Genomic DNA, 72,089 nt, shown 5'->3' on the forward strand with positions numbered 1-72,089 from the left:
AATTAGCTTTGCATTATTGGCAATAAATGTTGTAATAAATGTAATAGGCACAAATGCAGTACTTATTAACACTAATTTACACAAAAAATCACCACTATGCAAGATATTCTTGAAACAAAAATATATACATTGATCCATAAAATAACTTCTCCTCCCATAAGCAAAAAAAAAAACGTATTACATACTAGTCGCCGCAATTCAGTGCGATGCCAATAAGTGTTTTTCTGATAATGTTTCTGCAGTGACTTATGTTAATTATTAGGGACGAATGAAATTATTCTCAAATTATAGATGGTTTAGCAACCAAAATTTGGCAGTGGTGCTTAAAAATATGATCCTTCAGCTGCCTATGTGAAAGGATCAGAAAATACATGTAATTTGACCACTTTTTATTCTCAAAATTTTAACAAATCATCAGAATGAATGTTGAAACAAGAGGTTTTCAAAAGAACTTGTTCAGAGTATTTTAAGCCTGAAATTGATCTCTTTGCATCAAGCCTTAATTGTAAATGTAATAAGTTTGTTTCTTTGTTTCCCAAACCTCAGGTTTAATTGAATGATGCTTTTGCATTTTCATGGTCAGATATTGAACCATATTTGTTTTCACCATTTGCCTTAATTGGGAAGGTACTGAACAAACTAGTACAAGATAATGTTAAAAGAGCTATATTGATCATTCCATTATGGAGATCTCAATTTCGGTTCCCAAACGTTACTGATTTGTTTACATCAATGCCTGTTAGATTACAATGTTACAAGGATTTATTGACGGACCCAGAGGATGGAATATCACATCTCCCTTGCAAAAAGTTAACCCACTTTCATACCAAAACACACTTAAACCAACATAAAACTGTGTTTTTTCTAAGTTTTTCTGAGCGGAAGTTGGTTTTTGCTAATAAAAGCGAGTTTTATGTGAGCTAAACTGTGCTTAACTGAGTTTAAAGTTGGTTTTTTAAAGTAGATGTGTGTTAAAGCGAGTTTTTTTGCTGTAAGAAGTTGGTTTTTTATGTGTCAAAAGTGAGTCTTTTTATTTATGAGTTGGTTTATGTGTGTTTAAGTGTGTCTTTTTGTTTCATAAGCGAGTCTTTTACAACAGAAGTGGGTCTTTTTATAAACAGAAGTGGGTTAAAGCGAGTTTAAGTTGGTCTTTTTATAAATAATTTGAAAGCCGCAACAAGGCTAAAAGACTCACTTTAACACACTTATCAATAAGTTGGTCTTTTGTTTATTAACATAACTCAACAATAAAACAATAATTCTTCAACTAGGTCTTTGTTTCATGTTTATAGCCATATATTATCAAGGTGAATTGTAAAGGGGCTTTTTTACAGCTTGTTTGCCATTGCACCTTTTGTACATTTATGGGCTCCCCATAATTTTAAGGAAACATTGGATAAAAATTGCTCTTGCAGAACATCACAGGTTCACAGATACTATAAAAATGTTAAAATGTTCAAACTTAGTTTTATACCTGAATATGAAATTGTTTGTCTTTCACTTTGAATCAATACATAAATATTAAATATATTATAAGAACAATCACACATCTATAAAAATGTGAATACTTCCATTTAATTCATGTTCTTTGGAGAATTCAATAGACTTACAGTGTGTTTTTTTATTCATTTTTTGAGGGGGGGAGCGACACTGTTTCTATAATAAATAAAACTAGTTTCAGTGTGAAAGTGTTGATTAATATATGGAAACTTATGTGGGCTTGCCAGCATCAATTATATCTCCTCAACATAAAAACAATAACTCTTTTAACTTTCTTATACTGATATTTAACCCCAATACAATTAATGCCTACCACATTGACCTTTAACATACAATTTAAAAGGCAATAAAAATAAATAATATTTATACTATTAATATTATTTGCTAACACCATTCAGCATGTTTTTTTTAAATATTCACAATTAAATATAATATGCTAAGGGTGCTGTGTATTATTCAATAAATACATATATGTTGGTGTTGAAATCAGTAGATATTTCTCAGATTTAGTAATTGGCTGACACACATAAGAGATTAGCCCTCCCCCCCCCCCCCCCCCCCAATTAAATCATAAACATTAATTCTTATCACAGTATCAGTGCTCCATCTATAGGCCTAACAAAGGGGTGTTGATAGACTTTTGATTGGCTGAGCCACCATCTATTTGAAAACAAGCGACTTTGATTGGCTGGAGACAGGAAGTTATGTTTTGAAAACAAAGGGGGTTTTCATCAACTGACTTTGAGCTTTAAGGTATAATTGAGTAACATTAAGACTTATAATTCTAGTTTAAAATGTCTTGAATAACTTTCAGCATGAAGTATTGTGTGGTGAAAACAATGTGTATGTACTACAATGTGTAAATCAACAATAAGTTTGTTGCAAAGGAGATTCAAAGTGGATGGTTAAAGTGATATGGTCTCATAATTCATCAACTGCCTGTTATCTTGGAATACTGAAGAACAGTTGTTTTAGGTTTGTATTTTCATTTTTACATCACTTTTTTATTTAGTTTTATATTGAATTAATTATGATCATTATCATATTTATGTATTGTCACTGGGAAATGTAAATGGATAAGTATAAATGTAATGCTATTATAAGGAAAAACAACACCATTTGAATAATTATGGCTGTATTTTATGATTATTGTCATCTTAAATGTTATTTATACCTATTTCTGGTCATTAATGAACAGATTTCTTTCCCACATATTCAATGAAAACTTTTATATTTTAAATTTGAAGGTTAGGTTAAACTCCCAAGGTGAAATTTACATTGATTGGAAGATTCTTTGGATAGAATATTCCTGCCAAAAGACAGCAGAAGGGGGACTAACTGATGTATGGATTTTGACACCAGATTTTACCCTGCACGAGCAGCCCAACTTGAGTAGATCAGGAGTGGGAAAACTGAGCCCTGTCCTTGACCAAGGAAAGTTGGATTTGTTGAGAGGTAAAACTATACAGGTTTTAGCATTTGAAAGGCGTCACACTTCCGACCAGTCCACACAGCCAAATGAGACCACATATCTTGGTACATTTTCAAACAGTATTTTCTACCATACGTAATTTCTTTTAATTATTTATGACAAGCGTTAAGTCACATGTGATCACAGGATTTAAATTGCAAAAATAAACAAACAAAAACAACAAGCAAACAAACTTGTTTTGATTTAAATTAATAATATTTATAGTAACAAGATATACCATAACAGCAATATTTATCACTTACATTATAAAATATCTTTCAGGACCTGATCTCAAATGAGATCATGCACAAGACGCACCTCGCAAAGGCCATGACGGTATAGTTTTCAGACCTGATCAGCTGGTGACTGCTCTATGAAGTGCTGTTCAACCTCCCCTAAGGGGGAGATTCGAGGGGGTCTCCTGATTGCTGAACACTTCGCCATGGTTGGTATGATTCTTTTTTATAGGGAAAAAAGGGGATTTAAATATATAGGTGTTCTACTGCCTCCATATTCATTTTGAAACAAACATAATGCAATTGATTCAAATTTGACTCCAGCACATAATCTGTCTTGCGTTAATTTAATACTACTGCTAAAATTTAAGAGTTACTAAAAATTGTGTTTGTGTATAAAAGTTTTGAGAATTTAACACATAGGCAGACAAAAATAACCTCAGTATAAAGTTAACGATCAAGCTCTAATTTTGAACGATATAAAAAATTAAAGCAACAGTAATTTGCCTCCTTGTTTCAAAAACCTCTTTTGAAATCCTTCTAATGTAGATGATGTTAAAATGGGATATCTGAACTGATGATATTGATGTAAAAGTTTATTCCACCAAAATCAAGTCATTCAGATCAGACTTGATTTGGGTGGAATAAACTTCTACATGTTTTTTTAATACTGTAATGTACAGTAAAATCCTGCATTGATTGTTCATATACATTTCAGTTGTCATCTCCAAAAAGTTTGCCCTGCCCATATCAACAGTGGAAGAGAACATGAGATGGGCCTTGAGGAGGCTTCGTGTCATGTACTGCGGGGAGAATATATAAACTGTTTAGTGCTGAGCAATATGTTCCTTTGTTCATAGGTGTAAATATGTGTAAAGGGCTATTCCAGGAAAAGATAGGATGAAGGATTCCTTAATGTTGTCATTTTATAAATCCGGTACCACCAACACAGTTAAAAACAATTATTATTAATTTTATCCTCTGTATCACCCCTCACTAACTGAAACTGTATATAATCATGGTTCATACCCTTCCTCCCATTTTTACCTGTGGTAGCCCAAAGAGGAGAATGTTATTTATTTTAATTTATTATGTTAAATGTGCTCGCATATTGTGATAATGTATCTTGGGTAGATGTTTTCCTGGTTTTGTTAAAAATGCACTGTAAAAATGTTCACATTATTTGTTTTTTTTAATATAAACATTGTTTTTTGCAAATTGTGTGTGTCTTTTATTTATAATCACATGGGGCTTGTAATGATCTGTTGTGATTTTATCTCAAATAACCTTTTTACCATTAAGGTGTAAATATTTTTTTTACAAAGGTTACAGGTCAAACAAGCAAAATTTTATGATCCCTTAAGCGAACAAAAGACTCACAAAAACCAACTTAAACACACTATTGTAGACAGAAGTGTGTTTAAGTTGGTTTTTTGTGAGTTTTGGTATGTTGTTTTTTTTGTGGGTTTTGGTATGTTGGTTTTTTGTGAGTTTTGGTATGTTGGTTTTTGTGAGTTTTTTCTGTGTTTAACTCAGTTTTAACCAAGTTGGTAAAAAAAAAACCACTTTAAACACAGAAAAAACCAACATACCAAAACTCACAAAAAAACAACATACCGAAACTCACAAAAAACCAACATACCAAAACTCACAAAAAACCAACTTACCAAAGCCCACATTTATGTAACAAGTGAGTTTTTTCTGTGTTTAACTCAGTTTTAACCAAGTTGGTAAAAATACCCACTTTAAACACAGAAAAAACCAACTTACCAAAACTCGCAAAAAACCAACATACCGAAACTCACAAAAAAACCAACTTACCAAAACTCACAAAAAACCAACTTACCAAAGCCCACATTTATGTAACAAGTGAGTTTTTTCTGTGTTTAACTCAGTTTTAACCAAGTTGGTAAAAATACCCACTTTAAACACAGAAAAAACCAACTTACCAAAACCCACAAAAACCAACATACCAAAACCCACTAAAAACCAACTGCCAATACCGCTTGGTTTAACACGGATAAAACTCGTGTTTAACTCGAGTTTTACACACTTATTTGGGAAGGGCTATTATCCTGGACTTAATTCCAGTGCAGCTTTCAACCAACATTTTCTTGTGCAAGGAGTTTCTTCAGGAGCAATATTGGTTATCCTTAATTCATCGAAATCAGGAACAGACGAAAAGTATAGTTTTGCATGCTGTAAGAGGTGTATTTGGAATCAAGAACGAGGTGAACATCCCATTAAAAACCTATGAGAGGCAGGTAATAGCGCATCTATTGTACCTGTTGAAAAACAAAAAGACATATAAATTCAGTGTTTAACACACATAAAGCAATGCTTTTGCACACTTTAAATATTGTAGGTAATAAATGGTGTGAATCTCAAACTTTGATTAGTAGATTTATGAGAGGTTTAGCAATTATGAAACCTGTGGTTCCAAGATACAAATTTACATGTGGCCTGTCTTGAAGTTGTGTTTTGCAACTACATGTATTAAAGTCTTTTTTTCCATTAAAACAATTATCTTTGAAAACATTAACGCTAAAGTTAATTGGTTTGGTGGCTTTGCTACTGCACTTTGTGCGCAAACTCTTGTGTCCTTGGAATTGATTGTGATAAAATTGATTATACTTCTTGTGGAACTGTTTTATTAAAAAAAAATTGTTAAAAACTACACCAAAGGATAAAAAACAAAGTTTTTATTAAAAATTGCAGCACTTTCAGGAAGAAAGTTTTTTTGTGTTTCATACGTAAATTCATTATATGAAAAGAAATAAGCATCTTAAGCAATTATCTCAGTTGTATAAGCCTCATGTTTCTTATAAAGAAGTGTCTACAAGTACTATTGCACGATGGTTGAAGGATGTTTCAGTTATATCAGGTATTGAATGTGTCTATTTTTAAGCCGCATTCATTAAGATCAACAGCAGCTTCTGCTGCAGTTAAAGGATATTGTTCCATTCACATGATTCATAACATCCTTAAAAAAGCAGGGTGGAATACAGATTCCAATATCTACAAGTTTTATTAAAGAGACATTGTTCAAAGGTCTGATGTACCATTTGTTGGAGCAGTTTTTCACAGGTTTTGTTGGATCAATAAGCAAAGTGTTTTTCATTTGTTTTAAGTTTGAATATAAATGTATACTTGTATACAGAGTGTAGGCTTACTTTACTGTAATGTGTTCACTTTTTAATTGTTTCAGGTCTATGTACTAACAGCCACTATATATGTTTTTCTATTACTTGTGTGTTCTGTCTCATAATATAGTTGTGGTTTCGAATCCCTATTATTGTTTTTTTGTACAAATTATTACTTCGTGCATTGATTTTTCTTGTTCATGGTGAAAGAATACAATCTAGACAAGACAGGAATTCATTCTTTATTGTTTTTTGTACTTTGTGTTATGGTAAATTTCTTGTCAGACATTAAAGATGCTAATGAAACATGTAAAAGCCAAAGGCTTTGCGGAAAATAATTTCACTTCATCCAAGAGTTTATAGCAGATGAGGGTAATTTTTTAAAGTAAAGCTGCAGGCTGAGCATGGGCCACCCCTGAGCATGTATCAACCCACCTCTGTTGTTGAATTAGGGTCATAGAGAAGTGTTAATTTTGACGATGCTGCTTCAGAGAAGCAGCTACGATGCTGCTACAGAGAAGCAGCTCGTCTACATTATCATACCATGAAAAAATTCTTCACTATGGCAACCTATGTAAAAGACCGAGCCAGCCTGATTGAGATAACTCGATTTTTCTAATCGGCATACCTCGCTGATTATAACTGATTACATTCTCCCACTCATCTCCTAGCAGAGTTGTCGATCGTTCGTGCCTCAACAATGGCCGCGCCCATGAGAGAATGTTGACACTCGTGTCAGAACTTTCTACAGCAATAATCGGCTGGTTTGGCTATTTAGAAACTGTGATAAAGGATATTTTAGTTTCGTGCCTTAACAATGGCCGCGCCCATGAGAGAATGTTGACACTCGTGTCAGCACTTTCTACAGCAATAATCGGCTGGTTTGGCTATTTATAAACTGTGATTAAGGATATTTTAGTTATTTATTCACTAAATCTCCGCTTATTTAAACAATGGATGGAATTCGAAGGCTATATACGATGTGAATGAAGGACTTTCTGGATCTCGACAGCTTAACACGGCAAAACTGGCATACTGGTATTTTTAGTTATCAAATTAAGTCACATTTGCTTTATAAATTGTTTTCAAGCATTTTGCGACTATGATACCCGATGTCAACATATCATATGGAATTGGCAGATCACAAAGCTGTCCTGAAATTCAACATTGATTACAAAGTCTTTACTCAAATTACTGGTTTGCATTCTTTCTTCTTTCTATTTTAGTACTTTATATCATTTTAAAGTTAAATGAACTGTTACACAGTAAAAGATTAAGGCAATTGTGGCCAGTTTGGATCCAGATCAGCCTGCAGTTTTCTGACAATAACAAATAGTTTAATTGGATACTGATTTGACTGCCCTTTTCCTGTGACCTGGTTCAAATAATAAAATTGCCATTAATCAAATGATTTTATTTCGAACATTAATCAAGTGTTTTTTTTCTGGTCCCTCGGGATCAATGACTCCAGCACTTTCGTGTTATGAATTGAATACTGCTTAAGCCGATGCTAGGGGGCATGAGAGATGTTGCATCTTCCATTACCTCTCATGAACCGACTCAATAAAACCGAGTCGACAATATTTGACTTAATTTTTTATTGGTTGCTCTTGAGGATCCAAGCATTTCAGAATCTTCCTAAAAGCCTAGTGGTAGAACTTTGATCCCCAGAAGTGACATTGAAGACTAGCAAATGTTGTTATCTAAAAGGCTGCTAAACCGGATATATTAAGATAATGTGAATTTTCTCTCACATGATGGTCATCAGTTATATTATATAAAAACTCACAGCAGTAGTAAACAATGGGACAATAATTAATGAACACATCTTTCATTTGTCTTTGACACTTTGTTTGACATGGCCTAGATTTAAATAATGTGACTTGACTTTACCAGCACTCTTGTGACAAAGCTAAAGTGTTAATGTACAATTGAAGATCCCCTTAATCCAGATTTGCTATTAAAGAAGTTTGGAAAGTTTTAAGGTTGTGACAAGTAAGCAAAAATGGGTCATTACCGAGAGGCCACAACTGATCTATGACTATTTTAAAACAAGAAAAAATCAGTGCCCGATTAAGATTTCCTTACATAGTTCAATAAAAATTAATTTCAGAAGCCTGGTAACAGTTTAAGGTTAATGTTACCAATGTGTCAAACCAGGGCCTTGATTTTGAAATCTAGGACATGCATGGTCAGATGATGTCATTAAAGATTATTCCTTTTTTTCAAACACATACACATGTAAACATAATTTTACATGAATCTGTAACTAATGTAGATGTTATAAATAGTAAAATGTACTAAGTCAGAAGGCATTTGACTATTCTGCTGGTGCATTGGCACACCAGGTGGCTTGGTTGCAATGGTTTGATGGACTGCTGAGATGTGTAGTTACATTATATATAGTATATCAAACTGTATTATTTCAAATATGTTTGCATCTAGTATACTTATATTGATAATATTTACACAATTAATGTTCCGGTATATGAATGATAAACTTGACTGAAATCATTTAAATGATACTGAAATCATGACAGTAATTTATACTGATAATTATTTAATATATGTTGCGTGATACAAGCATGTACCTCTATTTCAAATGTGATCATACTGTAACTTCAGTGATGAATTTCAGTGATTTGAATTTAATCCAAAATGTAAGTCACTCCCATCTCTCTCCCACAGCGCGCATACCTAAAGGTCCTGCTGTGTACCTATCCAGATCCAGAAATATTATACATATTTATGTATCCTGTAACAGTTGTTTACAGGGGATGATTTTCCCTCTGTTGTATCAATGTGTTGTTTTACTTCTTTGATCAGTGTGTTTAAAGATATATACACATAGCTCCAGGGTCACAGCTTAAGGCAATGAATATTTCACACCCTTATCTTTTTTCTCATGGATATTTTATCTAGTTCATACATTCAATACAGTCAAATATATGTTAAGTACCGGTTGTATCTGTACACATTGGTAGATTAAATTTGTACATTTAATATTATTTTTTAGTGTTAAAAGATATAGTACAAACGTTCATGCTAGATGAATTAAGAGGCTTAGTTAAGCGGTATTTAAACATTTTTAAATGGTCAAATTTTCTTAAATGTATACCCATTTTCTCTTGAGCACTGGCTAGATATAAAATGTATACCATTTAGCCACTTTTATATGAAGCCCTGACCAGATCTCAAATGTATATCCCTTTTCTCTGGCACCCTGGTCATCTTCTGTGGATCACCTTACAAATACCTATCAAAATGGCAAATTATATGCAGAACAGTTCATTACAGGCAATGGTTAAATGAAATACTTCAGAAAACATGACATCCTTTTCACATGAAAATTTAACTTTCACAGACACAGTCATGGAAAAAGAGCCTGCACAACAAAGATCAAAAATACATTTTATTTGTGGATCACCCCATATCTTGATACTCTATGTGCATAAATATATAAAGTCTTCATGAAATCAGGACAAAAAAATGTATTTTATGTCCTTAATTGACCTGGCTATAGTTATCCGATTATTACAGTGAGGTCATCAGTTCCAAATCACTATCGAAACTACCCATGTATATTTTAAAACGGCAATCGATTTTAATTTCGGATATAGGGCGTATTACAAATAAATTACATATAATTTTAACTTCTATGCTTCGCTTACCTTGATTTTGCATTTGGTTCTAAATATAAATGAGTGTTTTTGTTATTTCTAAACCGAAACCTTTCTCCATTTCCGGTTAATAGTCTCAAATAGCGAATCACGTGACAGAAGGTGCACTTATGATAAGGGATTGTCTCAAAACAAACTTGAACTGTCAAAATAGTTTATTTAACGTTCATAACAATATAACCAGACTAGCTTTTGATCGCAGATTTTTATCGTTGTTAAGGGCAATTTGTTTTTCAATTTGGATCTTAAGTTTTAAATAGTTTATAAAACAGTTGAAAGTAGGTATTTGTTTTTTTTGTATTTGATGCTGAATATAAAATATTTCATTAATATGATAATGTGGTTCACAGTGTTATTAATTTCTGGTATTTTAAAAGTATTAACACCGAAACTGATATTTAGTAGAGACAGTTTTAATTGTTATTGTTGTTTCTCGAGAAATGTTGTTAACTGGTTTCATAGAATTTGAATATGTTTGCACTCCCAGAAAAGGTGTTCTATTGTTTCAATGTGTTCGCTGCATATATCACATACATTTGTGTTGGATAGGTTGCACTTAAAAAGATATTTATTTGTAGCTATAATTCTATGGACATATTTATATTGAAAATTTCTCAGTGTGCTATCTATAGTTGTTTTATATGGCATGATAAATATTTGTTTCCAAATTAAATTCTTGTTCTCGAAGAAGGCTTTGCCATTTATTTTGAATCTTGGAGTTTTCTGCTGGGTTTTTAAGTTGTAGTTTGTAAAATATTTTGTTTGTTTTGTTTTGTTTTGCAAGTATGTTTTCCGTGAATGTTGTTTGAGTACATGGTGTGTTATTTGTATAATTTGTAGATTTAATATGTATGGGTATGCTTTTAATGAATGTGTAATACATTAGGAAATTGCTTTAAGGTATTCCGTATATGTAACATATTTTCAAAAGAATAGAAGTCCTTTATTCTGTAATCGTACAATTGGTCGACATATTTAATGTTTCGTTCAAACCAGTGTTTATAGAAAAAAAGTCTTATTGTTTGAAGTTATGTCTTTATTGTTCCATAAAATAGTTTTACTGGTGATTTGGGTTTCTAGATTATGAGTAACATTAGTCCATGCCGATAAAACATTAGATAGAAATATGTTTTCGTTTGCAATTTCACGCAAAATGGTATTGTTGATGTTACATTAAAAAAGTAAGGAGTCACCATATTTTTTTAGCATTTTCTGGTAGAATAATTTCCATTTACTCGTATTGGTATTTTATAGGTATCTTTTAACCCAGCTGCATCTGATTGCATTCAAGAATGAGTCGATATCTGTTAATTGGATACCTCCATTTTCTACAGATTGAATTAACTGAGTTCGTTTTATTTTACCAGGCTTACCGTCCGATATGAAATTAAATATTGCTGATTTTATATCGTTAATAATATCATTTGGTGGATTTGGGAGAACTGTTAGTGTAAAAATTAATGAGGGAGTGCAAATGTTTTTAAAACGGTGTTTTTCCGATAAGTGTTAGTTTTCGGTGTTGCTATGATTTTTAACAATTTTTAAATTTTTGTAGTTTAAGCAATATGTTTTTAAGAATTGTTTCATTTTCATCGTTTGTAAAGGTTATTCCTAACGTTGTTGCTTTATCTGATGTCCAGATGAATTTAATTTCTTTTTTAAAGATGCATATTACATTGTTTACATTTACCTACTCTTAGCACAGTACATTTACTTTTGTTTAATTTAAGACCCGATGCCATTCCAAAAAGGTTTAGCGATTCTATAAGATTATTGAATGTGTCACTACTGTCGTTTAAAAAAATAAGTTGCATCGTCAGCAAATAGGGACTGTTTAATTTCTTCGTCGGGTTCTAGCGATATTCCATTTATATGTTCATCTGATTGTATATAGTGTGATAGATATTCGATGCATATAATAAATAGCGAGGATGAAAGTGGACATCCTTGTCTTACCCCTCGTTCGATGTTAAAACTGTTTGAGAAAAAGCCATTGTTAATTATTATACTGTTAATATCGGTATAAAATAGTTTAACCCATTTAATAAGACTTTCACCGAAATTCATATTTTCTAAACAAGAGAACATGAACGAATGGTCTAGTGAATCGAAAGCCTTTTCGAAGTCTGCAAAGAAAATAAGACCAAAATTGTTTGGTTGGTTGAAATAATTGATGAATTCTTGTATTAGACGTACGTTTTGACCAATGTAACGTCTTCAATGAAACCAGATTGAGATCTTGAAATAATTGATGGTAATATTTTTTTTCTGTTTGATATACTTTTAGTTGCAATTTTATAATTATTGTTAAATAAACTAATCGGGCGCCAGTTTGATAAGGATTCTAAGTTTTTTCAAGGTTTAAGAATGAGTGATATTATACCTTGTTTTTGTAGCGTAGTTAAGTTTTCGTTGTTAAATGAATAGTTAAGGGAATTAATTAAATGTATTTTAATATCATTCCAGAATATTTTATAAAATTCGATTGTGATGCCATCAGACCCTGGACTTTTGTTGTTGTTTTTTTGCATTTCTTTTAGAGCTAATCCACATTCATATTCATTAAGTAATCCGTCGCACAGTATTTTTTCCTCTTCATTTAAAGCATGATGTGTATTTTTAAAAAGGGTTTTATTTTCAACGTGTTTCCGTTTATAGAGGGTTTCGAAAAATAAACGTTGTTCTTCTAGTATTTTGGTTCTGTGTGTTATATCTTCGCCATTGACTATTAATTTGTGTATAGTTTTTTGTTCACTTCTGCGTTTTTCGATGTTTGCGAAGTATTTTGTATTTTTTTCATTATGTTCAACATGCTGTGCACGTGCTCGTAGTAGTATTCCATTGAGACGTGTATGATAAATTTCATCTAATACTTGTTTTTTTATGTTATTTCATTTTCAATGTCTTTGGTGTCGTTTGTGTTTGTCTCATGCAATTGTTTTTAAAGTGTTTCAATGATTTTAATGGTTTCAGTTTCAAGTTTGTGTGCTTTTTTTGTTTAAATGATGTGTATCTAATTGTTGTGTTACGTATATTTCCTTTAATTACTTCCCATAAGGTGTTTGTGTTCGCATCTTTATTATTTTGAACTGTATTAAATATTTCTTGTTTTATTTGTGTTTGATATTCTGTATCTAATAAGATGCTGTTATTAATTTTAAAGTATCCTGGGCCTCTTTCAGTTTGAATTTCGTGCAGTTTAAGTTCAACTAGAGAGTGGTCTTTTATAAATCCTGGTTTTATGTTACATGTTTCAATAATGTTGCAAAGTGACTCAGATATTAAAAAATAGTCTAATCTACAAAATATTGTTGGTTTTGTGTTTGAGTGCCAGGTGTATTTGCTTTCGTTGGGATTAACTGTGCGCTATATGTCTATCATATTGTAGATTTCAAATATGTTATTTAAAATGTTCCTATTTTTAGGATGAGTATAAAGGTTTTCCTTTCTTTCATCTAATAATGGGTTAAGAACAGTATTGAAATCACCACCGACTATAATGTTTTTATCTTGATTATTAATTATAAAGGATTGTAATGTTTCGTAAAAAGTCGGATCATCTATGTTAGGGCCGTAAATGTTGATTAATGTTATTTGTGTTTCGTGTATTTATATATCTATACTTGCTTGTGTGTCAATTATTATTTCATTAAAGTTCGACTGTGATCCCCATACTATTTTTTTTTATCAGAAAGGCAATGCCTTGTTTATTAGTATGTTGTCCACTGAGATAGATGCCTCCGTCCCATTCATCTTTTAAGGTTTGTGCTAATGTATGGGTTAAGTGACTTTCCTGTAATAGGCATATACTCTTTTTTTTCGTCTAACCATTTGAAAAAATTTATGCGTTTGTCTTTATTGTTTAGCCCTTTTACATTTAGAGTACATAATTTAATCATTTAAAAAAGTGATGGGTAATATAAATGATAATTTGTGTGTGTTTGTCCAGTAAGTTTCTATTTTTTTTAAAGTCCAGTTAGATTCTATTATAAGACATAAGATGTCTACATATGCAAAAAAAAATAGAAAACAAAAATTATGGATACAAACAGATGAATATTCCATAGAAAAAGAAGAAAGGAAAAAATAACAATAATGAGAAAAAAAAAACAATAAACGACAAGTCCCCAATAGAGACACAAAAAAGCGTACTTCCTTTCACTGGAAAATACACAAACTAATTGACGAAAAGTGATCTGAGAAGCAAAAAGTACATATATAACACGTTAGATTGTATGGTAACTTATAATAATAATAATAATATAATAATAAGAACTACTTGATCGTGTGTGGAGGGTGGTTCGGTGCGTGTGTGTTTGTGTGTGCGGGTGTGTGCGCGCGTGTTTCGCGCGCTTTTTATGCGCATGTGTTGTGCATGCACGTGTAAATGAGTGTGCGCACGGGTTTGTGTGTGTGTGTGTGTGTGTGCATGCGCGTGTGTGTGAATGTGTGTGCGCGTGTGTACTTGTTTGTGTACAGTTGTGGGTGCGTGAGCCCGTGTGCGTGTGTGTGCGCGAGCGCGGGTGTGTGTGTGTGTGTGCACGTATGCGTGTGTGTGCGTACTTGTGTGTGTGTGCGCGCGAGCGAGCGCGCGCGTATGTGTTTGTGTGTGTGTGCTAGTTGTGTAAAAAAAACGCGGATGTGCGGGTGTGTGCGCGAATGCGTGTGTGTGCGTGCACGCACGCGTGTGCGCGAGAGCGTGCGTATGTGCATGTGTGCGTGTGTTGGTTGTGTAAAAAGAAAAAAAAGACGCGTGTGTGCGGATGCTCATGTGTCTGCGGTTGAGTGCGCGCGTGTGTTTTGTGTGTTTTTATGCGTGTGTGCGCACTTGTGTGTGCGCGCGAGCGAGCGCGCGCGTATGTGTATGTGTGTGTGTGCTAGTTGTGTAAAAAAAACGCGGGTGTGCGGGTGTTTGCGCAAGTGCGTGTGTGTGTATGTACGTATGCCTGTGTGCGCGTGTGCGGATGCGCGTGAGTCTGCGGTTGAGTGCGCGCGTGTGTTTTGTGTGTTTGTATACGTATGAGTGTATGTGTGTATACATGCATGTGTTTCAAACCTCTCGCTGTCTCATTATTTTTCACTGTGATTACCTGTATCTCGTAAGACACGTTGTAATAATTAATAAGCTTATGTTACAATGACGACTATAGCAAGACTATTGCAATGACAAAAAATTTATCCTGATATAAACATTTGTTGTGTTATTATTTGTTAAGAGGTTCACGATAGTTAAAAATTATCTATGCAACTATTGTATTTGAAATCATCTATTGAATATAATCTGTATATCCTCATTTATTGTTAAACACAAATAATGCAATCAGTACACGTTTTAGTCATATGTTATCTAGGAGACGTTAAGCACATTTCAAAATAACACGAAATGTGTTGAGATCAAGAGACATATACACGTGTACATTCTTATGTCCGTCGCATTGTCGATCTAACAATGTACGAAAACGAAAAACTACTTAGATCGAGTGACGGATATTCGCACGTTTTTGTTTGATAAGGAAAAGTTTTTAAGCATTATGTACCTATGGAATGTTACTCTTGTATTCTCGGTTTGACTGTATCTGGCCTACAGTTAATCTAGTTCCGAAAAAAATGAACTAGAATTACCACCAGATGTGTTTATACTAATGTAACAAAAATTATGAGCGTCTTACTCTCTATAAATATTTAAAAATTGTATTAACAAAAAAGATAACAAAAATATGTTGCCCTGTTTGGAAAGAGGTTAATTGACAACATAAGTGAAGTGGATTTGTAGAGCATATACAATATATCCCTTACATATGTAAATATAGATATATATAAATATCCTTAAATCACAGTTCATAAGAGGCATAAAAAAGCGCACTTCAGTATAATGGAAATACACAAACTACTTCAAATAGTGATTGAGAAAACAAACCGTATATATATATAACACCGTAGATTGTATGGTAACTTATAATAATAATAATGTGACAATAAAAATTGTGTGGGGGGATGGTTCGGAGCGTGGGTGTTTGTGTTTGTGCGTGCGGGTGTGTGCGCGCGTGTTCCGCGCGCATGTAATGCGCGTGTGTTGTGCTTGTACGTGTCAAGGATGTGCGCGAGGGTTCTAGTATGTGTGTGTATGCGCGTGTGTGTGAATGTGTGTCCGTGTGCGTGTGTTCGTGCGCGCGTGTGTGTATGTGTGCTTGTTTGTGTATGGTTTGTGTGTGTGAGAGCGCGTTCGTACGTGCATGTGTGTGTGTGTGCTGGTTGTGTACATGCGTGTGTGCGCGTGGGAAATATTTTAATTTTTATTAATAAGAGGATTACAAAAATCTGTTGCCCGGTTTAGAAAGATGTTGATTGATAATATACGTGAAGTGGAATTATATAGCAAATACAATATACTGACTACACATACTTGTATGTATAGCATATATTTTCTGTATTTTTGTAATACATAATACATATATTCTAAGCACCATGCGCTTCATATATAAATATAGATCAATGTTCTTAAGTGCGTAATTATAACAATGCGGGTGTTATATGTCTAGGATAAAAAATAAGTAAACATGTACAGCTAAAATGTACAAAAAGATAATCCTCAACACAGGATAAAAATACGTAAATATGTACAACTAAATTGACAAAATAATTATCCCCAACACAGAATGGTTGTTTTACTCTTAACTTGATTGACTTGAACGTGGAAGTTATGTTATTTAACATGAGTAGGTGTCTGGATAGTTGGTTATGAGCTATATAAACAAATATAATCAAAGAAGGTGCAGATCTACCGGGTAGAAATGCACACTTATTACAGTAAACCCATATACTGTTATATGCATTTGTACAATAATAAGAAGGCAGTTCTTTTAATCCAAAAAATCTGCTTCTGAAAATAATAAACTATGAAAAAACACAGTGATAAGTGATATGCATTTGTAAATTAATAAGAACGCAGTTCTTTTAATAAAAATCTGCTTCTGAAAATAACAAACTAACTATGAGAAACACATTGATAAGTGATGAAATTAAATATATTGTACAGTTGCTTTCTATACAAATACAATATACAACTTTACTTGACGTTTTGGTCCGGAAGTATGTTACCAAGGCATATTTGTATATATTTTTTAATTAATATTGTTTGTTGATTAATGTTACTATTTTGTGTCTTTTACCTAAGTTTATTATAATAAGTTATGTATAAAGTGTTGTGCTCTTTTACCTAAGTTTACTACGATAGGTTATGTATACAATTTTGTGTTGATCTTATACCTTAGTTTGTCGATTTTTAATGAAATTTATATCTCAGTCTTATTTGAGCACCATCGCTGGTACTTCTGTGTAGATGACGGGAGGTTTCTGTCGCTTGATTACACCTTCCTGGCGTACAAGGTGTTGTCCTTTCCTGGCCACGGCTTACTAAGCCAAGTCTGATATTGGTTAGATTTTATTTGCTCAGATCGGTCACTGCCTCTGTATCTAGCAAACAACTTCCCTTCGTAGCACCATGCTCTGTCTATAAGCGTAGGCTCTTTCGGGCGTAGCGACGCAAGAACCTCGGCATTTGTTTTGGTATGATCTTCATTGATGAATATACCTGTGCCCTTCAGTAATTTCGCTCTTTTTATGATGTCTATTTTTGTCTGGCGTCTCACAAATTTAACAATTACTGGTCTGTTTTTATTGTGAATGTATTTGCCGAGCCTATGTGCCACATCAATGTCTCTATATTCTATACGTATTCCCAATTTTTGATTTATTAGATTAGCCGATTGTTCAGCAACGGCATTTGAAGTTTGGTTTTCGTTTTCAGTCAAAAGGCCAGTAATTCGGACGCTGTTTCGTCGACAGTACTGTTCCAGGTCGTTAAGACTGGCCTCATGCGCTTTCTCTGAGGATTGTTCTTCTTGTTTTAACAAATCGATTTCCAAATTTTTTTCCTCGATTTGTTGTTTTAGTGACTCGACCTCTTTTGCTTGTTCGAGCATATTCCCTTCGATTATTTCGATTCGTTTCATCACTGAGCCCAGAAGTTTCTCTTTAAGTTCTTCGAGCGTTTTCCTTATGATATTTTTTATGATTAAGCTGTCATCTTTTGTTAGTACATTTGACAATTATGAACTGATCTCTTTTAAGCGCTTTTCGATCGATGATTGCGATTGATCTGCTGGCATTTCCGTTTCTTTACTTGTCATGATATCAGTCAGGCTTTTCTGGTTCGATAAAGCTTTGTCGATCTTTTTCTTTTTATTATGTCTCTTATTTTGCTTTGATGCTACGGGTGTTTCAAAAACTAGTGGTTCTAAACGGCTATCGTCTGTTAAAGCACTTTCAATTGCTGTTGATGAATGGGGTCTTTTATTCATTGTTTGTAGTCATAACCGCGTGATTTTACTTTAACTTTAATCAATACAATCACGATAAAAGAAAAACAACGCTCTGGCTCGGTCCCCCATATATTTGCTTCTTTGTAAAAGTCCATAGAGACATCTCTTTGATAAAGCAGTGTACATGTAAATGGAATCTCGTGTAAGTACATTCGCAATAGTTGATTGATTACAAGCAAAATTGGTAATATAATTGTAGTGCATAGCCACAAATCAATAAATTGCTTAATGTGTTTTTCATTACGCTAAACGTTCGGCATGACATTTGCGACGTTGATTATGTCATTTATCTTATGCATAATTTGTAGATAGTATCTTTTTATAGTAAATTCTAAAACATTTGATTCATTACCTGTAATTTGAATTTAAACGCCTGTTTACCGTTTGACAACAGTTCAATCATTTATTGAAAACGGCATTATCTATTACGCCACTATTTATTGCATGTCGAATTTTTATAAATAACAATACACTTAGTTATCGCGATATTTTGAAAGAAAAGTACATACTCATAATAATTAGTGTAAACCAATCGGAATAAAAGGTACAATCGTCTATGATGATGATATAAGAACAAGACTTTTAACTATATAGTAAACCATACCAAATGTCTCGAATTTTAAACAACAACACCTATATTCATACCTCCGCAAATTACAATTATAATGCTATTCATGTCATCAATTTATCTAAAATGAATGCAGATTTTTTTTCTATCACATGTAATTGCGTTGTTATGAATACCCCTAAATGCTCTATAAATTGTATGTGTATAGGGAAATGTGAATTTTTTTGCTTTTGATCCATTCCCAGCCTTTAAAAGGACCTTTTCACAGATTTGTGCATGTATTGAAGTTTGTCATTAAATGCTTTATATTGATTAATGTAAACATTGGATCTAAAAAGCTTCAGTACAAACCAATAACAAAATTAAAGAAAGAAAAAAGTAACCCTCATCAGGGCTCGATTTATTAATTTGCATTTACATAAATACAATCACATTAATTTAAGTTGGATAAATTCATGTCGTATAACGTTATTTGAATTTTATTATGGTTTTCTGATGGTAGTAGAATGTGAGTCGTTAAATAAGAATGCGTTAGTTTTCAAGACAAACTTTCACTGAAAAGTACAGAATACCGTAAATATGCATAAAACATTTATATTCATCAGTAAATTTGATCACCGACATTTAATACGAAAACGTTTTTGATTAAATAAAAATAGGCAGAATGTGATCTTTTCGTACTTGTAATTGTATCAATAAGTCGGCCATTTGTAATATTATATTAATGGTAAAATATGAAAATGTTTGTCAAAAATAAAGTAGTGTAACTGATGATCCGTATATGCAAATCCCTACCATTTAACAATTGATCACACATTCTTTATTTGCCAATTTGCATTTAATTTAGTAACAGTTACAATTGAATTTTACGATTGCATTTAAGAGTAGACGTATTCAATAGCCATATTTACTAAAGATGAATGATGGTTTGCTTACTTCCTTCTTCTTTATAATGATCTATTGTTTAAATAATATACATATACGTATCGTTCATTGGTTGAAGAGACGCCACCATTAAATCTTTCTCGAACGTTTGTTTAATTTAATTGTCTCTTCATGTATTTTGACATCTCTTTACTTGTAAATACGAGGAAATATATAGCATTGTAAATCATAAATTTATATTTATTTCATTTGTCTTTAAAAATTTTTAACCACCGTTGTGGTAAAACGTAATTGCTGGTTTAATTATGTTGTTTCGTTCATTGCCGTTATATAAAAATGTACGTAATAACGGAGTTTTAATTCACCGGTACCCGCAAAATATGTTAAATGTTAAGAAGTCAATTTTAAAATAAGTAATTGCTTTTTTTTAAGTGACTACTATTTATGCAGTGTATAGTGTCTAATCATATATTTTGGACAAACGACGTGTACATATACTGTCTTGAATGTTTAATTGAAGCAACAGTTAAGTATATTTTAGAATAGCTTTATTTTAAACATATTTTATTTCCAAATATTGACATTGTACATATATATATATATATATATATATATATATATATATATATATATATATATATATATATATATATATTGGTCCATACATACAAATTGGAAAAAGGGTTAGACCTGAAGTTCTTCAACGTTATCGGGGGTCATTTCCCTGCGATAGTTTTAACATGTTGTAAACTTACATAAAATATTAATCATGTCATTTACACAGTATACAATTGAGAACATAAACCTCAATAATTATATGTATCATATGATGACATAGAGGATATTTGTTGGATATCGATTTTAATTATTCACGAGTGATCATAGAAAATAATGTTTTCACGAGTGGCGCAGCCAATATATATTTTCTAGGATCACGAGTGAATTTAAATCGATATTCCATGGAATCCAACAAATTTTCTTTTTATTTTATGCTTTTTTTTTCACCGTTTATACACAGTGTTGTAGAGTTTAACTAAAGAATTTCGTTGGGATATTTTCGCAAAAAAATGACGTCATTTAACATTTAACAATGAAAATTATCGATTATTTTCACTGTTAATTTTCACTGGTTGAAACAGTAAAATTATCAGTTTTAATTCACTGATATTTCTTTATAAACCACAGGAAAGCATAAAATAAAACAGTACTATACTAATAATAACAGTAGTTACCAAGAGTAGTAATACAAATAGTAATAATAATAATAATAATAACACAAACAAATATAATGATTTTGTAGAAAATATGCAGATTTCGTTTACAATAAAAGATAATGATAATGATAGTAATAAAGATAGTAAGTCCTGTCCAGCAAAATGGAAAAAAAAGAGTTAGCTAAGTAATGAATCGCTTTGTCGTAATTATATATTTTTTTAACTTCGTTGAAAATGATGGTGTTGTTTTCATTATTTGGTGCGGGCTTACCATAAAGGAGCAACTCACAATTAAGGGGATGAAACGATCGTAGCGCAGTAAATAGAGCTATTCGCTGCAAATGGTATGTATGGCAATGAAAGAAGTAATGCTCAACATTTTCAGCATCATTTCCGCACGCACATAGGGGAGCGTTTTTTAACTGATAAATGAATAAGTCCATTCAATTTAAGCATTAAATTACTGAAGACACGGAGAACGAATAAATTGTGTTTAATGATCAGCTATTCGTCTGTCATGAGATAATCGATTTGTTATGATCCAAGGGTCAATGAAACACGGAATAAAAGTGCTCAGACGAATTTAAAATCGATTAAAACAAATGAATTAAAATAATAGGATCTTATATAATCAACCAGTGGGCGGGGTTTAATTTTGTTGCATTGCGAGTTCAGTTAGTCTTCAACTCGTCTGATATCAGCCCGTCTATATAACCCGAAGACTTGTCAGTTTTGGTGTTAATTTTCGGATTGAAGATATGCAAGACATAAGTATGGCGGGCAGAGACAAGGCAGCGAATCAACTGGAGGAGTACAAACGGGCTAAGGGGGTGAGTATAGACGCAACTGTGGGATTTCAAACGGGTTATTTTGTTTGACAGTGACCGATAATTCTTAATACTGAATCCTGTTTATGATAAGTTTTAAATGCGTTTATATATATATATATATATATATATATATATATATATATATATATATATATATATATATATATATATATATATATATATATATATATATATATATATATATATATATATATATATATATAAATGCGAACCAATTTAGAATGCAACATGATTAAATAGTTTCTGTCTCTAAGGATTTTGTAAACTGTAACTTCCTTTGAATTTTTTCATTATTCCACACTTAAGTTAATATTACAAAATTGTAAACGTATGTAAATTAAATACAATTGTCCATGGGCGGTCAATCACAGCATTGGTTGTAATGGTTTATTTTATTTTACATCATTGAAGACAGAACATTATATTTGAATAATATCCTACATACACAAATTAGAGCTTTACATTAACGTTAAATGAATTCATGTGCTCTCATGCATCTAGATTGATTCATTATTTAAAATTATCACGCTGTTTTTCTTTTCTAGCTGTATTGATAAAAATAAATTATTTGCAGATAAACACAATGTACACAATGACGCCCCTATATTCATTGATATGCGTTAGTATACCATTATACGCATTAATTGCATATTAAGTTAAAGAATCATAATTAAATGCATCTGTTTAATGTGTCAAGTAAAATCAGTCCTGCAAAATCAAACCAAATGCTATCGAAACACATTTCACAAATATGAGCATTGATACGGAGAGAATATATATAGGGATTCAGCCAGACTAAATTATGGCTGGGATGATTAAAAAGGAGCGGGACGACCTTCTTCATATCAAATTGTTCGAAGGTAAACTTTGTACACTGTACGTGACTTTATTGTGCTGTTCGCTCATAAGTACGTTTTTTGAGTCATCCATTTATCATATAATCCAGGTTCTTTATTTAACAAAGGTATGGTAATATGAAGTTAAACATATGTTGTTCTATGAAAATTGTCAATAGCAAACGCCCACATGATATAAGAAAATTGTCATATACAAAAGGATAGGACATATTTTAAAAGCATGGAGCAACAATAGGAAATAATGCCACATATATGTATAAAGGGTGGGACATAAAAATGGAAGGGTTCCCCTGACATTTCGCTTGAGTTTAATTATAATATATCTTTAGAGCCCAGACACCTTGACAACCGGTATCGGCTCCCCGGTGGGTAACAAATCAGCCTCAATGACTGTGGGGCCACGCGCTCCCCTGTTGATGCATGATTTCGTATACACTGATGAGATGGCACACTTCAATAGGGAGAGGATCCCAGAGAGGGTGGTGCATGCAAAAGGGGGAGGTAACCAGCCTAAGTATTAGTATGCGGTTGCATAATCTATGATGTGTCTGCCTATAGATAATGAGATTCGATTCTACCACATATGTGTTCAAAGCATTATTCAGATATTCTCATAAGACACAAAGCGCTGGTTATGTCTAGTAAATTAACTTTAAGACTGTTAAACAAGCTTAAAGCATTTGATGCAATCAATGTAGCATAGATAGGTATAAACTAACAAGTCAAGTAATGCTGTTGAAACGGCAAAGTCAGACATTGTTAAGTCTCAGATTTGTTCATTGTGAAAATGTGTCTCTTCATTTTCTCCAAACTTAGGTTATCAAGATTCATCTAGTAAAATTTCACTTTTCCGATTGAAAAAAGCTCAGTAATGTAGACATGCGTTTGTGAAACAATAACCTAATGTATAACGTGCAAACTTATTATACGAACTTATTAATGACTAACTTTACAAAGTTGTTTACATGATAATATTCATTTTTATAAACAGTTTTACTCTCGGTTGTTTAGGACATTTGAACATGTTCATAAAAGTAGCTCAGTAGCTTGTTGAGTATACCAATATTGTTCTGCTAAAATAAATCACATTATATTCATATCTGTAACTTTCATTGTGTTACTTGATGTTGCATCATCAACTGCTTTTGAGAAAAACATCTTATCATGAATGTTCCTGATAACAAAAAGTGTATGCTAGTATTTTTTTTATATCTTTTACATTATTTTTATGGTTAATATATAAGATAAATGAGTTACTTACTTCTGAATTTTATGTGTTGGAGCCATTAGGATTTGGAAAAATTGCATCGTTGTAAATAAAATTTGGACATTTGTTTGTCTTTGGTTGACAATTACGATTACATTGATAATGAACGTGTTTTTAATGTTACTAAGGTTCAACTTATATGGTTCCGAATTTCGAATTTGACCATACAAACATTAATTAAACATAACGAATGGACTATGTTGGGGTAACGTAAAAAAGTGGTTTGAACTTATTTGATATACTGCAATTATTCAAGGGCTTTTAAAATCTAGAATGGTTAAAAAATAACTAAGAACACGGTTTTATAAATAAGGTAATGCATACATTTTTGTGGTTATCAAAGAATGCTGACAAAAGTGTATTACGCAACATGGTTATGGTTTGTCTAAAATGGCAGAAATAGGATTTGACATCTTACACATTCAAAGGTTGTGCGTTTGTGTGAGTATGTTTAAAATACGCTCCCTGGTTTCGTGTTTTGTCTTCTGGTTTGGGATCATTTTCTTTTTTTTATCTAAACACTTACGTCTATTAAATTTACTTTTTTTAACAGAATGTTTATGTAGCTCTAAAATTATTTATCACAAAACATGCTGCGTAAACAGATCGTAAGCAATTGATTCTGTTTAAAATATACTTTTAAAGTCTAAATATTGAACATTATGATTTGATGTGACGAAACTTTTTTTAAAATACAATTAAATGGTTTTAACATTTTCATAAGAAGTGGCCATGACGATATAATGTAAAAAGTATTGATTAATGCAGCGGATCAAATGATATGATAACAACTCCCATTCTTAATTCAAACAAACAGTTCATGCTTTGTTGGTGATGTTCAATTGTTTCAGGTGCGTTTGGATACTTTGAGTGCACTCATGATGTCACCAAGTACACAAAACTCAAGCCATTTGAGTTTGTCGGAAAGAAGACGCCATTGGTTGTTCGATTTTCTACTGTCGGTGAGCAAAAATAAAATAGAAACCAATAGTGAATGGATATTTGTGCATGCAATTCCTTAATTTAAGATGAACATCTTTCTTGTTAAACAGATCCGTCGGAAACACTTCTCTGGCGTGATTGGTTTAAATCAAAATGTAGTTGAAGTTGAACCAAACGTCATTATCATCATTATAATCTTTATGGAACCTGTTATTATTGTATTTATTATGGTTGCTGTTACTTCAATAAAAACAGATGCACGATACTGCAAAATAAAAACAATGTATGCAAATATTATTTGTTTTCTTTTCCATGTACTTTCACGTCGTACTTTATATATGAGACACATGAATACATGATTTCTAGATCAGTAACGTATTTTGTCATTGTAACAGGAGGGGAGTCAGGCTCCGCAGACACGGCACGTGACCCTCGAGGGTTCGCTGTGAAGATGTACACTGAGGAAGGGAACTGGGACATTGTGGGCAATAATACACCCATCTTCTTTATCCGAGACCCACTCATGGTAAGACTGCAAATATTTTTCAGCATTACGGGAATGGTGCCGGGGCGCTTTGTAAGGGAAACATTTCGTCGTTTAGACTAAATTGTGAATTATGTTGTTTTTTCTTTCTTTTAAAATCAAAAAACCTTTTGTTTCTCTATATAAGCTAAGGTTCAATACTAGAAAGCTGGATATGGAGATGAATTTAATAGCTAATTAAAAAAAACCTTTAACTGTTGTTATTAATCAGCCTGTGAGGACAAAATATATATTAGTTGAAAAGTGTCGATTATTGGCTGAAAAAAACTTTCACAGTTGAATTATTGTAATGTGTAGATGATCATAAAGATTTGAAGTTTTCGCTGCGAGTTTTTGCAGAATTATGGTCAATTATCAGTTGTTTCCACGTTAAATATATAGATCTTTCTAATTTAAAAATTGTGTGTTTTCAACTCCTCTAACTGGCTGTTTATTTTCTAATTATCACAGCTAAATGTGTAGTTGATCATAATGGAAGGAATTTGGACTGCGACCAGTTTTGGCCATTCTTAATTGTATCAACCGAAGAATATTTAATAGATTTGTCCGTGTACACAAGTGCATTGTGGGGACACCAGTGTCTGTGACACATGTCTAGTTATTTAATTTTTCATCTTAACCAGACTTAATTAAAATATTAGTGTGTTTAATACGTAAGTTAAGTTGAGCTGAGTTTCGGCCATATCACTAACTGACTTTTGCCATTCAGTTTTCTTCTCATTTGATCAAAGGTAGTTATTCTACAGGCAAAAAACTCTGCGTTGAGATTGGTAAGGAACAACTACTCTTATGGGCTCCTGCTGCTGTTAATTATTCAATACAAAGCGTCATTTTTTTAGCTCCATGTCGATTTTTGTATCTAGAAGCTTTTCTTGTTTCTTGGACCCTTTAACAATAATTTTTGGTTTGGTGGTGTCGATGTTAAATACATATTAAATACTTGTTTGCACTCAATAACTGGAAATTAAATTGAGCATAGTAATCAAACTCCATAAATTGATACCTAATATCCAATGACTACAAATATAATTAGTGCGAAAATTCAATGTTCATGAATATAGCAATGGTTTGAGCTTAACATCTTGTTAAATAATTTAGATTGTGACATGAATCTGCAAGCATAAATCCATTGAATTGATACTTCATTTTTGAATTTATAACGGCTGAATCGGGTCAAGTTCAACAGACACAGCTTCCGAAATTAAAAATAAATAAATATTGTTTCAATATCAAGGTGTCGGTGCGGTGTCGTTTATTTTTGTTAAATATGATATTCTAAAATATTTGATTAAAACGCACTTAAATGAAGTTTAAACTATACAAACAACTTGTTTTAGAAAATGAAGCCGGAAACTGGGACAAGAAGAAGAACATTCGAGAGCGCTGTCCTCTGACAGATATTGTTAGTTGTTTTTTTTAACAACGGATACTGATTTTGTTGTATTTCAGTTCGCGAGCTTCCTTCACACACAGAAGAGGAACCCACAGACTCACCTGAAGGTCAGTATGACTCTTGGTAATCTCATAAATCTTGAACTACTCGTATTTGAACATCAAATGGAACTTTTACAACACAACACCATGTTAAAAGAAGCCTACCATTTTCACGAGTATTTTTTTAAGAGGCGTACTGATCATACGGTAATTGTTTTACGAAATTCAGTTGTCGCTTCCAATTGTTGTACGTTCTTCGGTAAGACAACGCATTCGTTTCGTAATTTTGGCATTTACAACACAAAAGAAATGTACCCATGGTACAGTAGTATAATAAATCGTGAAGTTCACTGAGCGGTGAGAGTTTAATTTGTGGACATTGAAATGTATGCGCTTTGACACCTAAAGGTAATCATACAAAATGCTTTTCATAATTGTCTAAATAAGTTTTTGGATTGTTTTCATTAATATTTTACTTCAAATTTGTTTTAACAAAAGAATTGTTATTTCTAACATCCACACTTCTGCTTGTTATGTATATGGTGCACATCTTCATAAAATGTAATAAAGACCCATACCAAATTGGAAATCATAAGCTAAAGGACCGAAGTGAAATGAGCTTCGAAAACACATTTCCACTTAATAACAAATTAACAATTTCCACATGTTCACCAAACTATGTGCACAAGCGCATGTTTTAGTAGCGTAAATGCACGTAAATGCATCTAATAAGCTTTCACGTTTCAAACAAAACTCTTATAAGCAAATCACATTAATGGTTTGGCTGCCAGTCGGGGAGACTTACATGTTTCACAAAAATATTTGCTTTCAAATATAACAAACCTGTCACAGTCAACGTTAATGACACTTGTAGGAAACGAGTTAAAATTCCACCATTTTTGCATAAAGTATACAGTAATTAGGCAATGGATCTAGTCTGTTTTGGGTACAACTGTGAAAAGCATGCATTTTTATTACCACTTGCCAAGAATGCAAAGTAATGTAAACGGACAAAAGAACATTTTGTAGACTTTGATTTAAGCAGCGTCGTTAAGACTTGGTATAATGCCATATACGAAAAGCGCAGCTCCTGACCAGTTTGCGACATCTAGCACTTCTGTCAGGAGCTATCTTTATCAGACGTTATAGCTGCATCAGATTGTACGGATGCAGAGGTTTATCTGGTGCTACACTGTCTGATATGTCTTAATCCCTATTTCAAAATGGCTAAGTTCATGTCAGAAAACGAATATTATAGGACATGGACATGTTTTGGGACTTCATCAGCCTGCGACCAGAGACAACCCACCAGGTGTCATTCCTCTTCTCAGATCGGGGCACGCCAGACGGTTACCGCCACATGAACGGCTACGGAAGTCACACGTTTAAGCTCGTCAACAAGGACGGTGAAGCCGTATACTGCAAGTTTCATTTCAAGGTAAGGCGTTATCTGCTGTGTTTAAGGGCCGTATATGAAGCAAGATTTAATTGTAAGTTACCAGTGTCTTTACAATCCCACCTCCGTCACCACCACCACCAGCAGCACTTGAAGGGTGACTTGGTCGATGGGACGTGATGCATCGGGAATTTTTTTTTAGTTGACGTCAGTCGTAGAGTCGGATCAAAACATGCAACACCCATATGGTCAAATAATGCATGTATACTTACATATTAGAATAATAACACTTATTATATATCCAATAAATTCATCAAATTGGCATTCTTCAAATGTACTAAGTGACCGTCCAATATTGGGTCCAAAAAATCAGTTTTTTCAATATTGGACAGTTGAGTACAAGTGCACAAAGTAATTGTTTCATAACGATAAAGGCTGTTACCGCGAAAGAGTGGTAAGATAGTGACGTATGAGGAAATTTCGGATTCTTTATTCTTATATTGATGAAATATTTTATCTTTAACATGAAGTACAAAAAACAAGTACCAAATTTTAACTGTTTTGTCAAGAGTCTTAAACTAAAAAATCAGATTGAGAAAGAAATAGCCCTCAGTAATGACACATTACAAATCTTTGAACAAAATGGAATCGGATTAAATTCTCATTATGTTTGTCCACTTATATACATTTCACTCAAACGTTAGTTTATATTTCTAAAGTATTTGTGTATATATTTTTTTTTTCAATCGTATAAGATCATTGTGAATATACAACAAAACACACAAGTCCAGTATGCTTTCTTCCGACTTTATACAACTCATCATTTTTCATAACTATTCTTCTGTTGTTCTTTTCTTTTCTCTTTAAAAAAATATATATTGGCATATCTTGTATAACATGTCTGAACTTTATTGCTTTGTACAATCACTATGCTGCATGATAATATACATGTATACATTGTATGTATTATATTGAATAAAAAAAGGAAATTTCGGATTTCGAAAATTTCGAAGAAAAGGATATAGAATAAAAACCTGATTTGACATTTGAACTGTGCAATGTGCCTGATGGCTCGTCCAAAATGATTTCAAACTGTGTGCGAGTCGAAATATATCTCCGTATTATACAGTGAAACGTCTAATAACCTATAAACATTTATATCAGGAATTATAGCTCACTTTGGAGTTTAACATAGTTTCAATTGGTGGTCTTTTCAAATGTTTTTTACCATGAAACCGTCATTAAAACTGCCCACGCCCCACATGTTACTTTGTTCATGCTGTCAACGGGATACATATAATTTACACACTGCACGTCCGTAAGTCCGTACGTCTGTCCACACTTTTCGGTGTCGGGATTCTTATTCAACCAATTTTTATCACCAAACGGTCTGACAAAAATATAGCTTATAACGGAGGTCAATTGCAATAACCTTCCAAATCCCACCAGACACGACAATAATTGGCATTGAATGGCATGAAATATGGCGTGGACACGATTATCGTTCTTTTACTTAACCAGTTTTTGCAAAACACTTTTTAATTTACAAGTTATCACATAATTTTAGAGCTTTGTTGAAACACCATTTCGTTAACCCATGCATATGTCTTATTCTAGTTCCCGTATTTCACAAACTTATTATTTACTTGTGTTATTAATGGAATAAATGATGTCTTTGTGTTGTCCATGCTGGTTAATTAATTTGTTATTTTTCAATACTCCGTGGATACTTTATATAATGTATTAAAAAAAGGGAATATTTTTTTGAAACTTTTTAAGGGCTATTTTACATCCGTGACTAACAGAATCACTATTTCTTCACAAAACAGCATTGGTGAATACAACGTCCTGCCATTTAAATCGTATATTTTCAGGCCCAGTGGAAAGTGTGACATGGTCATTGGGACATGTTAATCATATAAAAAGGGAGATAATAAATTGACCTGTACTACAAGTAGTGCTTTGGTACTTGTAATTACCGGTAGGCTACTAACATGTCAAGCCTCGTTCTTTCTGCATTAAGTTAATATAATAAACAATTCCAGGTAGACCAGGGCATACGGAACCTGTCTGCTGAGCAGGCTGCACAGCTGGCCGGCAGTGACCCCGACTATGCGATACGTGACCTCTACAACGCCATCGCAGATGGCAATTACCCCTCGTGGAGCCTCAAGATCCAGGTCATGACTTACGAGCAGGCTGAGCAGTTCCGCTGGAACCCCTTCGATCTAACTAAGGTAAGGTCATATAATTTTTTATTGTAATGTACTGCACTGCTCTTGTCATTTTAGCGAAATTTTGATGAAAATATGTGTAAGGAAATACATATTTAATGTATCTTGTTAGCTTTAAATGTGTATTATTCACAGAGATATTGATAAATGAAATTTATTTGACAATTATTATGATGATGATGATGTAAAAGTATTTTTTTCATAATCAAGATGATATTTGTCATGGTTGCAGATGTGGTGTTATTGGGAATTCATGTGGTTTTGGTCGTGGTGGTAGTGATGAGAATCGTGCTAAGAGTGTTCATTCCTAGGATTTTTGTGATAATGTTAACCTCACACAACATAACACCATTTTTAGAAGTTATTGAACTTGTTTCCAACTTAAGAATGGCACTCACTAACAACTTCTGCTATTATAAACAGATCTGGCCCCAAGGGGAGTTTCCGCTGATTCCTGTCGGCCGAATGGTGCTGAACCGCAACCCCAACAACTACTTTGCCGAGGTAGAGCAGGTTGCCTTCAGCCCATCCCACATGATCCCCGGGGTAGAATCAAGCCCCGACAAGATGCTGCAGGTAAGACCAGGTCCAACCTGATATATGGGTTAGATGCAAGCGCTGACAAGATGCTGCAGGTAAGACCGGGTTCCACCTGATACATTTGTTTCAGGCAAGCCTTGACAATATGCTGCAGGTAAGACTAATTCCAACCTGATATCTTTGTTACGGAAAAGCCCCGACAAGATGTTTCAAGTAAGACCAGGTCCTACGTGATATCTTTGTTAGAAGAAAGCACCGACAAGATGCTGCAGGTAAGACAAAGTTCCAACTGCTACCCGGGGTAGAAGCTAGCCCGGACAAGATGTTACAAGTGAGACAATGTCCCTGCTGTTCCCCGAGGTAAAGGCAAGCACTGACAAGATGTTGTAAGACCAGGTTTCACCTGTTAACTGAAGTAAAGGCAATCCCTGAAAATAGGATTTAGGTAAGACAAGTTCCCATAAGATAACAAAGGTAGAGGCACGCTTTGACAAGATGTTGTATGAAAAGTAGAAGTCATATCGAATCCCTGTCGTAGTCGCAAGTCCAAACAATATTCCACCTAATTCATCGGGTAGAGGCATGCCTTATCATTTTCTAGTAAGACTAGGTCACTGCTAATTCTTGGGGTAGTTTTTATGTCTGACAACACATTATATGTAAGTTAAGGTACCATCTGATCTCTGCGGTAGTGGCAAACCCATTAAAGATGCTGTCTGAAAGACCAGGTAAAAGTTGATCGGGTGTAGAGGCAAACCCTTACAAAATTTAGTAATTTTGACTAGGTCTTACTTGATCCCTGCGGTTGAGGCAAATCAACACAATGTGTTGAATGTAAGACCAGGTCCCTGCTGATATCTCTGGTACAGACATACCGTAACAAGATGCTGTAGATAAGACAAGGTCCCTGTTGGTCCCTGGTGTATAACCAAGTCGTAACAAGGTGGTGTTGGTACGAGTCCGATATCCCACCTAATTACTAGGGTAGAGACAAGCCCTGATAATATGTTGAAGATAAGATCAGGTTCCACTTGATCCCAGCGGTGAAGGCAAACCCTGACATAATGCGGTAGGTAAATCCAGGTCCCTGCAGATCACGGGGAAAGAGGCAATCCTAACGAGATGTTGTGTTAGTCCGCGATCCCCACTGCATATCTACGGTTGAGGCAAGTCTTGATAAGATGTTGTAGTCACGAGATTCCACATACTTCCTTGGTGGAGTCAAGCCCTAAAAATATATTTTAGGTAAGTCCAGGTTCCTTCTGATTCTTGGGTAGAGGTAGACCCTGGGTTAGGGGCAATTGTATCAGCTACGCCACTGCGACCTTTATGCAAATTGTATTAATATCTGCACCATGCTACATCTCGTTTAGTCATAAAATATAAATATCCTATTGTACACTTCAGCATAAATTAAATTTATGAAATGATTTAGATTATTTTTTTGGATTTAGTCCAATCTCACAGCCTCTTAAGGTTTATAACTTAAATCACAAGCTTTCATTAAATAGTCCGATGTCATGAACACATGACAAGTAATCTGTTTTTATTTTACTGTACGCTGTAATTGCTGGTTAAAATCATGGTATTGTTCATAACATTCTGGAAAAAAATAGCCAATGTAAGGATAAATGAAATATGCAAACTAGGAATTCAGGTTAAATTGAACTTAGACAAAAATATTTTTTCTGAAACAAGGGTCGACTGTTTTCATATCCGGACACCCATCGACACCGCCTGGGTTCGAACTACCTGCAGATTCCTGTAAACTGTCCGTACAACGCTCGCCTGAGAAACTACCAGCGAGATGGACCACAGACGGTTAATGATAACCAAGGTGAGTAAAATGTTCTTCGCCTGCGGCCGTGTAACAAAAAAAAACTTAAGTGAAATCTTATTCATCACTTTTAGAATTGTGAACAATAAGTGTCTTTCTATATTTGGTAGTAAAAAATTAAATTTTGTCCACTAAATTGTTTATTTATGTTGTATTGAAATAGCATTGAGTATTGTTTACCAACATGTGTATTCCTTGAACGTGCATATCTTAATGGTAATATTTAATTTGTAACGAGTTCAGAAGTTGAATAAAAGTGGCAATGAGTGTTGAACAGGTCTCGAAAACACGTAAATTAACTGGTTAATCAGACCCAATTGTGTTACTAAACATGATTGCTGTCTTGGTTTATCTGTAAGTTATCACAAGTAATGTGTATGGAACGTGCATTTACAATTTAGAGAAAAAAGGCGTTTTGAAAATTACATTGGATAGTTGTAGATTATCAATTAAATAATACTGCAAATGTTTGTCGGTGTTAAAAAAAATCAGTTAAATAGTCTACGTACACTTCAGCAGTTAATGGCGATTTAAATACATGTTTTCTCAAAACCACTACTAAATGATAATTTACAAAATAATAACTACTGTTTTTCAGGAGGTGCGCCCAACTACTTCCCAAACAGTTTCAGTGGACCAATTGACGACAAGAAATGGATGGAGCATATGGACAAGTATTCCATCGGGCAGGTTGGCCGCTATATTACCACAGACGATGACAACTTCACGCAAGTGGGCACATTCTTTAACAAGGTAAGCATTCTGTCTAGGTTGTGGATATATTGTTGCATTGTTATACATTTACCCAAACATAACTCGAACAACTGCTTTTTATCGAATTTACTGATCACTTTGTATTTCACCTCTGTCTATCCACGTCAATATCGTAAGAAACGTTTGTACTTTTACGGTATTTGACACACAATTATCTCTAACGGTCAAGCTTTACATATATTATTTATATTAGCAAGTGCCCTAGTGGGAAACAAACCTAGAAATCTGGGTTAATAAGAGGACGAGAGAGCACAAATGCCTTAATGGGCTCATCAGAGACTTAAGCCACATATTCAAATGGGTTCACCAAGGAAAAAGAAAAACTGCTCGGCCTCATGGCGGCCATTTTGTGAATGAATAGGAACCATATTTCACTTCCGGGATTGTGTTTCTCTTTAGTTTGACTGAGTGACTATGTTTTTGACTCGAAAAAATAGTGTCAAAACAAGTCGAGATATCAATAGAAACATAAAGATTCTGAGTAAATGTTATACAGTTTGGGAAGTAAATTTGGCATTAAGAGGGTTCTAACGCTTTTTTAAATATAAAATTTGACTCCGTGTTCTTCTTTTTGACCTCATGTGATTAAAATCGACTGCGGCCGATATAACATTTAAACAAAGTATTTATTATAAATTATTATTTATGTTTAATGAAGGTTGAAAATTGATTGTTGCCTCGTGCCTCGAGAGTATTAACAACAATTTTATTGAATTAAGCCGGTGACCTAGTTGTTGACCACATCTAATTCAGTTTCGAACTATTTTGAAATATGCAGAACGAGATCGTTTAATAAATGTGATCCCCAGGGTTCGGCAAAAAATGTGTCCACTATTGCCAAAAATCATTTAATTTTATGTGCCTAAGTGACCTAGTTTTTGTCAACGCATGACACAGTTTCAAACATGGCAGTGATAGCATCATGACAAATGTTTAACTAAACGTAGCCTTTAGACTATTTACAAGGGTTTTCTTTCATTTGACCAATCCATTTAGTTGTGTTTATCCCATTGACGACCTAAAGAGTAAAACATAACTGACGGAAGGTTAAATATGTAGTGTGTTCTTTAAGACACCATTGCTTAAATTTACCGAGTTATTTCACATTAAAAATTAAGGGGAAAATCTGAGACATTTACTTCAGCATTTCAGAGGCCGTCCATTTAGTATGTTCGAACACAATTACGGTCATTTGTACAAGCCTTCATTTCTTCAGGTCCTCTCGCCTGCTCTCCGCGAGAACCTAACATCCAACATTGCGGGTCACCTGATTGGGGCACAGGATTTCATTCAGAAGCGTGCCATCGGCAACTTTGCCAGCGCCGACCCAGTTTACGGACAGATGATACAAGAGAAGATTGACAAGCTCAAGGCACAGAAACAGGTATGTTCACCCTTGTGTTTTATGTATATTCTCAGCTTTTCAGTTGGGTTATCCGTTACTGTAGCTATCTGAGACATTGCCAGATTGGTAGTTTTGGCTTTTAAAAGAGAAATATACAGAACTTAGTTAATTACTGTGATTTATTTTATAACTCGTTTAGCTCCAATTAGGAAAGCAGTGTACACATTCTCCGTTTTAACGTTGGAATACAAATATAGTTTCGCTTCCTTTCTTAAACACTTGATCAAATAAATATTGAAATAAAGCTATGCTTTTTGTTACATTTAGAATGTTTATTTTGGAGACCTCTCCTATCCATACCTGTTTTTTGCATTTCGTAGATTTTTTTTCTATCAGTTTGATACAGCTGTTACATTGGTGGTTTATGGTATGTGCATGAATGCATCAGAAGTTGTGATTGTTCTGATTCTTCTTTCTTTTATACCTTATGATACAATATGACATTTCTGCAGTGAAAGAATAGCAGTTAAAAGATCAAATTGTTATTTTCACCGGTGAAAAGAACACATTTTCAGAACTCCTTTATCTATTTTTAGATTATCATAAATAATTTTATAAGTGCATGCTTATATTTCAGATATGGGCATACATCTTGTCAGATTTCTGTGATTTCATCGTGTATCATGCAATCTTAAAACTATTTAAATGTTCACCACGTGGAGATGCCTTGTTGGGTGTAAGTCCTGTGGCGCAAAGGTCATTTTCACACAGGTCAAATGGGAAAAAAAGTCATTATATAGGTTGTCCAGACTGTTAAAACATCATTCAGTAGACAATTCGAAAAGAAATGTACAGCATGTGGTTTTTCTCGTGAAAGGCCCGTATCCCTAGATAAAAGGTCAAGTTCATACTTTATAAATTCAAATTTATGTATGAAGTGCAAATACCAAAACGGTGCAGCTTATCTGGAAAATGACTTTCATTCATAAGACTTTTTTTAATAATAACTTACCAAAATATGTGGATATTGTGGTGATCGAGTGTCCCGCAAGACTTGTATCACTGGCTTAAACGTTAAGGTGGCTTTGGGAGGTGAAAATGTGGGCATAGTATAACTCATGCAGACTTAGCTTACTTCAACTACAATTTAAAAAACAACACGTCTCTCATGTTCTTCATTTGTAGAGAATATGTTGCACATAATCCCCATTTCTGGAGATCAGATTTAAAGATCAGTCTTTCCTTTCAACATTCCTTGTCAACCTAAATATACAAGTAGTTACATGACTGTTGTTATTTTAAGAAGATGATATTTACTTTGATAGTAACATAATATTATTATATTTCCAATAGAACAACTAAAGTCTAAATCAAACCCCCTTGAATGTGTTGAATTATCCATACGATTTTGATGAGTATGCAATTAAAGGCTTTAAAACATTTTGTTCAGGTGAAGATTGAAGCTTAGATAAGCTTTTGGATACAGTAAGTAGTGAATTTATTTTTATTTGTATTAATTAATTAGTGATAGTTGCATTGGGTCAATAGAGAAGTATCAGGCCTTATACCAATGTACAATTTTAGCTGACATTGCTGTTCTCATGTTTATTATTTTAATATCTCCCTCCTGCTGATAACACATGTCAAACATAAATTGTATTTAATTTTGATTTAAATGGATAAACCTGTTATAGAATACCTTATCGAACGTATTAATGTTCATAATTCTATGCAAGTAAACAGTCACTGCAGAATGTAGTGGGTTTTTTACATATTGAATTTGAAGTAAATAAATGTTTGAACAGTCGGCTTGTGTCATACCTTTTAAGCTGCGGAAATTTCTTGTAGATAAATCATTTGACTTGAACAGTTGTTTGTTAAATGTATTAAGATAGCTAAGATTGTGTTAGTGCTTTACCACCAAGAATAGTCCTGTGATATATCGAGGATGTGGAATTGGCAGCCTAAGCGTATTCCATACTTGCCTGTTTTACAACTGTCACTTATAGTAATAGTAATTGCCGTTTTCAGATGGCCGGATAAGTTGGAATACATGATTGAACAAATAAATGTAAAATAAGGGATATAAAAAAACACATGTGTGTTTTTGTTTAAAGTGTAGTTATGCATTTTGTACAATAAATGATTTTCTTTCTGTTAGTCATTTTATATAATTGCTTTTAAGATATTTATACGAATTATTAAAACTGTTAATAGTATTCAGCTCTTTTCCAAAATGTTATTGTCAAATAAGAGGAACTATGTTTATCCAATTATATTGCATATTTAAATGCTGATTATTGACAATATAATTATGCTTGTTGTATTTTTTTCAGGTTACAAGCGTGTCAGCACAGTCAAACATGGGATGATCAATCATGAAATTATTAATGTTAGAGCAGTAAATAATGCTTTATGTGACCAGTACATATTGGGTTGAAGTTTCTATTTACATAATTCTTATTTACATGTCCACTATTTGTCATTCAGCATTATTGTATGGTGATAAGGGTTTTGTATTAAGCATTTTCACGAAAACGTACATGTTTTATGATCGTATTGCTTTTTATACATCTTTGTCATAATATAACCGAAACAATTGCAATAAAATCATGTTTGAATTGACCTCCACTTTGATAGTATATAATAAGACTTAAATACACTAAAGGAAACATCCTCTTTGTTTAAGTCAAGATGTACGTGATTGCAATGTTGATGTCCGAATCATAAGAAAAAATAGTTCTAAGTTTGTATGATTTAATTAGTACTTGTGTATCGTACATATTATTGTGTGGCGCTTATTTTAGTTAAAATTTTGTTTATGCATTTTGTCATGCATTTAATTTTAGAATGTATTCAGAGTATAAATAGATCATTTTGTTAAACAATATTTAATAAAGGATTTAAGTATATATTCTATTATGTTACATCGTTTTCTGCGAAGATTTGGTCGTATTGACTACCTACATACTACAATGGTTACAAGATGCATTTTGGAGGTTTTCTGTTCCATGCCTTTGCAATTAAAGAAGCCATTTGGTAATCACGATTCTTAATGCTTAACAAGTGCTTTGGTAGCACAGTGTATACACAATTTTACTGGGTTTCACTTCAAGATAATGAATCATTTGGTGGTATAAATTCATATGAGATATAAAGATAAACTAAGAATACATACAATCAATATCTACCTTGGTTAAATGAAAAAATATTACTTGTTCAGAATACAATCAATAAATATTTAGTAGATCATTGCTTTTCTCTTTGAAGTCAATCGATTAGATTTTACATATTTGTGTTTCTACAAACCACAGAAACATATGCCAAAATATGTATAACTCGGTCATTAATTTACAATATTCTACTATCAATAAACCTTACGTTGTCCAGTAGCATGAACATTATCAATCTCCAATCTCAGCTGTAAGAATATTCATACATTCGTCCTTGAGCCATACTGAAAATATTTTTGAACATCAAATTGAGCAGGATGGTAAAAATGAACTTCAACATTGACAATATTTGTGATACAACCAACATTCTCCGTGCTCCGCCGAGTGGAAACTCATGTATCATCTTCTGAGTCGTGCTTTTAAGTTTAGAATGTTCATGATACATGGTACATTCAAGTCTTTGGTGTGGGTAAACTATTTTTAAATCTTGGTAAATGAAGCACAATTCTAGGGAAATTTCTGTTTTGATTTGATTCAATACTAACTATGCACCAAATTAACACTGATGCATTATCGACATGTAACACTTAATGCGTACATAAAGCCAGCATGGGACTAAGGTGGAAAACACCAGTGTTCACAATTTCATAACGTATATAACAGAGGGAAGTGCAAAATATACTGTACGTCTATAAATTAAGAGTTCGTCACGTTTTGTTTTGTTTAATACTGAGACGTGTTTGCTATTTTTTCTATTATGAGGCAAAATCTTATAATGGTCTTCAATAAAATGGTTTTATTGTTTTTAATATGTTGACATTAGAACATAAACATTAACACGTAGCTTACATTTAGGTGTCATACGCAATCGAACTCTCGCGTGGAAAGGATGTTAAGAAAAATTGGACATATAATATCCATAACAATTTTAAACAACCAAAATATAGAAATCTAAGCAAAACCTCTTGTCGGTAATTCAGAATCAGAAATCGTAGCTATTTTGAACAATACATTGAGCCAAAGCGACACTGAAGCCATCAATGGCCACACAACAGCACACACTCAACTACCATCAAAAGCAACACCACTTGAGTATGTTATTGCATATATGACCATACCTTAAACTTATTATATCTAAACTTAATATAAATCTGACTACGACTTAAATGCATTTGTGTCATTATGTAATCAGAATATAATACAATATGAACATGCTAAGTATTTGATGGTATTAATCAAACTGAAATATTTTATTTGACGCCAGAGTCATTATCTCAACATGAAGCATTCGTTTATGCTAATACTCGCTTTGTTGTTCTCCCTTAACTACAGATTGAAAAGAACCTGAACACAAACGAAGCTAAATGTAATTGCAAGATATCGGATTACACCGAACAATGATAATCACACATTAACACGCTTTTGAAACAACATAGGTGGTATTAAGTGTTTTGTCTATCATCTATCGAATATCAATTAAAGGCACCTTTTCATAGATTTTGGCTTGCATTGAAGTTGGTCATTAAATGCTTTATATCGATCAATGTAAACATTGGATATAAAAAGCTCCAGTAAAAAAAGAATACAATTAAAGAAAGAAATTAAACCTCAACTGGGCCCGAACCACTGACCCCTGGAGAAACAGTCTAACGCTTAGAACTCTCGGCCATCCGTGATCAAACAGTGAGTGATGCATTTTATACATTATATTAGTAATCCTCGTAGTGTCACAAAATATAACGACAACAACAGAACTCTCCAAATATTTAATCGGTTCGCGTTACAACACATTATAATTTTCAGGTTTTTAAATCGTCACAAGATTACTATCATGGATATTTTAGAGCAGGGTAAATGTTCAGTATTACTGTTTCCTCATAGATATCATAACTACAACGAAAACTTGCCAATCTGAAACGTTTTTTTTTTAATTGTGTAAATTTACCAACACGCAAAAGATCCCTTTAATAGATCACGATTCATGGACATCACATTCAGTCGCATGTAAATCAATACATCTATTTACTGAGAGAAAGAGTGCAAATGTTTGCCATTCGAAATTAAGCTCAAATAGGAAGTACTTATTGTAAATGCATGAACGCGTTTGGGTATACATGTATAAACGACAGCAAGTAAATTAAACTTTTCCTTCATGTTTATCCACGGAATATCAAACTGGGTTTTAAATTATGTATTCTCTCATATGGATTGCTATAACGAACATTTTGATTTTCACCCCGCGCTGTTGGTGCTTCGTGCGGACTGACGTGGACATTACTGGATACAAGAAATGGAACGGCACAAGTAACTTGGTTTTTCCTTTAGTGGTAAACGAAGTATTCCTTAAAAGAGGATAGAACATTGCATTTTTGTATTATGTACCCAATCAAAACATCAAATCATATATCGGCACAGCATATTGTTTTTAAATTTGACAGTGTAATGGATTATGCAGTTTAGATAATATATGCCACATAAAAGAGAATTTCTCAATATCAAAAGGGTTGTTTGAAATCCTATAAGAATCAAATTTAAAATATGCTTGTGTTTTGTGATTTTTTTTCGGCCTGATGGTTTTATGGTATTTTCATTTTATTTGAAAGGAAATCTTCTAGCCTGTCTTGACCGACATCAAAGCTGATTGGTTTTATCAAATCATAGAAAGACAGACAGAATATTTTATTTTTGTAAACTTTACAGTATTGTCATTTACCATCAATAATACATATCTATAGGTCAACGTGCGTAAAGATATGTATAGCTAAGTATTGTATAAATTTCGTAAAGTAATTCATACATACATGCATTAATTTAGATATAAAATTGTACAAAAAATGTGTGTGTTTTACAAATAAAACACTGAACTATTATATTTGATTTTTGCTTGACTAACATATATGCTGTTGAATATACTTGATTTAAGTATTAACTTGTGCAGAAAAATTGAAAATTTAGAGCGCTTGGGAGTAATTGTGCAAAAGAGTTCACGATGCCTTTGTTGTTGCTGAACAATGTGCATTTTTTTATCCGGAGGGTTATACAGATTGAGTTTTTTGGTTTTTTTTGTTAGACATATGTGGTTCAAGGAAGTTGGGTTCTGGGTTGCGTCTGCGATTGAGGTTTTTTAGCTAGGCGCCAAAACAAAGCTCTCTTAGTCAACTACATGTAGGTACACCTGTGTTATTATATTGTTCTTTAACAGTTGAACTTACTTCCTGTAATGCATGATTCCCCTGCATGTTGAAGGTGCTTCCCGTTTGTATCAAGTGTCGTTCGACTCCGTGTGTGTAATACTGTGCGTCTGCATATCCATTATTAAATACCGTTCATGTTGTAATTTAAGACTGTTAAATTCCCTAATAATTTCTGATTCAGAATTTCGGATTGTTTTGCTTTAAGGCAATACTTGTGATATTGCTCCTTGGGAGGAGGAGTTTGTCAGGTCTCACATACATAACTCTGAGCTGCTTTGCGAGACCATGATTATAATTCGGACTACGAAATATCCATGTTATTATAAACCATGTGTATTTCCTCGTTTATTTGGCTTCAATGAGGGTCATTTTTACTTATAGAAGAGCAGGAGTTATTCTTAGAGTAAGAGTCTGCACTGGGAGCTGTAGATGGCGATGATGGTGAAACTTGGTATATCTCGTCGTCGTTTTGTCGAATTGCCATTTTATAATTCTGCAGAGGAAGAAGTCATCAACAAACTTTTCTGCGCAGCTGGTTACAAGGCCAGAAGGATCCTTTGTTCTGATATTATTGCATAGGCCAACTCGCCTTCATAGTTCTTTGCGGTTTTGCAAGAATAAACTACACTACAACACTAAATAACAATATATAGTATAATATAATTGCAGGTGGGATGCACGGCTACCTGTACTGCGACAACGTCTGCTTATCACCTGTCCTGGACCTTGGAAATGATCATTGTTGTGCATGTAACTCCAAGACATGTTGGGACATCGCAGCAGATAATCCTTCGATAAAATGCGGGGTTAACACTTTCAAATTGTGACATAGAATTAATATTACCAACAAAAAGTTTAGTGATTTGCAAGGTAGAAGTAGGTACACAAGTTAACACAAATATGTTATTTCGATTGAAGCACAAAAAAGGCAGGTTATTGTTTTTGCCTGAAAATATATGTGCACAATCAAACAAATTAATACACATTGATATTTCGGAAAATAACTTGATTGACATTGATTCTATACAATGCATGCACAATTTGGATTATTTAAATATAAGAAATAACAAAATCAATTACATCGCCAACACAACGTTTGCCGACATGAGCTTCTTGCGTATTCTGGACCTCCACAGCAAACCCATTTTGATATTAGAACCAAACACTCTCAGTATAAAGCATGGGAATATTTTTAAAATTGCTCAATTACTTCAACATCCAGTGACAATTTTGTGTGTAACGAAAGCACTGTTTATGGACCAGGCAACTGGCTCTTATATAACACAACAGGAGTGTACAATTATGAATTACACAGCAGTGGGCATATCCGATTTAACGAATTTAGGAAAAATGTTTCCTGGTCGCATTTTTAGCGCGAACTCTGGATATAACTGTGATTGTTCATTGGTTCCCATTTTGAAACTTGCGAAGGATTGGTTTATTGTAAACAGAGATCTGTACAATAGTAATAATGTGTGTGAGGAACCGGCTAAACTTAGAGGCACCGACATGTATAAATTAGTGGAAAGCGGAGACTTTAGCGAAATGACGTGCAGCCTTGTTGAATGTCCACATCCTCCTGATCCAAACTGCGATACTGAAAGTTGTAAACGCCGCCCTGTTTGCACATGTTCTGATAACCAGGTACTAGTAAAAGTTGTTGTGAATTGTTCATATCTTGAAGAAATGCCAGCGTTTATTCCATATGGATATTGGGCAAACGCAAATATCGAGCTCACCGTTGAACACGGGAGCATACAATTAACAAATGCCACAGACTACCTAAGCAGGATAACAAAGCTGTCGTTTGTAAAAACAACGGTAGTCGAAATACACCCTTCGTTTATTGGCGGGTTGAAATCAGATATTGAAATACAATTTTCCCCACAAAGCTTGAGAGAAATATTTATTGAATTTTACTCCCTGGATCTCAATAAATTGAACTTCGGAACGAGTCCCGTAACATGTGATTGTTACAATCTTTGGCTTGGGGAATGGATTCGCAGTAAAGTTCGGGAGAATCAATTGTGTTGGTTAACGGGAAAAGGTGTATATGACGCATTTCATGTCACTGAAGAACTGTTAAATTGTACTAATGAAAAAGCTGCCATGGAAACACGATTGGCAATTATTGCAACTGGGATAATGTTGTGTTTAATGTTGTTAATCGGTATAATTGGTTTTTATTACCGATATGATTTTTTTATATTGAAGCGCTCTTTTAGTAAGAATAACACGTTCAATCAATGCATTTTTCAGTTTGACGTATTTCTGTCGTATTCGTCAAATAGTTCTTATGTGAGCAAACTAATAGAACACGAAGTTCGACCTATGCTAAATCAATCAAACTATGCAGTGTTTACAACGTTTTTCAATATTTCGTTCGGAGATGACTTGGAATCGTCGATTCTGAACGCAATTGATGTGAGTAAAACGTTTGTAGTTTTTGTTTGCGATGCTTATCAAACCGACCTACGTTCCGTTATCGAATTCAATGGTATTTGGGCATGCTTCAAAAATCATCCTGAAAGACAGATCATACTTGTTAATGTTAACTCATACGAGTCCAACCGAATACATGATCGACGAATAAAAGCCTTCGTGAGACTTGGCCTTGACCTCAATTTCACAAACGTAACAGCAAACTTACACAACGACTGCGGTCTCGTATCGGTAAACGTTGTGGCATAGCAAAAAGCTCTGTGTGTGTAGATCAAAAATCTGATGACGTCGATTTAAAAATTACACGAAGAGCTGCAATTTATGTCAAAGAATTTTCAGACATTGATATTAATTTATCAGATACATCCACAGCATAAGCATTTATAAACCTGATAGTGCAACTTTTTTCAATTATAGATTTGGCATACATGTATACACAATAAGCTGTTTGGTGTTGATTTTAAAAGGTATCAAACCAATCGAACGTACTTGAAATATCATGGCTACACGAAATGTGGAAGTTAATTAATAAGTTAACGATTCAATTGTCTTCGCATGTGATGTAACTCTAGTATTGACATTGATTGAAATATAAAAACCCTAGATCGTATTTTCTACTTTGGGTTGAATTTATTCTTATGTATGAAGGTACGAAGGCTGATGAGACTTTATATATAGCTATATGGCTATAAAATGCTTTTATTTAACCAAAAACATTTTTTAATCCTTCAGAAGATCTATTCATCATTATAGTTACTGCATATTGCATACGTTGAATGGAGCTATTTCAAATTGAATGCACATTTTTAAATAAGCTTGATATGCCAGATGTGTGTCAATGAGAAAAGAATCTAATGACCATAGCCGTTTCAATAAAATAAATTATTTCTTGTTTCATGATCTTCGTAATGATTTTGATTGATCAACACCAAACAATATAGTTGCTTTGTGTAATATGTCATAAACATAGCTTTTAAAGAACTGAATATTACAGCCATCAAGTTTGCCTTCATATTAAAAAAAGAGTTGGCAGATACTTGTTATTGTGATATAGTCGCTTATAATTAAACTACGTGGTTTATCTGGAAAAGCTTTCTTTTGTTTTATTTGTTTTATATTATTGACGAGAAGCTTTAAATTGCATACGTTTTAGCATGTCTATCCGTAGTATCGGCCCTCTCAATGAAACATTCGAATTTAGGAAGTTAACAAATACAAAATCACGCATGTGTTATATGTCAATATATAGTTAAATGTGTATTCTTTGACATAAAAACGAAAACTGCATTTAAATCGGCAATATTTTGAGAAAATACTGGCTAGACTTAGCTCCCTTTAAAAATCATAGCATTACCTCACCTGGAATAAACATGACCTACTTTCCAATAAACACCCGAATCATGAGAATGATCGTCGTAATAGTCATGGATAACCATTTAATAAATTACAACTTCTAAAAATTAAAAAACATTCAATTTCCAGCACTTATTGAAGGTTTTTCGTGAAAGGCACGATACTATGAGGAGGACCGATACTATGAAAGTAAGGGATACACTAATTAAGCCATCTGATGCAATATGCTTAAGTGGATAAAAAACAAGTAGAAGTTGTGAATGTGTTACACAGGTTTGCAACTAACCAAAGCTCGACAAAATTGACCTAGCCATTGTGAACTCTAATAAGCATTATTACACGCTAAATTTGTTGTGTAAATTTACATTCGGCTTCGCACGTGAAAGTTTTGCACGTTTTGAATTAGGTTTTTAACAAAAAACATATAGAGGTGCGTTTCAATCAATTTGTTTCACTTTTAAAATGCATTCTAATATATTCATCGTATATTTAATATATTCATACATAAAGGTTAATGCCAAGTTACTGTTGGGACTCTATAAAACTTCATAAAAAATCACCGAAAGTGAGCCTTTTGCCTCGTTTACTATCTGTGTTGCTTTGATTCTTTTTATATAATATCTGTTACATTTCGTTTGACATTTCAAGAGTGTAAATGTGTCATTTAAGTAAAAAATGTGTGAGGTGTGGCTCTCATAAAATTAGTTTTAAGTTGTGTCAGGTTAGGTGATTTTTGTTTTGTAGTTTACTTTTTGTTTATTTTTACTTTATTGTTAAGCAATGTGCTATTTGCCCAATAAAAAGGACACAGCGCTAATACTATGTAGGTAAAAAACATAGAGGGTAAATCATTCTTCTGTCCTCCAGTGTAGCCATTCCTAAATATTGGGTAACCTCAATATACTTTTATTAAATAAACTATTTATAAAACAATTGTATTGGGTATCGTATTTTTGCCTTTTCTATAGCAAAGTTGTTGCTGCTTTTGCTTAAAAAAATTATTATCTGGTACAAATGATACTAATATTTATTTTGCGTAATTATAATTCCATGATACACGCAATTAACACGCAATATGCTGATTTAATCCAAATTTTCAAATATTATTTTTGTGTTCATGTATTTAACATAATATCATATTTTTGTCAAAATAAAGACTGAACATAATATGATACAAACATGTTTTAGTTCAAGGTGTCTAGGCTACCTTTTTAGAATCTTCCAGATTTTAAAGGAATACATAATGGCGAAATGTCCTGTCTTTGTCTTGTTGTACAGTCATAAAATGTTCATTATAATCAATATACATTTGTTAAAAAAGTTTGGTTTGTATACAACCTTATAATTGTGAGAGTTCGTGAACCAATTTTAATGCGCTGTCAACAATACTTTTACCTGTGATACTGAGAAATATTCATGTAAGTTGTGGTTATAATCAATCAGAAAAACGTTTTGTTTCACATATTTTACTGATATCCCCATTTAATTTTTCAGTATTTTTAGCAAACTTGTTAACACTACGTCTGCTCGCACTTTCCCGATCTCATTAATATGCAATGTTGATTTATATGTTAAAAAAGATTTGTCATCAAACCACTTCATCGCATGCTGATGGATTCAACCGTTAATGCTTATAAGCATTGGGTCTTAAAAGTAAGATTACCAATTACTGTATTTGCAGAAAATTAAAATTGTTTAGAAGCCTTTCATGATTACATCCGTTTCGTAACAAAATGGTTCGTACCCAATACTTTAATATTGCTAAACATCAACAACAACTGGACATTGACAAAACTTCTACTTACTTTTTCAAATAACATGATTTTGGTTGGTTTTCCGTTGTAAGTAGCTGATCTTCTAAGCATTGGGCATCACCACTCATTCCATAAGCAAAATTGACGTTTTGGTTTCCATTTATCAACAATGAAGGGATTCCTTAACTAATTAAATGTGCAAAGAATAAAAGTGTTAGCCAGTGTGATCCTGTTTATTGGTTCTGCTGGTTTACTTGGATGGAACATAAGTTAACTTTTATAGATATGTAAAGATTCTATAAAGTTCCATGATAACTGTTTTATACGCTTGTACAAAATCGGAATTTTTTTTTTTAAGATAATACGATGTGTTTCTTATACGACTTATACGACAGTGTTTCAAACAAACTGCTCACTATAAAAGCTGTATTATATTTTTTTTCTCACACATGCATGGAACGGTTTATTATAAATAAATCAAAGATTCCAATAAAAGTTGTTCCAAAAATAACATCACCTTGTATGTACGTACATTTTCTTATAATTTGATGACAGTGTTTTACTATTAATTATTGTGTTAGTTTTCTTTTATGTACAAATTAATGATGTGAAGTGTTTGTTTTTTCGAAATCGCCATTTACATGCAGCGGCTTAGCCTAGAAAGACGATGATTGACACCTTAATCATTATATATGATTATCAAGGGGTATATATATATATATATATGTTCGTTGAATGTGTTATTGTAATGAGTGTGTGAATAAAGGAATGTGAATTATATAACATTATGTGTGTTCGCATTTAAACGGTTACTATACATTTTTAGTGTATGCAGTAAAGACTGTGATTTTTATATATATGATATAACATTATGTTTCTTGGCATCAAATTGTGACTCCACAGCTACAAAATATGTATTGTTTATGAACGTCTACAAAACAGCTGTTTATATTGAATAAGAATATGTTTTATTCGCTTAAACATGGCAAATTTTTTAGTGGCTACATAACTTTAAACAATGCGACATTTAAGGACAATGTATGAATGGGCGTTGCGGCAGCTTTACGAATCGTGGATATCGGTATTTCAAACTTATAACCGGCAAAATACTATTATGCGGATATGGTGATTTGTAACTCCTTGATCACAGGTACATTAGGGATTTTTTGTCTATGCGGATTCTTTCAAAAATTAACTTGGTTCATACTGCGAAAATGCCAAGGTCCGATGAAGCGGCATCAACATATGAAAATACAGGAATATGACCGGATGTGGAAATTTACATAGTTAATAGATATAGATTCATTTGTTAGTGGTTTTAATAATCTATAGGAATTAAAACATACTCGGCCTGCAATATAATAATACCTTTTTTTAAAGCGAATGCGTAATTCTGTAGAACATTTACAAATAACCATAAAGTGAAATTCATCCTCAATATCATGGCTGTTGCATTGTAAGCATGTACTCTCCTCTCTTGGAAGTCTATCAGAACCGTACCGACCAGTTTCTATTCTTAAAGCATGCAATGATAATCGGAGGCGAGACATGGCGCGGCGGTTAGTCTTATTAAATAGTATTTAATAGTAAAAATAAATTGCTGGTTCAAACGAATTTTTTTAAAGTATATACATAAATGCTTAAATAAAGCAATAGAGTCGACGTCGGCTTTAAGCTTCTGTAAAAAACTATTAATATGTCTACGTTTAAATATTTGCGCAAAATCATTTAGGCTATATTTAAATGGATTTGCCAAACGTCGCTAAAACCAAACTCATTTAAGAGTGTATGTACCTTCGAGGCCCATGACTTTTATCCTTTCTCGTGTAAATCTAATGATGTGTAATATGCAGTTTTAATAAACACATTTTCTGAATACAAAAAATGCAATCAGAATTCAATTATATGCACATACTGTTGTATATATGTAAAGTAAACCGTCCTTATTCCGAATAAACAGCTGCACTTCAAGTACATTGTTTTACGTCTAATATTGATTTGCAATATTTCAGGTGTACCCTTTCGATTTCATTGGATATATGAAAACCCCAAACCGCACAAGAGTAATTCAAAGTCGCGGATATAAAGGCGTCAAACAACTGCAAATCAACACGAGGAGTGACGTCATATTCATTTACATTTAGTAACAAAACATTAATATGTGCCTTTACTGCCTTTCCGATCGCATGCTGACTAGTAAGATGAAAACCGCCTGTATAATGAAATACTACAATTTATTATCAAATTATCAATATTTTGTAATTCTATATTATTGTAAGACAATTTTTCGGTATTTCTTAATTGGCCTCGTTTTCTTAAGACCATGTTTTTTCGGTATTTACTTCTAAGCCCCATTTTTCGCAATAAGTTAATAGATTTTGAAGACTTGTTTGCAACTCCTCAACTGACTTTCCGATCAAGACCATGTCATCGGCAAAGAGTAAGATGAAAAATGACAAGTCAAACAAGTTGAGACAGAAGTCGCCTACCGTTTATAATGTTGAATATACGATTCGATGTCTTTCAAAAATAATGAGAATAGGATCGGCGTGTTGTTTTGTCCTTGTCTTAAACCAACGGATATATCAAAGAAACAAGAGCACCGCATAACGGATGCCACGCTCGGCTGCGAAAGCTTGTCAGATTTTTTTAGAGGTTACAGTGAAATTGACCTTTGACCTATTGACCCAAAATGGGTGTGGCGTGTAGAAATAATCAAGGTGCATCTACATATGAAGGTGCAAAGTTGTAGGTGGAAGCACTTTGATTTTAGATGCAATGTTAAGGTTTTAGCACGACGCCGGCGGACGGCGGACGACGAACAGGCTATGACAATAGCTCGGGTTTTCTCCGAAAACAGCCTCGCTAATAAGAAAACGTATTACAGTGCTTGATGCAAAATTTTACTGTAGAATACATTTCTTTGAAAACAGACAGAAGTTTACCATCTAAACCCGTATTGAAAAGTTTAAAACCATAGAGCATTACGGAAAACGGAATCGAATGCTTTCTTAATGTCTATAAATGCGCAATACAGGCGTAATTTATTAGATAACATATATTCAACTATAGAATGTAGTGTAAAAATGGCGTCGACAGTGCCTACGCCGGGCCGAAACCCGAACTGTGCATCAGTGTGTATTTTATTTTCTTCTGCCCAGTTTTCAACTCGCTGTGTATGTACGCTGGTGAATCGTTTACCAAAAATGCTAAGATGAGTTATTACTCTGTATTGTTTGGGTTATTATTGTCTCCTTTCTTATATAATAGCACGATATAACCATACGACCAAGCTTTTGGAAATGACCGGAATCGAATATCTTGTTAAAGCAATCCGTTAGATGACCTATCAGTATATCCGATGTTTCGATGATAAATTCATTCAGTAAATTATCAACTGGACATTGAGATTTGTTTCGTTTCAAACGCTTCATCGCCCTCAAAACTTCGTCAGACGTAATAGGACCATTTAAGGATAAAAAAGTTGGGCTATTTCCGTTGAAATCGTTTGCATTGTTAAAACTCTCTAAATGAGTAGCCTTGATATCATTAAATAAATTTGAAAAAAATGATTCCAGAACTCCTTGGATTTGTGTTTTCGAACATTGCATAACTCGCGCGACTTATTTATTTTATAAAACCTTTTCTTTTCCGTACAAGTACCTTATAACTCAGTTTACTTTCGCTTGATTTTAACGTATTCGATCTGGTTTTGTTTTTATTCAAATTATTTTCAAGGCGACCGAATATTTATGCTTTGCGTTCGCGCATTCAGAATCAAACCATTATTTGTTGTTTTGTTTTTTTTTGTTTTAACTCGAAAGCCCGTGCTTTTCGTGTTTTGCAGAAATATGGATTGGCCGCGTTTTCCATTAGCGATGCGAAACTATCTACCAATGTATCAATATTGTTAACGTCTAAGACGTCACATTTATTCAAAATTCCGTTTGACTCAGGTAATTTAGAAATTATAACGTCTAAAACTGTGCTTATGTTCATCGGGCCATTTAGAGCATGTGTAAACGATTGCCAATTTCAAAAAGAATCTTCTAGTAGAGACTTTACATCGATTTCAAAATATAAAGGCGCATGGTCACTGTACGTGTTAAATGGAAAAATCGTGAAGTTGTTTATAAGCGAGAAATCCTTGTCGCCCAAAACCAAGTAGTCTATTGTCACCCCAGGAAACCCGATACCTTGCGGGTCGTGTAATACCATAGGGGACAGTGCTGTGCATTTTGGCATTAACTTACATAGGTAAGTAAATTGGAAAAATTAAATTTTTCAAAGTCCAATTTGAAACAGCTGTGTATTAACATTGATAACAAAGGTATTGCCCTACATGTAGAAAAAATCCTGACAATTTTTCTTAAAAAAATGTGCGAAATGTGGCTCCCGGAAGTAGAAGATTGGGCAAAACGGGCCATGTTCAGGCATTTAAGGGAGAAAAAACTGCTTTAATTTGCAAACCACTACCATTATTAAAGGATTTATACAAACTTTCACATGTCTACCATAACCTCTCAGCAGGGTTTCTCTAGAAAACTATTTATTGTGGAGAAATTTGCGTTTTTAATGACCATGTTGGGAAATCATTGATACCATCTGGGGAAGACCAGGAAACCATATGTGGGCAGTGACTTTAAAATTCTTTGTCGTGAAAAAAAAACTAATGTTCCGCCATTTTAATGCAATTTCTTTGCTTTGTAGAGGTCTATAGTAAGTGTATGTGGGCACATATGCATACAAATGTACTTTTAATGCTTTTCAATACATTCAATGATATTATCATTAATACCGAATAAAATATTATTCCACATGCTCTAGGAATTCAAAAATGTTAGTTCATGTAGCTTGGAGTTCTGTCTTAACAAATACTCGAGCTCAGATTTCTGTAAAACATCACTGAATTCTAGATTTTCATTTTGTGACTCACAAGTGCTAACATAGTCTGCGAAACGTTTATAAAAGTCATCAAGTTTACACCACACTTGTAAAGTTCCTTTTCAAAGTTTTCAACTTTGTTTGCAACAGTATTTAATGTCTCTATTTGCTTCAATCTTAATAAGCCTATCAAATATAACCTGTAGTAAAATACCTGAATCGTCTTTAGCCATGGCGATGGATGACGTATGGATGGCTGCGTTGCCAGCCATTCTGGAAGATATTCCGGAACGCCCAATGATTTTGGCACTGACGGAAATCACACTTTCATCACCAAATGATACACCTGATACACCTGATGGGCCTCCTTTCGCCCATTTACCCTTACTATTGATTGCCAATTCTTCATCAGTACTACTACCTTGTTTACGTTAACTTTTCTTATTTCCGGATTTTGACAGTATACATTATATTCAAGCTTAGTTTTACATCCAGTCTATATGTCTATATTTTCATAACTTGCATTAACTTCACCCGACCGATTGGCGATATGGCAGTACTCGGTGTAAACGTTGTTATTGGGGTTCTGATGGTTGAGTACATCGTATGCATTATTGCCTGTAGTTCCACCTTCAATATGTCGCACAGTATCTGCGTCGTATTGTGTTTCCTCCGCCTCCGTCTATAATTCAAATATCCAAACTGAGCCAACCACGTTATTATTATAATATATATTTTATATAATATTGTACAATATTATATTATATAACAACATTATATTTATTTTCAATTCACACGAAAAAGTTTATTCACACACGAATTTTGTATGATTGAAAGTAAACAATTTCGTATTATTTTTGTAACAAGCTTTCTGTGCAAGATATCTAGGGAAAAATTTAAACTAGTGACATTAAAAACTATTTAAGGGTCCTATTTTAATAATTACATTTAAAATAGCCGGTTGAAGTCATGAATTCAACCAATCCACTTAGTTGTCATTTTACGATGATTGCGTTCGTGCTTTTCTTTTAAAGTAATACCAGACAATTGTCGACCAAACTTTATGCAGAAATAATTCACATGTTTAAACAACTTTAAGAGTTATAACATATCATCTCTTTCAAACAAAGTAAACGGTGTAGAATACCTTACTACAAAATGTAATTTGTAAAACATAGACGTATTTGTAGAATGTGTTGGGTTTTTTTTCCAGAAAGTTAGTAATGCTAAAACAATAACATACCATAAACATTCAGAAAAATTACGCTTAAATGGTGCGCAGTGGCAACTCTTGCATAACTCTTCCAGTCAATAATAACATTGTGTAACTGTTGTGTTATTACGCGTTGTTATAATAAGCATATTTAAAATTATAACAAGGACCATGGCAGCGGACACCAAACCTTTTACGTCAACAAACACTAGTCTCAACACAAAACCTACCTTATGATTAAAACGATAACAATGGCGGGAACTGTTATCACAATAATTAGTGCACATATCCCGCCGATTATGGGACCCAGGATGACTGCAAATAACGACATACGATTGAACTATTTTACTATAATAACGAGTTGCATATTGATCTAAAGTAGACAAAACGATCTATGAAGGCAACACAAAAACAATATAAATAAGCGAAGAATATAGTTCGCAAACATCAAAGCCTACTTTTTATTTTCTGTATTTGAAATGTTAATGTATCATTTGCCAAGGGAACAAATGATGCATCTCGTGTCCCCACTGTGCTTAATTTTAATTTTTAACAGACGATCAAAAATTACCAATGGGTTCAGTTTTCAAAAATTAATCGTTGTTCAGCATAGATTTGCTTATAGTCTAAATTAACAGGATCCTACCAGCGTTGTCGTCTTTGTTTTGAGTTAGATCCTTTCCAAGACTACTGCCTGTTGTACTAGTAGGACTATGAGTGTCCGTGTCATTGGTGCTCTTTTCAATACTACTGTCTTGTGTTATGGCACTTATTTTAGGCCAAGTTTCTGGAGTGTTTGTGACGTTGAAGCGTTTTTGTCGTGCACAGCTGACACTAAATGTCCAGATTGAATCTTCAATGTAGTGTTTTTCCCAGGCCATTTTAGCGTGGCGAAAAGCCACGCCGCCCTCCCGGATCGCCACGCTGCCCTTTTTAAAGGCAAATTTCGCCACGCGCCCTTTTTTCAAAGGCAAATTTCGCCACGAAATTTGCCTTACGATCTAACTTGGTCCGCAAAATCAGCTTCCTTGATTGTCTGTGACGCTCCGACTGTGCTTGATTTACTCGAGAGGCGTCAACGTCTAATCGACTATATTTAATTGAGCAGATTTAATCTATAACAGTGCTCGATTAGGTCTTACTGGCTGCCCCAAAGCTGTGAATTAGTCATGCGTGAATAACCCCGTGTCAGTATCAATCGATAATGCCGGAGGCTATGTTATACCAAGCGCACTTTTCGCTCGGCAATGTGTACTCCTCCACGATATAATCATTACTTCGGAGACATTTGATGAAAAACTCGATGTTATTCTTGTGGCAATTGTGCTTTGCATGCATTATTCAGTTATATCAAAGCATATTTTTTTACGCATACTTACTTTTAAATTCACAAACAAATTTATTCTTTATCGATTTCGTCTTTAAGATAATTAGATCTAATTATTTAAATAATTACCGAGACGTATACCAATTTAACAAAATACTAATCGCGTATACGATTTAACGTTGCTATGCGCACCTGTCGCTTACATCATTTGACATTTTATCAACATGGCGGACTATACAGAATTAAATTGTGACTCGGCAAAAATGGCAAATAACGTCGTAAACGATCGAACTAACGATGGAGATTATACATTAAGAAGGAATAAATGAAATGTCTGTGATAAGCAACGATGCATAAAAATGTTTTAGATAGCAACAACATAATTTATTTATTTGTAATCTACTCGGTGGATGTATGTCACGGAAACGAGTGTTTGCATATTGTTAGAGATCAATTTACTCGCAATGTTATTTTAAACATCTGTCGAGATTATTGTTAGAAAATGGGATAAGACAAACATGGTTTCATTTATATGTTAGTGGATCTGTGTATAATCAGATTCATATGCATATATTGCTTTATTATGTTTGTCGTGCTGTACAGTTTATTGAAACAGCATGGAACTTAAATGTTCATTGCAAGGTAAATATATTAATATAAATCATAGTAAGTTAAATACATCTATTACCATTAAATGTGCTTGTTTATATGATATTTTTTCCACAACTGCTTCGTGGAGCAAATAACATGGAACGTTTTTGCCCTTTTTTGCCTAAACTGCGCGCTAAAATGCCCTTTTTGAAAGTAATGCGCCATGCCCCTTTGCCCTCCTGGGAAAAACACTACAATGAGATACATAAATTAAGATCAGATTGTCGTCAGTGACGAATAAAATAGTGAAATCAAATTCACTGTTAATTTAACATATAAATGAATAGAGTTTTGCAAGTCTAATCATAAATACAGACACTTTGAAGAAACCTGTGATTATAAAGGTAAAATTCGTAAAATTTAATATGTATAGTTGGATTACTGCGTTTATACATGGCACAGTTTATTTACGTTTTACAAAATAAATTTAAGTATTCATATATTAAATTCACACTTGCTTCTAAGAATATAGTTGTGTTTTATAATACGTCAATGCGTGCAACCAATATCATTAATATTAGAGATTTATTAAATGGAACATAAATTTTAATGTATCTGGTTTCCTGATAACGTTGAAACGATGTAAAAAATAAATGTAGTATATTGGTTATGTATGTTAATCATAAATTCAATCATAAAAATGCAGCTTTGATTTTCTCGTTATTACAAACGGTTCGATATAAATTATATTATAATGTTGCATATCTTGTATTAAATACGTTTTAAACTATTAAAAATGTCAGCGTCCCCCGTATTAGAAGAAATACGATATCCAGTAGTACAGTTTTAATACAGCTTTAATAAATATAACAGGTATATTATTTTTCTCCTTAAAGCCACACACCTTGAAATAAAAGTAAATTTAAGTATACATAAGAAACATATTTTATCTATGCCAATTAGAATATATCTGGTGGTAACAAGGTAGAAATCTGTCGTTTTTGCTCTTTAAAACTTAAACATAATCGCGTTTGTTGAAATGGATGTATACGTCTAGAAATACTATATTCGGTTTTAAAAAATAACATAAATAAAAAAATTAATTGCTATCTAGGCAAAAATTTAATGACAATTGTGCAAACTTTCATATTGCATCTATATGTATTGATTAACATGTATTTCATTTCAAGGTGTGTGGCTTAAGTCAACTAAAAACATACCTCTTAATTCCAAGCACAATGGGATAAACGGATCCGAGTCTTTAGTCTAATAAATGACATGAATGCCGCTTGTTATAAATATTTCCATTGAACTAACCGTCTTAATGTCGACTTCGTTACCATCCTTGCTTACAAAACTGATGTTTGCCGTATCAGATCTGCTCAGCCAATTGACAGCTAACTGGCCTTGCAAAGTCACCGCAGTAATCAAGCAAATGCAGTTATCAAGGTGCCTGTACCACGTGACTTTTTCGGCTATGTGTGGGACAATTGGATGTCAACAAACCATCGCTTCAGGTGACGTTTTTGATAATTTCTTCATTAATTCAAAACCATTTTCAAAAAAACAAAGACGAGAGCCCGGTTATTGTCAAAATAAACAAATTTATTAAGTTTGCGCAAAATTAATTTAGTATTTTTTCCAAAAAGTGCAACCGCGCGTTGGAAAAGACACGAATTGAAATGCTATGTGTGGAATATTTTTTATTCAATCAACAAAAACGTTCATTATAATATTGTCGAAGGTTTAAAAAAATAGGGCGGACATTGTAATTCTTCATATAGAAGCTACATACATTGTATGTATGCACAAATACTTCTGATTCGGAGTGTGTGCTTAAAATTGCAATAATGCTATGTGTGGGACACGTTTTTGAAATGCTATGTGTGGTATACAAACTAAACTAGAGAATCGAAAGATTGACATAAACATCAATAATATTTAAAGTCTGTCTAAATAACAAAAGTTAGTCAATAAAACATTGTTGGTACTGTTTTGCGTTCTTAAAATATGATAATCACGACGTTCAATCATGTTACTCAAAATTATCATGATTGTCGATAATTTATATTCATATTTTTTACTTGTAGAATGCCATTTGTTTGGGAACAGTGTGGTAGAGAGGTCAAAACACAGTCGGGAATCTCCAAACACAAAGCCACCCACGCACGGGAAGGAAAATATTTCTGTTGCGGCAAACCTTTTCTTGTGAGTTTCTATAAAATTGATTGTTACAAAATGTTAAATTTTCAGTGAATTGTTACTTCCAACTAAGGCACTTGTTTAATACAAAAAATCGTAAGGATTGTTTGTGCAAGGTGTCATGTGAATATAATTGTAACAAAATTACAAAAAGTGTTATTGAACTTATGGTTGTGTGCTTTTTATAAGGAATGTGTAAACATATTAGACCGTAACGAGAGTTATTAAATAAGCATAAAGAGTTAATACAGCATTATTTAAACAAATAGACAAAAGGATCAATAACTTATTTTTCTGTAAAATCATGTATTCGTATCTAAATCCTATTGAGCTATCTTATACATCACGCATGACAATAATTTATATATTTATTTAAGTTTTACAGTTTATTTCATGTGTATTTTGTTCTTTTTAGGGAGATTAAAGTATTTTTGGAAGCACCTTTAAGAGACGTACTGATATCTGTATCAATGAAAAGTTGTCATATATAGTTAATGTTCAAAAGTTTAACAGAAATACTCAAGATATTCATATGGAGATGATTTTGGAAACTAAATGAACTTAATAGACCACAAACAATCATCATTGGATTTATATTGTTAATTCTTATGAAACAATTGTTTTATTAACATATATACTCAGATTTCATATTCATCTAATCAATTTCATTAATAACATAGATACAAAACACATAAATATACCAAAAAATCAATACATACACTTTGTTTTGATTATGCCAAAATACATATTTAATGGTATGTTTGCATAGTTACTTGAAATAGCTTTCCGTAAACATCACAGAATGAAGCTGGGTCCGTCTCTGTCAATGTGGTTTTGTTAATTAACTTGCCGCATAACACCTTCCGTGTGGTTTGATGGTGTTCATCTAATTCTAACATAGCTTCGCGCCATAGAGCGTTACAACTCCTTCGACTAGTCCTTGTCAAGTCTGAAAAACAACAGAAGTAAAACCCATTTTAAAGCAAGTGCTTTTACTTTCTTTGTCATTCATTTATAAAAAAGGACCGAATTTAATAATGAGGCAGAAATATCAATCATGATATTTATTTAAAGACAATAAGTCAAAAAAAGAAAATATTATAGGTCAACATAAAATGTTTTTAAAAAAAGGCCATTGGTTCGATTACAATTACGCAGTGTATTTTATTTAAAATTACTGTTCAATTAAACATAACTTGTTTAAACATTACACAATTACTTCAGTATTCCATCATGTAACATTTGGTTAATTTGATATTTTGTCAGTACAGACTGAAGTATATGTTTTAGATTTTTACAAAGCTGTGTTCAGATTAAATGCAGAACTGACGGGAAAATTCTTGCATACCACACATAGCATTTCAAAAATGTGCCCCACACATAGCATTATTGCATTTTTATACACAGACTCCGATTCAGATGTATATGCGTAAACATACAATATATGTAGCTTCTCTACGAAGAATTACAATGTCCGCCCTATTTTTTAAACCTTCAACAATATTAAAATGAACGTTTTTGTTGATTGAATAACAAATATACCACACATAGCATTTTACTTTGTGTGTTTTCAAACACGCGGTTGTACTTTTTGGAAAAAAATACTTAATTAATTTTGCGCAAACTTAACCCAGTTGTGTATTTTGACAATGACCGGGCTCTCGTCTTTGTTTTTTTTTTTGAAAATGGTTTTGAATTAATGAAGAAATTATCAGAAACGTACCTGAAGCCATGGTTTGTTGCCATCCGATTGTCCCACACATAGCCGAAAAAGTCATGTGGTACAGGCACTTTGAGTTGTTATTTGAATACGTTGAAGATTTGGCGTTGCTAATATAGATTTTGCTCTGGTTTTGAGCAGTGTTGTCACTGCAAAAGTTTACAGCTGCAAAAAGATCAAAATATGTATGGACGTTTATGTCAATTATAATTATATTATAGAATATGTAGATATACAAGGTAATGAATTGTGTTATGTATGTACATGTATATGTGAAAACACGGAAGTTAAAGTGGCCTGTATATTTTACAACCATTTTCATTTCAACATTAATACCTGGTGTGTTGTTTTGATCGAAGCACAATTCAGCTACATCTATATTGATGCACAAACCTAAAAAATCTTTCTGGTCCGCATCAAAATTAAAACATTTTCTCTGAAACCGCAAGGGTTTAATATTTGGTGTGTAACCTCGAATAGTGTTCGTTTACTAAATTTGTTCATTTCGTGAACATCGGGCTAAAACTGGCCGCGCATCATGGTTAGCAGTATATCGACTTATATTGTGAATAACTGAACAATCTTTGTCTGAAACAACAAGGAACAGAGGTCCTCTCCTAAGTTTGTTCAAATTTTGCCTCTAAGGTCAAATAAACACCCGCTCCAGCGGTCACATGATTATTAATAAATTGAATGTTAATAAATTTTGAAATCCCTTTCTCTTAAACAAACATTCCCAAAGCGTTGATATTTGTTATGCTACATCAAATAAAGGCCATGTACAAAGTGTATTCGAATCATGCCCCATGGGGTCAAACCTGGCCAAGCCCATTTACACAGATCGGCAATCTACGACAAGCTTAGAATTCTTGAATGTGATAGGGCTGTGCTCTGTGAAAAAGGGGTTTGATGCATATGCGTAAAGTGTGGCCCCAGAGTAGCCTGTGCAGTATGCACAGGCTAATCAGGGACGACACTTTCCGCTTTTATTATATTTTCTGTTTAAAGGAGGTCTCTTTTTAGCTAAAATCCAGTTTAGGTGGAAAGTTTCGTCCCTGGACACTGCATTGTAATGTACTACCAATCCAAAGTACATTTGGACCCCAAATACAAATATAGGTTCTCGGCGTGCACATTACATGCAGTGTTTCTATATCTATTTATTTGTTGATGCAATTTTCCTCTTGTCATAAGTACATAAGATAGTCATTATTAATTGGAATCTTTAAAATTACATATATCATGGATTGTTTCGTAAACAAACCATAAAAAAAAATCATAAATAATATTAATTATAATAATGATAATAATAATGGTTATGATGAGAATGATGGTTATGTTAATGTTAGTGATGATTATGAAGTTGGGGTTAATGATGATGATGATAACAATACTAATTATGGTTATAATAGGACAAAATTTGCACACTTAACGAAAGATATTCCTAATCATTTATCTATTTTATATTATAACGGGTCTACTATGATTAACGTTTTTTTATTATTGTAATATAATTCTCCTCCTGTTTTTTTTTTTTTTTTTTTATTTTTTTATTTTTTTATTTTTTTTATACCAGTGAACGATAAGGTCTCTTGGCCACTGTGCACTGGTGTATTTGTATTAAAAATAGTAATATTAATGGTAATAAACCTTTGGCGAAAACCCGAGCAGTTGGGGTAAATTTGACCTACTTTGGATCAAAATTAAAATATTTTCCCCTGACAGGTCACAGGGACAGGTCCGCACATAAGGCTGTCGTGAAGACGCAGCGAGACCTGTAAATAAACTCTGACATTCACACCGTTAAATAACAGTGCGTTCTAAAAATAACTTACCTGTTTGTCTTTGCAGTCATTCAAGCGTGAATTCACTAGTTCGTACACTGTGTCTACTTGATATTGAACTAATAATGCATAGCACATAAACATCAGGTAAAATGGCGTGTGTCAGTGGATTTAAGTTCAGCAAAAGTTTGGTGTTTTCTGCCATTTATTTGTTGTGTATTTGGTTCACGAGAGTTCGATCATATGACGACTGTAAAAGTCATTTTCAAAATTGCCTTTGTTCAACTACAACCGTTGAATGCCATGGAGAAACTCAGTTGAAAGAAGATAACATTATAGATCTGTATAAAGACATAAGCGATGACTGTGAACGTATCGTCATTACCGGGTCAAATCTGACTGAAATGCAGCCCAACTTCTTTGGATCCTGTGCGGGTGCCCCAGATTTGCAACTACTAAAACTGAAATACGTGGATCTGTCACACAATAATATACGGAGGGTCAACGGAAAATCGTTTAACTGCGTCCCCAATCTGAGCACGCTGATTATGAGCGATAATCAATGGCAGATCGACAAGTATGACGATGAAATCGGGTACTTTAGCAAGTTACCGCACTTAAAACATCTTGATTTACGTAATTCTTTTGAAGATGGTACAGATGGGTCAATTTATTTCTCTAAGCTGGCTCATATTTTTAGTGACACAGACATGTTTGAGTTGGAGACATTAGATCTTTCGTACAATGAATTCATCGGTCTTTCGGAGGACTCTGCGAACACGCTGTGCGAGCTTACGAATCTAAAGACGTTGAATTTCTCCCATAACCTATTCAACGAGCCCGCCATGCCAACCAAACAGGACTGCTTCAATGAACTGAAGACTTTTGATCTCTCGCACAATAGCATCCAGTACCTGACTCCAGAGTTCATGAAAGAGGTGGACGATGTAAATGAACTTAACGGGAAACTGAAGAACGTTTTCCTACACGAAAACCCATTCCATTGCGATTGTGGCCTGCAAGGGACATGGCAGTGGCTGAAGGAAACCAAAGCCCCTGTCAACAAAGACCAACTACTCTGCTCGTCTTCATACCAATCTCTGAACAACGGAAAACGTGTAATAGATCTGGAGCTCGGTGATCTAGTTTGCCAGAAGGCGGTTGTTCAGTCGAACATTCAATCCTCCGTCCAAGTTGAGATTGCTCTTGTTCTTACCATTATGCTCCTCGTGTTGGTCGTGAGTATGATCGCATTTGCCTTTGTGCACCGCGATAAGTTTGGCCTCGTCGCTAGACGCTGGCAAAACAATAATCCCGGCCGTGAAGTTTTGGTCCCATATACGATATTACTCCCTTCAGAAAAGGGCAAGGATATAACAATATAACATTATTAACAGCTTGACAAAACTTGTATCTTTTACGTGTGATTCTATTTTATATGGATATAAGATACCTTAGTAACACCGACGATATGCACACAAAAAACACAAGGTTCATAATACCGGCTTGTCTCGCTTTGTTCAGCTTTCTATATTAATGAAAAACAACATAAATGAAAAAAATACGGGCGACACTTTCGAATAATATTCGAATATGTTACTTTTTACACAAAAATCGATTGATTTCATTGTATATGTAAAACACGGATTATATGTAAACATTCTGTCTGCGCATGTTAGTTGATAATAGTGATGTTCACATTATAATAGGTTGATAGGCTCATCAACGCATAAATGAATTGTATTAAAATATTGCCATTAGATTGCCATTACAACTAAAAGGTTGCTGCCTTTAGCGCTTTGTTCACTATTCAGTGTGGTATAGGGGATATATAACACAGAATAGATAAACAAACTGTCAAAATTTATTGTATGATGTATAGTATTAGACCTTTAAAAGTTTTGTTCCATCTCAAGCTATCTAGAAATTGAATGTAAACATGGTAAATGAAGTAATGAATAAAGTATGATTTAGCCAAGGCTTTTAAATAAGACATTTGAGGGACACTTTTCCCATGTACAATTATTAGCGCCCATTTATTAATGTTACACTCTTGAAACGTAAATGCATCATTTTACAGTCGATGTTTAAGCCAAATATAGTGTAGCTTTAACTACTTTGCGGTTTGAACAGTATCGATAATGGTTGATAATAATAAATGAAAGTTTCTCCCAAAAACGTTTTCAAGTCTCATTTTAATTACATCAACAAGTACAACGCATTCGCTTCAATTACTCTGTATTAGCCAGTTGTAAACTCCGAGTTGAACATTATTACCCAGCAACATTGAAATGAAAAGCAAAACATTGTGTAATCAGTTATGAATATTCGGTAGCATTGAAATTTGCATACATGTTAACGTAAACACAACCACATCCTAGTACAACGTGTATAAGGGAAGGTGCTCATACAGGATGTCGGAAATACAATCTTCACCGTTGTGTCAGAGTTGTACATTGTTAAACTGAGAGATAAATCTTTTTAGTAAAAATCAAGATTGCTTAAGTTGTATTTCCATACAAAGGTTTTGCTGAGCGAGGTTTACATGTACTTCCTCATGCTCCCAAAAAGTCGTGCGCTATCTAACGACAGTCGACACCCGTTCGCCAATAAGCGCATTCAAGCGCCACAGGAGTCGTACTCCAAACAACGGGCATTACTTTAAGGGGCATATCAACGGGATTTCCCCCTAAATATAAACATGTGTTATAACATTTATTATTTCCTTCATACAAGCAGAGGTTTCTCTTGTTAAATTGATAAAATCATAAAGGAAATATAAATACAATGCCTGAAATATCATGTCGCTACTCGCCTTTAAATAGAACTCGAAATCACGATAATTTAAATAAACTCAAGTCCCATCATCAAAAGTGCGCATGTCTCTGGTCATGCCTCGTACATTGCCTTCATTACCAAATACTACTGACTTCCGATCTCGATAAAAGCACATGATATATAATATGTAAAACTGTTAGTAACGAAATACCACATTGTGTTACTTTGCTTAGGTGTCAATTAAATTGATTTTTTCCACATTAGTTTTCGTGTGATTTATTTATAAGGTTGAGTTTTAATCTTTAGGCGTGTTACTGGGTTGTTTTTAAGAATGTGTTTGTATTGTACATAAATATTTGATATATCATTATAATTATATTGATGTAGTTGTAATCGTGTACATAGAATACTACTGCACAGTTTAAAATTAAGTACTCTTCGTAACCAATACTAGATTTACCATGGAAGTCTGTCTGTCTCTTTTTATGTCTGTCTGTCTGTCTTTCTGTCAGTCAGTCTCTCGTAGAATCAGACTTGTCAGATAAAGTGCTCTTACACTTTTCAATGTACAATATTCAAACTTCAATGCATTGTTCTTCATGAAATGAAGTTTGACATGTGCAATTTAAAAACGTTAAAACATTCTCAGCTAAGAATTCTTTGTCACAAGTATACTAAGTTTTATGTTTATGAAGTACCTAACAGGTATTTCAGACCTTCACATATAAATAAGTATATTTTTGTTATTAAAGTATATGAGTGTATAACAAACAACTAGGTATGAACCATATGCGCATATTCTATGGATCTCGATAAAGACAATTTCAAGGGGGATTTTTCATGAATATTTGGTTATTTAGTTAGAGCTTAAAATTGCAACTACTTTTGTTGATATGTGCGCAAAGAGACTTTTATTTTGGAATTTGTTGTATTGTTCTAAGTTAAATGTTGTATTGGAAGTTATGACTCAATAATGAGGCCAAAATTATGTATACTAGTATCTCTAATCTTGATACATGCATTTATTGTTTGTCATGAATATAACTTGGTATGGTTGAATGTATTCACAGACGCGTGTGAAAAATACACAATAGTTGGCGTCGCACTAAAGTGCGGCGACTAGTATGTAATACGTTTTTTTCGCTTATGGAAGTAGAAGTTATTTTACGGATCAATGTATACTAGTATATTTTTGTTGTCGGAATATCTTTCATAGTGGTGATTTTTTGTGTAAATTAGTGTAAACAAGACTATTGCCAAGCAATAAAAGTCCCCTACCGGCTCCACCATTGTCAGAAATTCCACCTTTGTCAGAATATTTTTTTTTATTTGTTGCCATAGCAACCAGAATTTTTGACGTAGGAACAAAATAAAATGACGTGCATAATGTCCGTATTGCCATCTATCCATGTTCTCAGTTTCATGAAAAAATATTAAGATGCATTTAATAGATATTTTAGAGCATGGTAAATGTTCAGTATTAATGCTTGTTAAAAATATCATAACACAACGATAATTTGCGAATATGAAACAAAATTGTTTTAACTTTGTCAATTTAACAAAACGTGAAAAGGCCCCTTAATATTTAGGAATGAAACATAAATAATGTTTTGGTTTGCATGATCCATTAATGGAAATAAAAACTCGTGCGAATATAAAATTTAAGAAGTATCAGTCTCGTTGTTACTATAATTGAAATGCTAGATTTCTATTTCATTTTGTTGTATACTGACTACATAAGGCAATTTGCTAGTGCAATTGTCATAGAATACTTTTGTTTCTTCATTCAATTTTTGAAATAAACAACTGCATCAATGTATGTTTGATATCCGATTGAGATATATTTATCTTATTTACACAATGCTCAACTTTTTTTCTCCATATTATAGTCATGTCTCACAGTGACATAAATGGATTTATTAGAAATCGCATTAAAATACGATTAATGATGTCATCATCCAAATTTACAATGAAATTTCTATATGCATCATATTTAACGTTGTCAACATCCCCGTGATTGCCATCGACACCACCATTGCCACGTTCCCACCAGACACAATCTACTTCATCATCCGAACATGTGGTTTCACCTACAGACCATGACCAGTAAAAATCTTATTCATCATTCCATATGTTGTAACCTATCCGTTCTAATATTCGGAATCTTTTCACCGCAACATTCTTCAGCGTCTCCAGTTTCCGTTGCATAGCAATGTATTTTACCAATGGGTTTGGTATGAAACCAAAACAGGTGTAAGAAACACATCCACATTCCAGCTTAACCTCAACTTTATTTATACTTGCAGACAGTGTGCACACAAGTTTGCGTAATTCGGATTGGTGCATTTCATCACATTATATATTTAAATACTTCAGTGATTGAGATAGCTGTATGTCGATATATGTACGCGAATGTATTGTTAGCGTTTCTAGCTGTTTTAGCGATAATAGTGACTGCCAGAACGACTCTATCATACCACCACATTGATATCTGCTTGATATCCTGTTGCCTGATATTTTTTTATATCACGGTCAACAGGAAGTTCATAATCAGATTTATCAAAACAAACAATTTGATACCAATATGTATTACATTTATTCCACAAACAACAACAAAAACAGATAAAAGGTATTTTACAAATATTAAGAATGAATAAGTACATGCTGATGACGTCATGTAACAAACGGACTACTTTTTTGACACGCCTTTATATGCAAACATCAAAGGTCAAAGGTTATGTCAAAAGTTCAGCACTTAAAAAAAACAGACCAAACAAATAAAACAAACAATAAAAAGCAGTAAAAATAGTAAAAAATAAAATAGTAACACACATCACAATAAAACCCAATGTAATATGCATTTAATAATGAAATAATTTTAAATCATAAATTATTATTAAGGTTAGATTTGTCGTCTTCTACAGTTTGCCAATTTTGCCACATGAATTGTGTTTGATAAGGCTCGTTAAGAGCTAATTTCTTTTGAAAATAAGGACTTAAACATAATAAACATATATAAATACAATAAATTAACATTACCATGTCAGACTTTGTCGATGGAGGTAAGTTTGACATTGTTTGGGACGGTTTAATGGAGGAAGTTGTTATGTCTGAGGAAGACTTTGCCAACCTTCGATAAGGTTCCACACCAACGTCTATCTTCAAAACTTCAATTCTATGGCATCTCTAATACACACGCCGATGGATTTACTGCTTCCTATTTGGACGGAGCCAGAAGGATGTCGTCCAGGATGCCTCATCTGAATCTTCACCAGTCACCTCAGGCGTATCACAAGGAACTGTCCTCGGACCTTGCCTATTTCTTCTATACATCAATGACATCTCTGACAACATCTTTTCAACCATACGTCTCTTCGCGGATGATTGCGTTCTTTATCGCCCGATTAACTATAACTCTGATCAGCAACTTCTACAACAGGACCTCGATACCCTCATACATTGGAGCAAATCTTGGCAGATGGAGTTTAATGTTAAGAAATGCGCCATAATGAATATCTCCAACTCCACTAAGAAAAGACTTTATAACTATACTATGAATGACGAAACCCTCGAAACTGTTAAACATCACCCTTACTTAGAAGTCGAACTTTGTGATAATCTGAAATTCAACACTCATATCGATAACATGACCAAGAAAGCTTCACAAACTCTGGGATTCGTCAAACGCAACTTGAATAAATGTCCACAACCAGTAAAAGAAAGGGCATATGTGACTCTTGTTTGACCTAAATTAGAATACTCGGCACCAATATGGAATCCACAACAACAAACACAGATAAAACAGATTGAACAAATACAACGCAACGCTGCAAGATTTGTCACCAATAAACCGTTTAATCCACACCAGCCAGACAGTGTCACATCCATTCTTTCAACTATCCAGTGGCCGTCTCTCCAACAACGACGGCAGTACTTTGATTTAGTCCTCCTCTTCAGAGTCATTAATGGTCTTATCGCAGTTCCTGTCACATACATCCCAGCCCCAGCATTTATTAGACCTACCAGACAAAGCAACAGCCTGAAGCTTCTGCAACCACATTGCAGAGTGAACGTCTACCAGCACTCATTTTTCCAAAGAACAAAACCATCCTGAAACCTTCTACCTACCTCAGTCGTTACAGCCCCTAGCCTGGACGCGTTCAAGTCAGCAGTCCAGCCTATCCAACACAGCGCCTAGAACATGAGGCATCTTTTTGTACAGTGTATTATACAAGTTGGCTTTATAGCCATTTTATCCGTGCTTGATGCATTCACGCACTCTACCATGTACAGAATTTAACCCTCTTCAGTAGATGTCCACCGTGGCGTTGAAGAGTATTCCATTGAAGTTGAGGTTGAAGTTGAATCAGTTTGGAATGAATCCGAGTGTGTTTAATGAACCATTTGATGAAATCACGAATGCAAATGTCAATTTTAATAAAAGTTATTTAGAATCCCCTACTGAAACAAAATCAAAAACTGAGAACAGTGAAAACATATCAGACGCTATAGAAATAACAACCGAAGATGTACAAAAATTAATTGAAGCCAAAGATAACAAAAACACTATCCGGAAAACACTGGCAGATGTCAGTCGATTTCAAAAATATCTTGCCAAGAAAGGCGAAACAAAGGCAATCCACAATTTATCAGTCGACCATCTAAATGAATATCTTGCCACATATCTGCTCTCCATTCGCAAGAATGATGATGATGAATACAAGCCTGTCACATTGCGTAGCATCGTGGGAAGCATTGACGGAAACTTCAAAGAGCAAAGTACCCATACTCTATCTTCCGGAGCATTGGTCCAGATTTTCCCTCACACGTGACTGCCTGAAAGCAAAGCAGAAAAATCTTTTAAAAAAACAAAACAAGGAAATGTATTTTAATCACTGTTTAATCACGGCAGAAACTTGGTGGAAAAAAAATCGTCAAGATGTTGAAAACTATGGCAATCGAGGCCGGTTTTGAAAAATCAAAAAACATAAGTAATCATTCTGCTAGAAAACACCTTGTTCAAAAACTGAGGGATTCCAATATCGCACCCACTGAAATCATGCAAATAACAGGACACAAAAACGTACAGTCAATAAGCAATTACAGTGAAATTTCCGAACAAACACAAAAAAGATGTTCAAACCTTTTGGCAACATGTTCTACTGCAACTCCATCTCCATACAATCACCGAAAAGCACCGAATAGCACCGAAAAGCACCGAAAAGCACCGAAAAGCACCGAAAAGCACCGAAAAGCACCGAAAAGCACCGAAAAGCACCGAAAAGCACCGAAAAGCACTCAATTTCTCTCTATATATATGATTGTATGCACCCTCTGTTTCATGCACTTCTGTCAACACTTCCGAAATGAACATGTCTTTCCCCACCCACCCGGCAGTTTCACAAGCACAGTTTCCTGACCAAAATCCAATAAATGACATCTTTTTGGAGCTGTACTTAACGTGCAGAACCTCAATATCTACGAACAACCACCACAGTAAACCAAACGCGCAGTAAATATTCCAAATTCTAATAAAAACATTATTCAATTCTTTACACGTGTTGACACACTGCGAAGACGTGAGCGACTGCACTGGCCTTGACATGTTACAACGGTTATCATGTTTTGCCTTTAAAATGTAATAATATATGCTTTCATTTTGAGTAATACAATATTGCTGCCTAAAGTTTTGTTGCAGAATTAAAGAAGAAAGAGAAAGAAACAGCGTTATTAAATTAGATTAAATGGCGCTACTTTTCGTGTTGAGGAACAATGCTATTTTTAGAAAGATTCATACGCGATAAACGAATGCAGCGGCTCCAGGGCGTAGCGATTATTTTTCATTATTCCTTGAAAAACGGGGTGAGTGGTGTCAGTGGTAGGATAAACAGAAAAACAGGTTACTGCCTGATCGTTGTGTAATATATCAGGCTCGGCACGAATAAAATAACGGCTCGGCAAGCCTCGCCGTTATTTTATTCTAAGCCTCGCCTGATATATTACAAAACGATCAGGCAGTAACCTGTTATTCTCTATTTATCAGTCACAGTCCAACTTATCAGAGTCAGAAGCTTGATATTCAGACCCTTAAAAGCATGACATAGACCGGGACTGTTATTCACTTTAATACTGTTTGAGCGATGATAGTGACTGCGAAAACGACTCTAAATCAGTCACAGTCCAACAAATCAGAGTCAGAGTCTTGATATTCAGACCATTTAGAGTCTTCCACACACCGGGATTGTCATCCCGATTTATACTAAGCGATTCCAGCTGTGTGAGTGATGACAGTGACTGCGAAAATGAGTCTACAAACTTTATTTCAATGCGTGAACCCCAACCACTCAGACTGAGACTCTTGATATTCAAACCATATTGAGCCGCCCACAAACCGGGCCTAAAACACATGCTAATGCGCATCTTTAATGTTGTTTTACTCGTCTGTATTATTGCGCGTATATGTGTAGATGTTCCGCTGACTGCGCCATCATCACACGTTGTTATGTCACAGTCATTCAACAGAATGACATATGACATCCTGCATGTTTTCTATTGCAGGCAATACAGGAGGATCGTCTGCATACTGGTCTGATTCTGCACGGTTTCGAACAATCCAGACCGGATGTTCCAATGTGGTCAAATGTACTGTATCTACAAAATAACAACTTATTTCAATGTTGAATGGGTTCGAAAATATGTATCAGTGTCACATTGATCGTAAGGGATACACATTCATATTTTTTACGAATTCTACACACACACACACACACACACACACACACACACACACACACACACACACACACACACACACACACACACACACACACACACACACACACACACACACACACACACACACACACACACACACACACACACACACACACACACACACACACACACACACACACACACACACACACACACACACACCACACACACACACACACACACACACACACACACACACACACACACACAAACACACACACACACACACACACACACAAACACTAATATGAATTCAGTTGTTTGAATATTCTAAAAAGAAAAGTATTAATTAATTTAAAAATTGAAATTTTCAAATGTTTTTAATACGTACACGTATAGTCGATTATACTATTTACAAGTTGGCATATAACATACTTTATATACATGCATTTATAAAACAAATCAAAAGCGCTATACGCTATATCAGGATGCAGGATCACGCGACTCGGTGGGATTCACAATTAAATGTTGATGGATATAAACACATCGGTAAGTGGCGCTTTTTTTCAAATAACTTTTTCTAATAATTGTTCTAAAGAATTTTAACTCGTGCATAAAAGACTGATTTTTATGCTGCTTATGGCAATCCAAAATACATCAGTTTACTTTATTTAATAAGCCTGTGTTCTTGATCAAAGTTTCCATTTATACTGCATTCATTGTACACGGTAATGCTTCACGCAATGTGAAATTTTGACACCGATTTCAGACATATTCAAGGATTTTGTATGCACTAAATAAATATTTTTGCGAATGTATTTCAATAACTTAAATAAAGTTCTTAACTGTGTTTTTACATTCTGTCCAACCCGTGTGTAAACTCCTGAAAACCCGGTTGATCCAGCACCCTGATAATTTAAATTATCGATCACCACACATATACGATTTTAACGTTCAAAGGAAGACAACAAATGGAGTTTTATTACCAAACTTTTCGCAGCGGTGCATTCTCATTTATTTTGAGGTAACCACTGCCAAAACTATACTTATTTCGTAAGTGTACATTGTTTGTAATAAAAGCATTTATTGTGAACGATTTGAAGTTATGCATATGATTTGCATTTAAAAATACGATAGAAAATATTATACTTTAAACCTAATGGACAAACAAAAACGAAATCAATATTGATCGCGTCGATTGTTATGATAACGGACTTTTGACAAGATCTACAGACTGAACAATGCAGATCTCTGCACATGATCGACTAGAATACCCCTGAAACTGTTACTTAATCACAAACAGGTGACATATTGACTTACTCTTGAAGTCTATATGCGTTATTCATTTTTTTAAAGAAATGTTTGGTTGCTTAATAATGTGTGTTTTGCGTGCGTTTTTTATGTAAATTGTATTTGATATGTTAAATAACTCTAGCAATTGTTAGTCGTTTTCTATGTTTAAACTCATACTTATAAATATAATACTCGAAATAAATATTGAATTAAACATAGAAAACGACGCACAGTAATTTGGCAACATAAATATGTGCGTGTGCCAATGTCGTGTAGGTTGACTTATGACACGTGATTGAACAAGCGAACTTTTATTATATACATTATATATGGCAAAACTGGTACACGTGTAAACCATTTTGTTCTAAATTGAATTCGTGAAAATTGTAAATGTATTTGAAGATTTCAACAACACAAAGAGTATATTCTATCTGTTTGACATGTCGTTATAATAATTGCCTTAAAAGTTAAAAGAATTTATCAAAACATAAAGTTTAAAGTTTAAATCAGACTTCCTCAACAATCTTACAATTACTTCTAAGAAAAAGTGAATTTTCAGTAAAATATT

General features: G+C 33.7%; 2 protein-coding genes and 1 long non-coding RNA gene across 3 annotated transcripts; all 3 read left to right on the forward strand.

The window, feature by feature from the left end:
• The first annotated feature begins 2,057 nt into the window (after nucleotides 1–2,057).
• On the forward strand, nucleotides 2,058–3,304 carry LOC127851624 (uncharacterized). Its single transcript, XR_008035856.1, has 3 exons — nucleotides 2,058–2,475; nucleotides 2,753–2,955; nucleotides 3,254–3,304. It is a non-coding gene; the product is annotated as an uncharacterized LOC127851624 (long non-coding RNA).
• Nucleotides 3,305–21,851: 18,547 nt separating this feature from the next.
• LOC127849695 (catalase-like) lies at nucleotides 21,852–37,471 on the forward strand. Its single transcript, XM_052382441.1, has 12 exons — nucleotides 21,852–21,908; nucleotides 23,116–23,287; nucleotides 24,905–25,015; nucleotides 25,391–25,521; nucleotides 26,989–27,039; nucleotides 28,232–28,411; nucleotides 30,415–30,606; nucleotides 31,027–31,179; nucleotides 32,842–32,980; nucleotides 33,579–33,733; nucleotides 34,971–35,138; nucleotides 37,436–37,471. The coding sequence occupies exons 1-12, from the start codon at nucleotides 21,852–21,854 to the stop codon at nucleotides 37,469–37,471; spliced, it is 1,545 nt and encodes a 514-aa protein (XP_052238401.1).
• A 23,975-nt stretch (nucleotides 37,472–61,446) lies between these two features.
• On the forward strand, nucleotides 61,447–62,121 carry LOC127849696 (trophoblast glycoprotein-like). Its single transcript, XM_052382442.1, has one exon. The coding sequence runs from the start codon at nucleotides 61,447–61,449 to the stop codon at nucleotides 62,119–62,121; it is 675 nt and encodes a 224-aa protein (XP_052238402.1).
• The last annotated feature ends 9,968 nt before the right edge of the window (nucleotides 62,122–72,089 follow it).

Source organism: Dreissena polymorpha, chromosome 11, assembly GCF_020536995.1.
Source record: "Dreissena polymorpha isolate Duluth1 chromosome 11, UMN_Dpol_1.0, whole genome shotgun sequence".
In the NCBI taxonomy this organism is placed as follows: domain Eukaryota; kingdom Metazoa; phylum Mollusca; class Bivalvia; order Myida; family Dreissenidae; genus Dreissena; species Dreissena polymorpha.

Coding starts and splice junctions, on each gene's coding strand:
- LOC127849695 (XM_052382441.1), top strand. CDS start 21,852: ATGGCGGGCAGAGACAAGGCAGCGAATCAACTGGAGGAGTACAAACGG. Junction 21,909..23,115: donor AGTACAAACGGGCTAAGGGG/GTGAGTATAGAC, acceptor ATATATCTTTAG/AGCCCAGACACCTTGACAAC. Junction 35,139..37,435: donor AGCTCAAGGCACAGAAACAG/GTATGTTCACCC, acceptor TATTTTTTTCAG/GTTACAAGCGTGTCAGCACA.
- LOC127849696 (XM_052382442.1), top strand. CDS start 61,447: ATGTTTGAGTTGGAGACATTAGATCTTTCGTACAATGAATTCATCGGT.